Raw genomic sequence first — 69,878 nt, 5'->3', positions numbered from 1 at the left:
GGAAAAAGCCATCTCCCTCTTTTGTGATACTCAAAGCATATCCCCGTCCCATTGAACTAACTTGGGAGGAGGATCGCAAAATCCTGGGTAAAGCAGGGCATTTTTCTGCCTGTCCAAACAAAGTGATTTAAGAAACCAACTAAGCCACAGGACCAGAAGCAGACCAGAGACTCCCACCAGAGACTGATTACAGACACAAGGGAGATACAGGATTTTTCCCAACTCTCCCAAAAAAAATCAAAGAACTTTTTATTCCCTTTTTTCCTCTTCTTCTTCTTCTTTTTAATACATTTTACAAAAAATTTTTTTTTCTTTTCTAAAACTTTTTTTAATTTTTACCTTTTTTGGAAAAAATTGTTTTCTAGCAATTTTTCCCCCTCATAATCTTTATTTTAGGGATACATGCGTGTGTGTGTTTTTCTTTCTTTGTTTTTTTTTTTTTTTTTTTTTTTTTTTAATTTCTTTTTGGTTTTTGCTCAGCTCGACTGAACTTCTGATCTTTTTTTCTTTCTTCCGTATCCTTCTCACCTTTTCCTCTCTTTGTTTTTCTTTATGGGACTTAATTGTTGTTCTGCACATCCTCAGATAAACCCGTAGTTGACTGTTAGACCCTATCCCCCATTGTGTACACACATAATCCACAAATTTATTACTCAATGCAAAACTTCTGAGACTTAATAGCAGTACTACCTCTTTATACCTATATAATATTTTAAGTATTTTTATTTTTAAGGTTTTCACATCTTCTTTATATCCCTCCCCTTCTCTCATTATATTCATGTTCTTTGAATAGTTTGTTCTCGAATCTGCATATTAATAATTTTTATTTTTCTATTTTTTCTGGTCTCTTTTTTTCCTTTCTCTTTCTTCTTGTTTTCTCTCTCTCTACTTTCATCCTATCCAACCTATTTCCTGCTTTGAGACTAGGACTTAGTTAACTCTCCCTGTACCTTCCCACAACACTCTATTCCTATTTTTTACCCACATCTCTCCCTAACCCTAATAATTTCTGGTTTACCGAATTCTTCTTTGTGGTTCATAGCCATTAATATAAAGTTGTTTGATGTTGACTAGCGGTATCTGTTGAACTAGATTGTATCTGCAGACTATTGACTGTGCAAATTCAGACTTTGGTTGATGCTTGCCTTAAGTTAGTGTTCTAGCACAAAACTGGTGTTACTTTCATCCCAAATGGGCAGAGTAAACCGGAAAACCACAAGAAAAATGGCAAGTCCAGGTATCTACACTGCCACTCATGATAATCAGGGGACAGAACAGATAATGAATAATCCAGAGGAGAGTTCCCAAATAGCTCTACAAACACTGCTGGCAAACATGATAAATGAAAAGATTGAAAATATACAAAGAACTCTGTATGAGTGTGATAGGGAGAGAGAGGAGGCAATCCAAAGATTTATACAGGAATATCATGAGTGTGAAGAAACTACTCAAAAACTGATACGGGATTTGCATGAGCAGCTTGAGAATACTCAAAGAGAAAGGCAGGAATGGCATGAACAGGCTGAGAACACTCAAAGAGAACTACAAGAATGGCATGAATGGGAGGAAGCTAAGCAAAGAGTAATACAGGAATTGAGAGGGCAGGATGAGAATACACAAAGATCACTAAAGGCATTCATGGGATCCATTAACAAAGAGCTGAAGGAAGTCAGGGAGACCACAAAGGGAATGCTGAATAGAACCCAACAGAAGGAATGGGAGTCCAAGGAAACCATAACCAATCAACTAAGTGATTTGAGAATAAACACTGAACACCAAATTAAGGAAGTAAAGAAGTCCATACAAGATCTAAAACAAAGTTTCAACAAAGATTTGAAGCCATCAAAGCTGACCAATTAGAAGGAAAAGAAATAAAAAACAAAGTAGAAAGTTTTGACAGCAGTTTAGACGATACAGAAGATCGAATCTCTGGGATTGAAGACAGCCTAGATATTATAGAGAAAGAACATACAACCATCCAAGACAAGTCCAAGAAATATGATAGATCTATTCAACACTTGGAAGACACCATCAGAAGGCCTAATCTAAGGATAATTGGTGTAGAGGAGCACCTAGAAACAGAAGTTAATGGTCTAGGAAATTTGTTTAACAGGATCCTAGCAAAGAACTTCCCAAACATGCAAAAAGATAGGCCTATTCAGATACAAGAAGCTTCTGGAACCCCAAATAGACCAGACCAGAATAGGACATCCCACCGTCACATTATAATCCACACAGGATCAACTCAGAACAAGGAAAAGATCCTTAAAGCTGTCAGGGAGAAAAGGGTAATCACCTATAAAGGGAAACCAATTAGAATCACCTCAGATTTCTCAGCAGAGACAATCAAAGCAAGAAGAGCCTGGAATGATGTATGCCATGCCCTAAAAACAAACAACTATCAACCAAGAATACTGTACCCAGCTAAACTCTCCTTCATAACTGAAGGCCAAATAAAAACCTTCCACAGCAAAGAAAAATTGAAACAATACATCTCCACCAAACCAGCCCTACAAAAGATTCTTAAAGATGTCCTACACATAGAAAACCAACAAGACCACAATAAAGGCCAACAAACTGCACCCAAACTGAGAATCCAAGAACCATAGGAAGAACCCAGTGTTCGCAACCCCCAAGAAGGTGGATAACATGGCAGGAACTCCCAAATATCTCTCAGTCCTATCTCTTAACATTAACGGACTTAACTCTCCAATTAAGCGACATAGACTGTCTAGTTGGATTAGAAAACAAGATCCTTCTATCTGCTGTCTTCAGGAGTCACATCTTGCACGTAAAAACAAACACATTTTCAATGTTAAAGGCTGGAGCAAAATCTACCAAGCAAACGGCCCCCATAAACAGGTGGGAGTTGCAATAATAATATCAGATAAAATAGACTTCAAATTAAAATTCGGGAGAAGAGATAAAGAAGGTCGCTACATACTAATTAAGGGATCTCTCCTTCAGGATGATATTACAATTCTAAATATCTATTCGCCAAACAATGGAGCACCCAAATTTATCCAAGAAACACTACTTTCCCTCAAATCCCATATAGATCCAAAGACATTAATTGTTGGGGATTTTAACACACCATTCTCCCCAGTAGATAGATCAACTCGGCAAAAACTCAACAGAGAAACCACAGATCTAAACAGCTGCTTAGATCAACTAGATTTAACAGACTTTTACCGAATATTTCACCCAGCAGCTTCAGAATACACGCTTTTCTCAGGAGCACATGGAACATTTTCTAAAATAGACCACATTTTAGGCCACAAATCAAACTTGTCCAAATTCAGAAACATTGAAGTTATACCTTGCATTGTTTCTGACCACAAGGGAATAAAATTAGAACTCAACACCAAAAGCCACCAAAGAAAGTCCGGTAACACATGGAGGCTGAACAACACACTACTGTATCTCAAGTGGGTCATGGAAGAGATTAGAAAGGAAATTCAAATGTTCATGCTATTCAACAAAAATGAACACACAAAGTACCAGCTCCTCTGGGACACAGCAAAGGCAGTAATCAGAGGCAAGTTTATAGCTCTGAGCTCCTACATCAACAAATTGGAGAGATCTGAAACCAACAATTTAATGAGACATCTGAACCTCATTGAAAAAGAGCAGCAAGATAAACCCCAATCCAGTAGATGGAAAGAAATAATTAAAATTAAATCAGAATTAAATGAATTAGAATAAAAAAAAAGTATAGAAAGAATCAACGAAACAAAAAGTTGGTTCTTCGAAAAAATTGACAAAATTGACAGACCCTTAGCAAACCTTATCAGAAAAAGAAGAGATCACACCCAAATAAATAAACTCAGATATGAGAATGGAAACATCACCACGGAAACAACCAAGATTCAGAACATTTTAAGGGAATATTCTCCAAATTTTATGCTAATAAATTTGAGAACTTGACAGAAATGGACCTTTTCCTAGCAAATATTGGCATGTCAAAATTAAACCAAGATGAGTTAAACCAGCTTAACAGGCCCATATCAAGCATTGAAATAGAAACAGCAATAAGAGACCTCCCAGCTAAGAAAAGTCCAGGACCAGGTAGTTTTACAGTGGAATTCTACTAGGCCTTCAAAGCAGAGCTCACACCAATACTCCTCCAACTCTTCAATGAAATTGAAAGAGGAAGTTCATTACCGAACACATTCTATAAAGCCATCCTAACCCTCAACTCAAAACCAGGCAGGGACTCAACAAAGAAAGAGAACTATAGACCCATTTCTTTGTTGAACATTGATGCAAAACTTTTAACAAAAATTTGGCCAATCGACTTCAACAATTCATCCAAAAAGGGCTGGGAAGGTGGCTCAGTGGTAGAGCGCTTTCCTTGCATGCATGGGGCCCTGGGTTCGATTCCTCAGCACCACATATGCAGAAAAAGCTGGAAGTGGTGCTGTGGCTCAAGTGGTAGAGTGCTAGCCTTGAGCTGAAGAGCTTAGGGACAGCACCCAGGCCCAGAGTTCAGGCCTCACAACAGGTAAAAAAAAAAAAATCAACAATTCATCCAAAAAATCATGCACCACGATCAAACAGGATTCATTTCAGGGATGCAAAGCTGGCTCAATATATGCAAATCAATTAATATAATTCATCACATCAACAGGAGCAAGGATAAGAACCACAAGGTTATCTCAATAGATGTAGAAAAAGCATTGGACAAGATCCAACACCCCTTTATGATGTAGGTTTTGGAAAAATTAAGAATCCATGGAACATTCCTCAATACAATAAAGGTTTATATGACAAACCTACAGCCAGCATTATACTTAATGGTGAAAAACTAAAGCCATTTTCTCTTAACTCAGGAACAACACAAAGATGTCCACTCACTCCTCTTCTCTTCAATCTAGTATTAGAATGCTTAGCTACAGCAATAAGAAAAGATGCAAATATAAATGGGATCCCAATAGGGAAAGAAGAAATAAAACACTCCCCCTTTGCAGATGACATGATCTTGTATTTAAAGAATCCCATAGACTTCACTCCCAAATTACTCAAGCTGATTCAAAACTTTGGCAAAATAGCAGGGTATAAAATTAACCCCCCCCAAATCAATGGCTTTTCTGTATGCCAACAATGAGAAAAGTGTGGCTGAAATTAGGAATGTAACTCCATTTTTAATAGCCCTTCAAATAAATAAAATACCTAGGAATTAACTTAACCAAAGAAGTGAAGGACCTCTATGATGAAAACTTTAAAATCTTGAAAAAGGAAATCAAAACAGAACTTAGAAAATGGCAAAACCTCCCATGATCCTGGATTGGAAAGACTAACATCATGAAAATGGCAATACTTCCCAAGGCTATCGACAAATTCAATGAGATACCTATCAAAATTCCAACCTCATTCTTCTAGGAAATAGAAGAGGCAATCCAAAAATGAATATGGAACAATAAAAGACCCCAAATAGCAAAAATGCTCCTCAACGGAAAGAACACTGCTGGAGGAATATCAATACCAAATTTCAAACTCTACTATAAAGCCATAGTAATCAAAACAGCTTGGTCCTGGCATAAGAACAGACCTCAGGACCAATGGAATAGAATTGAAAACCCAGAAATGAACCTACAGACCTATAGCCAACTAATCTTCGATAAGGGAGCTAAAATAATAGAATGGAAGAAAGACAGCCTCTTCAGTAAATGGTGCTGGCAAAATTGGTTAACTACATGTAGAAAACTAAAGCTAAATCCTTATATATCACCCTGCACCAGAATCAACTCCAAATGGATCAAAGACCTTGGAGTCAAAGCAGACACTCTGAAAACATTACAGGATGGAATAGGAGAAACCCTAGGTCTCCTTGGCTCAGGCCGAAATTTTCTGAATAGAGACCTGGAAACACAACAAATCAAACAAAGGTTGAAGAAATGGGATTGCATGAAATTGCAGAGTTTCTGCATGGCAAAGGACATAGCTAACAAGATCAATAGAAAGCCCACAGATTGGGAGAAGATCTTTACTAGCCATACAACGGACAAGGGTCTCATATCTAAAATATACTTGGAACTCAAAAAATTAAATCCCCCAACAACAAATCCTCAAAAAACAACTGCCCAATAAATAAGTGTGCTAAAGACTTAAAGAGAAACTTCTCTGAAGAGGAAAGAAGGATGGCCAATAGACACATGAAGAAATGCTCAACCTCCCTAGCCATAAAAGAAATGCAAATCAAAACAACATTGCGATACCATCTCACCCTAGTTAGAATGACTATAATCAAGAATTCTAACAACATCAGATGCTGGAGGGGATGTGGACAGAAGGGAAGCTTACTTCATTGTTGGTGGGAGTGTAAATTTGTTCAACCACTTTGGAAACAGTATGGAGTTTCCTGAAAAGACTTCACGTAGACCTCCCCTATGACCCAGCAATCCCACTTTGGGCATTTACCCAAATGTCTACAAACAAGACCACACTAAAGGTACCAGTACAACTATGTTTATTGCAGCATTATTTACCATAGCTAAGATACGGAACCAATCCAGATGCCCCTCAGTAGATGAATGGATCAAGAAAATGTGGTATATATCCACAATGGTATTCTATGCCTCCATCAGAAAAAATGACATTTCCCCATTTGTTAGGAAATGGAAAGGCTTGGAAAAAATTATATTAAGTGAAGTAAGCCAAGCCCAAAGAAACATAGGTCCCATGGTTTCCCTAATTTTCAATATCTAGTATATGTATGAGTCAAGCAGGAAAGGTCAGATAAAGTGATGTTAGGAAAATGAACCCTTAGATATGTATTTAAATGTTTTTTTCTTTCATGCATTTGTTTCTAACTCATTTATAAGATTATTTCTTTGTAGCTTTGTATGTCCCTCCCCCACAGTATAACCCCTGCTTTAACTATATTTGATGTCGGTATAATTTGTGGAGGAGATGGGGAAAAACAAGTCGTTTAAGGATACAGGTGGACCTGATGCAACTATAAGAAGTACAAGTTGTCATGTCAAAAACGAACTTTACAACTTTGGTGTGGGTGGGTGGGGGTGGGTGGGAGGGGGGTGATTGTGGGGGGGCCAGGGGGAGGCCGGGAAGGGATGTGAAGGGTAAACAAAGGAGGAGGCTTCAATGCTTGATAAGAAATATACTCATTATCTTGCCCATGTAATTGTAACCCCTCTGTACAGTATGTTCACAAAAAATAAAAATTAAAATTAAAAAAAAGATTTCATAAATGACTTTAACTATATGAAGATGTAATAGTCATACTGCAATCATCCCCCTTGCATCCCTTTTGTGACCTAACTTTACGAATATTTAACATTGTGTTTCATTTCTGCTTTGCTGTTTAATAAAAAAGATGTTTCACATTCACACAAAAAAGATCTAGCCTATTTCCATCACAAAGTACGACTAGGCCAGGAACAGGAAGGAAATCCTGTCATTAGCTGCCCTATTTGTAGAACCACAGATCTCTGTAGAAAATGCAAGAAGTCAGACACAGAGAGGCAAATGTGTGTTCTTGAAACAGACAAGAACAGGGCAGAGGAATTGTCAGCGAAACCTGAAGGGTCCAGGTAAGGAAAGGAGGCACATGCAATGAGGTAGGCCAGAAACCCAGGGTGAGGAGTTGCTGATCCTATCCTGAGCACAGTGACAAATTTCTGCTTCAAAATCATCAGTGATAACCAGGAAAATGAGTAGGGAATTAGAGAATGAAGCTACCTCCTCAGAAACGACCAGGCATGAAAAGAGATCACCCTGCTTTCAGGAATATGCATGAAATGCTTACCTCTAATCTCCAAATGGGGTCTCTAGGGATGAAAACATTTTAAGAAAAAATTGGCCATTATTGCCAAAGAAACTCCTGTACAGAAATGTCTCATTCTATTTTCTTTCTTTTTTTGTGCCAGTCCAGGGGTTCGAACTCTGGGACTGTATGCTGTTGCTGAGCTCTTTTATACCAGACTGGCACTCTACCACCAGAGAGTAAAGATAAGAATCTCATGGGCTTTCTTCACCGGTTGGCTTTGAACCTTGATTCGCTAATATCAGGCTCCTGAGATTGCATCAGTACAAGGTTTCATTTTCCTTTTCTAACAGCATACATGATGATAAAACAAAAGCAGACTGAGATGAGCAGGGCTGGGAAGGTGGCTCAGTGGTAGAGTGCTTGCCTAGCATGCATGAAGCCCTGGGTTCAATTCCTCAGCAGCACGTACAAAGAAAAAGCCAGAAGTGGTGTTGTGGCGCCAATGGTAGAGTGTTACCTTGAGCCAAAGCCGCTCAGGAACAATGCCCAAGCCCTGAGTTCAAGTCTCAGAACTGGAAAAAATACGGAAGGGACACTTTGGTAAGAAAGTTTGGGGACACATGGCTTATACAAGTCTGAGGTTGTTAACAGACAATCATCTAGCGTTGGGCCTCAGTGTCTCCTGCTGGTCTACTGGGCTCCAGGAGAGATAAGCGACTGCACCACTCCCCTGTCCACTGGAGAAGCACCCACGAGAAAGTGAAAAGTGTCTTGATAATTGTCACATGGGGGAAAAGAAAAAGTTTACTGAGAACTTGATTTGCTACCCCAGGTGTAGGGAAAATAACTGCTCTCGTGGGAGATGACCTCAGCTGCCTCCCTCCTGGACCCTTATCTATGGAGCTCTCTGCAGCTCTGAAGTGCCCATGTGCATCTCAGAAATGACTCGCCCTGCCACGCACATCCTGAGACAAGAGGCCAGCACTTGTGTTCACTGCCACTGGAGAGACACAGCCTGCAGGAGAGACCCCAGGTTCCACACTCTGGGTAAGGGATCACCTTTGGAGCAGTGATTCTGGATTGAACCCGGATGCATAACTAAGCCACAGGGAAGGATAGAAATGGGCTAGGACAGTGAAAAGAACTGGGGTTCTAGGCTCCCTACCCCCAAGCCCTGTTGGTTCCTCACTTCTTCTTCCTCACATAGTCTGTCCAGGTTTATGACAAGTGAGGAGGAATCCTGATTGTCCAGGGGTTGAGAGTCACATCAGTGACTCTAGAATGGCATTTGAACCTAAAATTGCCCCTCTCGTTCTGTCATCCACCTCCTCCTTCACCTGCACTATCCCCACCGCAGACCTGGTTCATCTTCCTGGTATTTCTTCTGTGAAATGTGGGCTCCATGTTGAGGATAGCGTGACACCGGGGACCCAGTCCCGCAGCCAGTGTTTTGAGGTATAAGTGCTTATGACCCAGGAATGTGTCACGCATGTTTCAAATTTCTTTCTTTAGTCAGTCAGAGAGCTTGAACTTGGGGCTTGTCCATGTTCCTTGAGCCCTTTTTGCTCAAGGCTAGGCCGCTATCACTGGAGCCACAGGTCTACTTCTGGTTTGCTGGTGCTTAACTGGAGAGAAGTCTCACAGACTTTCCTTCTCTGGGCTGGCTTTGAATTGGGAATCCGAGGTCTCAGCCCCTGTGTAGCTAGGATTACAGGTTTGTACCACTATGGCCTTGCTTGTTTAGAATCTTAGATCTGATTCTACAGAGGAGAAATGTAGCCACCTTCATCTCAGAACCTGACTTACCTTCCTTTAATGCCATTTCTCCAGGTTCACCCATTTCTCTGAACATGCCATCTTCCTCTTCTGATGGATGAATAGAATTGGATTTTTCCTAATACATGAGAGATAGTAGGACAGTATTTCCAGTGGTCTGAATGCTGAATGGAGAATGTTGAGTTCCCTTGGCCCTGTGCTTGATTCAGTTTCCTAAGCCAGAGCCTCTGGATGAGACTCAAGGAACAGATAGGATGGGAGATACCCATGTGTCTATGGGGGTGATCCTCTTAGGCCAAACTGTGGTTGGGTTTGTGGGTAATTTATCTCTTCTCTCCCATTATCTATTCCTGTCCTGCATGGGGAACAGGATGAGAGCCACAGACTTGATTCTTATGCACTTAATTGTAGCCAACTTCCTATGTCTTCTGTGTAGAGGTTTTCCCCAAACCATGGTGGCTTTGGGCTGGAAAATTTTCTTTAATGATGTGGGGTGCAAAATCGTCTTCTATCTTCACCGTGTGGGCAGGGGGGTGTCGATCAGTAGCACTTGCTCCCTGAGCCTCTTCCTTGCTGTTAGCATCAGTCAGGGGGACTCCAGGTGGGCAAGGCTGAAGGGGAGAGCCCACAAGCACATTGTCTCCACCATCTACTTCAGCTGGGGGGTCTCCCTCCTGGTGAACATTGTTTGTCTTATGTACACGACCGGACCCAAAACGCACAACATGACGAACTTAAAGGCCTATGGATACTGTTCTGCAGTGCGTCACGATCTAGCTGCTGATGTGTTGCACATGGCCATACTCTCAGGTCCTAATGTTCTGTGTCTGGGGCTCATGCTCTGGGCCAGCAGCTTCATGCTTTTTGTCCTGTACAGACACAAGCAGAGAATGCGACACATCCAGAGGATCAGTGTCTCCACCCGAGCCTCTCTGGAGTCCAGAGCTACCATAAGCATCCTCCTCGTGATGAGCGCCTTTGTCTCCTTTTATACCATGTCCTGCATCTTTCAGATTTGCTCGTCTGTGATTTACAACACCAGCCCTGTGATGCACCATATCTCGGTGTTTGCTATGGGCTGTTTCCCAGCCCTCAGCCCTTTCCTGCTCATGAGCAGACACTCAACTCCCTTCAGCCTCATCTTCACCTGCACAAAGAAGAAAGTGGTCCTCCCCTGAGGACCAACAAGCTTGCATCTCTGCTGAGCTTTGCTTGGCCATTCAACAATTTCCACACCTAGATAAAAGTCATCTGCTGAGAGATAGAGGTGTGCACACATGGCCACACCTGGGCATTTGTGTGTTATGTATCTGTGTGTGTGTTCATCTGTCTCTATTTTGCTGGCCCACAAAATTATATGAAAGTGGAAATGTTAGATTTTTTAATAATGCTTATTAGGTCACGTCAAATTCTTCCAGAGAATCTGCCCCATTAATTGGTAGTCGTGTCAAATTCAAGATAAACTGGTTAAACTCACCTAACATGTGTTCCTAATTCCATTTTGAGTCTTTGATTTTTTTCTTTCTTTCTTTAATAGTTCCCTATGCAATGAAGCAAATCATTCCTAAAGCCCTTTATGTTCTGGAGAAGAAAGTAGTTGGAAAGAAAATATCAACTGGCATTTGTTTCTAACATATTTATAAAATGATTTCTATGTTGCTTTGTATGTCCTTCCCCCACAGTATAACCAATGCTTTCACTGTATTTGATATTGGTATAATTTGTGGAGGGGAAGGGAAAAAACAAATCTTTTAACTAGGGATACAGGTGGACCTATTGCAACAATGAGACATACAAGTCGTTATGTCGTAAAACGAACTTTACAACTTTGGTGTGGGGGTGAGGGGAATTGGGTTGGGGAGGGTGAGAGTATGGGAAAGGATTGGAAGGGGAAACAAAGAGGATGCAACAATGGTTGATAAGAAATGTAGGGTAACTCTTCTGTATGGTATTCTCACAATAATAAAAAAAAAGAAAATAGCAGCTGGGTGTTGGTGGTTGATGCCTGTGTTCTGAGTTCCTGAGAAGGCAAGATCTAAGGATCACAGTTCAAAGCCAGTCTAGACTCCCATCTCCAATAAACCACTAACAAACATAAAAAAGAACAAAGGAGGAGGCTACAATTCTTGATAGGAAATGTACTCATTATCTTGCCCATGCAATTGTAACCCCTCCGTACAGTATGTTCACAATAATAAAAAAAAAAGAAAAGAAGAAAAAAAGAAAAAAAGATGGAAGTGGTGCTGTGGGTGAAGTTGAAGAGAGCTAGCCTTGAGCAAAATCATCCCAGGGACATAACGGAGGCCCAGAGTTCAAGCCTCAGTCCTGGCACAAAGAAGGAAAGAGAGAATCACAGACACAGACATACAGACAGACAGAGACAGACAGAGAAGAGAGATGGAAAGCCAGCAAAGAAGGAAGGAAGGAAGGAGGGAAGCAAGCAAGCAAGGAAGGAAGGAAGGAAGAAGAAAGGAAGCAAGGAAGGAAGGGAGTCCTGCTTGTGTAGCTCTGACCACAAACATCAAGGCTCTTTCCTCACAGTTACTCCTTTAATCTTGTCTGTGCTTATTTCTTCCACATAATTTATTTTCACAACTCTTTATTTTCCTTGGCGGTCTATGTTACATATCTCTAGACTCTCTGCTAATTCAACAATGACATTAAGTGTACTTTGAAAAGCACATTTTTAAATGTAAAGTTGTTTTTAAAACACGAAGGCTCTTTGAGAAAGTCCCTTGCTTGTCTATTGTGACATTTCCTGCAGTGATCCTCATATCCCTTGTTATGAGATCACTTTATCACAGTCTCTGGGGTGCAGGTCAGGGCTGCTGTGCTGAATGACAGGCAGGGCCCTCCGACCCGGGTTCTCCACCTCCACCCTTTTCTTCTCTGGAATAAATTGCAGGGTGACAGCAAGCTGGAAGTAGCACTGATGTCCCAGGGACAGTCACCAGCCCTGAGCACAAAAGCTCAGGCACAGGCCCCAGGCCCTGAGTTCAAGTCCTAGGACCTGCACAGAAAAGGAAAGCAAGCAGATAGCAGGCCTGCCTCCAGGAACCATCCAGAGACTATGCCGGGTGTTGAGTGGACTGTGGGCTCTGAGCCAGGTGCCTCCTCCTGATCCTGAAGTTCCCATAGCCACCCCACCACAGAAAGACTTGAACCACAGGCCCTGCCATCCCTGCACTCCCTCTCTCCACACTGGCTTTAGCCAGATTCTGTACCTGCCCCATGCCCTTAATCCAGCCCAAAGTCATTCCACCCAGCACAGGCGTGCTCTGGTCTCCTTGGGGACCTGTGTGGTGTCATCATTAACCTCACACACACCTGGTCCTCTCCTGACCCCTGGTGTTCCTGTCCTCAGAGGTCCTCCCCATCTGTGTCACCTTGGAGAGTGTGGATGTGGACTTAGCCTCCTGACCTAGGTGCAGCGCGTGTCCTCCACCAGCTCCCTGCCTTCTGAGGGGACGCAGGTTTTCCCTGCCCCCACCCCACCCCCTCTCCACACCTGGTCCCCAGGAGCACTGCACCCTCCAGGCATCTCACACTGTGTCTTGAGCATGATCCAAATCCAAGACAGCCCATGCGCCGAGCTTCCCCTCCCCTACAGCACTCAGCAATGCTCCACATGATTTTCCTCTTTTTTTTTTTTTTTTGGCCGGCCATATGGCTTGAACTCTGGGCCTAGGCGCTGTCCCTCAGCTCTTCAGCTCAAGGTTAGGCTCTGCACCCCACGCACCCAGGCAGTCCACTGGAAGCACAGCCGCCTGTTGTCACGCTGACATGCAGCCCTGCCTGGACTTGTTACTTCTGGAGAGTTCGCACTTTCAGGACGTCTTTCTCCATCTGTGTCTCCTTTCTTCCTGTGCACCCTCAGTTCTGCACCACCATCTTGTATGAATTCCTTTCCAGTCTCCTGTGTCCTGGCCATGCTGTGGCCGGACCCCTGACTACTGCTCCCCTGCTGCACACCTGCTGGCCAGAGCTCACATGCAGCTCCTGACTTGGCTTCATTCACAGCAGCATCTGGTGACTCTGCTCAATATGAAGGAGGAATGAGACACGCTCACCTCTCACTCGTGGGGATGACTTGAAGCTTCAGACAAAGCCTTTCAGGAAAAATGGGTTGTGACACAAAGGTGCAACTCAGCGTGTGAACTGGCTGGGAGGACAGCTCCTCCCCCACACCATGCATCCTTAGCTTGGGGGCTCTGGGCCACCCCTTGTGCACCTCCTGCTGGTAGAGCAGGCCACAATGTGGTGGCCATCCTCACAAAACCACCAGCCTGGTGAATCATCTTCCATTGCAATCAAAACAGCAGAATCCAGAAGGGCCAAGAAAGTCCTGGGGAGGTTTGGGGGGGAAGCACTCATGCCATGTCAGATCTGGGAGTAACTATTGACTGATGCCTAGGACAGGTGCCATCTGACTTCTGTTCCTGGGTCACACCCAAGTCCTGGCATGATGGTGGCCACTATTGCACACTGCACACACCTTGCCTTGTCAGGTCCCGGCCGGACTGTATCTACATTCCCATTGCTTCTACTTCATTAAAATACCTAACTACTCACTTCTTACATCTGATAATGGGTTAGTGGTAAAACCTTTAAAGCAGATGGATCCTTGGTATAATGACTTTTGGGGGGGAGGGAATCAGTATTGGGGCTTGAACTCAGGGCCTGGGTGTTGTCCCTAAGCTCTTTTCCTCATGGCTCTCACTCTACTACTTGGAGCTTAGTGCCACATCCAGTGTTCTGGTAGGGAATTGAAGAGCCTCCTGGACTTTTCTGCCCAGGCTGGCTTTGAACTGTGATCCTCAGATCTCAAACTCAGTCGCTAGGATGACAAGTGCAAGCCACAGGTGTCCAATGTCTTACTCTTCAAATTGTCCAGGACTGGTTGAGCTACACTTGCAATTATGGGTGGAATGCAATGTGGGCATGGTGCATGATCTTTCAATGCATTGTTGAAATTACTTGTAGGTATGTTATGAAATATTTTACATCTGTGCTCTTCAAGGAAATAGGTGTCTAATCTTGTCTCTAGTCTGTTCTCATTTTGGTATGAGAGGGAGTTTGGTAGTCTTCTTCCTTTCCTAGTTTTTGAACCTGTCTGAGGGACATTTGTGGTAACTCTGAACACCTGGTGTATCTCATCACTGAATCATTATACTGCTTGATTACAATTAAGTTAGGTGATTAAAGTCACGTTGGATCAAACAGGATGGGTCCAACATACAAAGACTGAATCTATTCCTTGTATGTTTTCTAATGTGTTTGACTAATTTTCTAACATATTCCCCAGTGACAATTTGAATTTAAACTTATGATATTCTAGTTTTCTTAGTTGATGCCTTCACTTTTCTTGGATGAAGGCTTGTCAGTCTTAGTTATCAAGAAAACTTCTTACCTTCACTGTTTTTTTTTTTTTTTTTGTCTGTCCTGAAGCTTGAACTCTGGGCCCGGGCACTGTCCCTTAGCTCTTCAGCTCAAGGCAGGCACTCTATCACTTGAGCCATAGTTGCCACTTCCAGTTTTCTGGTGAGATGAGTCTCATGAACTTTTCTGCCTCGGCTGGCTTTGAACCATGATCTTCAGATCTCAGCCTGCAGAGTAGCTAGGATTACATGCGTGAGCCCCCAGGCCTCCTCTTCTTTCACTGATTTTTTTTACATTGTTCATTTAATCTCCTTTTTTTTCATTTTTACCCTTATTTGTGTGTGTGTGTGTGTGTGTGTGTGTGTGTGTGTGTGTGTGTGTGTGTGTGTGTGTTTATGTGTGTGCCTGTCCTAGGGCTTGAACTCAGGGCCTGGGCACTGTTGCTAAGCTTATTTAGCTCCAGGCTAGTGCGCTACCACTTGAGCCACAGCTCTGCTTTGTACATTCTGGGGATACTTTATTGAAAATGAGCCTTGTGGGGCTGGGAAGTGGCTTAGTGGTAGAGCTCTTGCCTTGCATGCATGAGGCCCTGGGTTTGATTCCACAGCAGCATATAAGCAAAAAGAAAAAAGCCAGAAGTGGCGCTGTGGCTCAAGTGGTAGAGCACTAGCTTTGAGCTGAAGAGCTGAGGGACAGCGCCCAGGCCTAGAGTTCAGGCTCCACGACAGGACACACACACACAATAAATAGAAAATGAGCCTGGTGGACTTTTCTGCTGACTTTGAACCATAATCCTCAGATCTGAGCTTCTGGAGTAGCTCTGATTAGTGGTGAGCAGCCATCAGTGTCAGGCTGGCTCTATCCTGATTTTTATGATTATCTCTCTATCCACTGTTCTGGGTTTGCTTTTAGACTGTGCTTCATCGTTGATGACATTTGAAACACCTGACTTTTTTCATGCCAGGCCCAACAGCTGTAAATTCCCTCAGAGAAGCTTTTGCTGCATCCCAGAGGTTCTGGAAAGTTGTGGTATGGCTTTGATTTTTCATTTTGTAAACTTGTTCCTTCATTTGATCCTTAAGTCTTATGGCTGACTTTGGGCTTGACAGCCTATCACTTGATGAGAGGGGGGTCAACATTCTAACATTCTAACTTGGTATGGACTTACGGGTCCATGGCATCCAGTTGTACTAGTTCATGAAACCGGGGCAGCAGTAGGCATCTATGTGCTGGCTCGCTGTCAGCAGAGGGTGACAGTCTTTATCTCATCAACCTGGCTTGGGTTTGATGTCTCTCCTGCTCTCGTGGGACAAGCAACTGGGGTTTCCTTTCACGTCAGTTCCCATTTGCTTGGGACAGTTTTCCACCCTGAACTTTCAGTTTTCAGTCTTGGCTGGTGAAGTGTCATCTCTATGCAGTGTTGGTTTATAACTGGGCCAGGCCAGCTCTCCCTCCTGGCTGACAGGCACAGGGTAGAGCCGGGTCACTGCTTTACAGTTCAGGCAGGTGTATACAGATCAGGAAAATACTGTCAGCTTTATGTTGTATATCAATTCCCCACCACCAAGTAGCTCCAAATATTTAATATACTATCTATTGCCGTCTACTCCTTTCTCTCTTGTATATTTGTCTGTTCTCCTAAAAAACAACTTTCCATGAAGAACAAAGCATGGCAACTGCAGGAAAATGGATGGAACTGGAATTAATCATACATCTTGGGAAGGAAAACAGGCCAGACAAGAAATGTAAATCTGTTTTTCTCTGGTAGAATCCAGACTTTAAAAGACAAAAATCTAGCCGCGTGCCAATGGCTCACTATTGTCATCCTAGCTACTCAGAAGGCTGATTTATGAGGATCATGGTTCAAAGCCAACCAGGGCAGGAAAGTCCATGACACTCTTATCTCCAATAAACCACCAGAAAACCAGAAGTGAGGCTGTGGCTCAGGTGGTAGAGTGCTCTCTCTCAGCTGATGAGCTGAGGTCCAGCAGCCAGTACCAGAGTTTAATACACAGCCTTGGGAATGCTTGCCATACCCAATGGGAAACCCAGGCTTTGAGACAATGCTATGTGCTCATCAAAAAAACATGGATGATTTTCCCAGGGCAGGGGTGTGGTTCAGTGAACTGTAAGAGGACTTGAGCAGTAGGAGGATATGAATAATAGGAGGATGTGAACAGTAGGGCCTCCACAGGCAGCTCGGGTCCTTGGCCAGCTCTGCCACAGCAGGCAGCATGCCTAGGGGTCAGGACACTCAGTGTGAGTGTTTAGGACTAAGTGCCCTCACAGAAAAGGGCAGAGACTAAGGCCCACTTGGCAGGACACTCCCTCCAACCCCCACTAAGACCTGAGGGCCGACATTTTCTGCACCTTTATTTCTTTGTGAAAAGAGGGAAAAATGAATAAAATATAAATAATAAAGTTGACACAAATAAACCACCGGGGGGGGCCGGTGGGCAGAGGGCAGGGGAGAGAGGTGGGAGGCAGGTGGGGATGGGGTCCCCATCTCAGCAACAAGAGGCAGTGACCCGGATGCTCGAGTCTCTCCCTAGAGGGCAGGAGTGGCGCCTTCCTCCTGGCTGCTGTCCATCCCACTGCGGGTCCTTCAGCCTTTGGGAGGGGGCTGGGCAACATCTCCCCAGGCAGTTCAGGGAACGTGCGTGGGGCCAGGTCTGGGATCAGGCCAAGCACAGGGAGGGCTGTCAGGGACACACTGGCTCCGTGAGGGAGGATCTCAGGGAGGACTGAACCGAGGGTGGGTCAGAGGCCAGGCACTGGAGTCCCAAGCACTGGCTCTTCTTCCAGTATCAGGCAAGAGACAGAACTGGAGGAACAGGAATGGGCCAGCTCAGAAACCCAGCCTGGCCCTCTTGCGCCCCTGCCCAGGCCCCACCACCCTCTCCCCATCCACCTGCATGTCTGGCTCCCTAGCCCCTGCCTGGCACTGCCACCCTCTGGCCCTCCCGGGCCCCTGTCCCGGCACCACCACCCCTCCCACCTGCCACCGCCTGCCAACCACCAACCCGCACCGGTCAAGGCCTTCTGGGCAAAGTACTTGACGGCCACATCCTGGTCCAGGGTCACCTTCTCCAGGAATGGATTGACCTTGCTCTGCAGTGTGCTGGAAGTAGAGGGGAAAGGGCTGAAACATGAAGCTGATGGGGCACACAGCTGCGAACTCAGTTCAGGCCTGGCCACCCCCTGTGGAATTACAACTTGCATCTCCAGATGACTAGCGATGCTGAGCCATGCTTCCCCTCCCTTCCCTTCACATCCCCCTTCCCAGAAGGCTTACCACGGCCACTGCTGACTCCTCAGTGAAGCCAACACTGGGAGGAAGCAGCAGGGAGCAGTGGCAGCTGAACACAGTGGTGCATATCTGGAATCCCAGCCACTGAGGAAGCCCTAGCAATAGTGGGCATGGTGGCACCCGTTATCCTAGTGATGTGAGCAGCTTGCACAGACCAGGCAGCCTGGGTCTACACATGCACTCTGTGAAATATAACAAAGGCAAAAAGAGCTGGGGGCATGGCTCAAGTGGCAGAATGCTTGCCTAGCGAGATCAACCCTCTGTATCACCACAAAAGAAGAAACAGTGTAGCTGGAGAGGAGCATAAGAACAGCGAGTCCCAGCTCACCTGTTGTGGAGGATGGGCCTGATCTTCTGCAGGGACTTGGCCACATTGAAGCGGACATTGGCGATTTGGTCCCCAGCCATGTGCACGACATTGGGCAGCATGTGCTTGGTGGTGATGTCCTGCCCGCACACCTCCGACAGCACCTGGCCAAGCACGGGCACACGATCAGTACAGTCAGCGCCTGCCACCTGGTCTGGGTGGCGAGGCTACGCCAATCCTCACCGGCATGGAAACGGTGTGCACAACTGACACCACCTCCCTGCGACTATGATTTACAGCGAGTTCAACTTTGAACACGCAGCCAACGATGTGTCTCACAGCAGCTCACCCATGCCCAGGCCAAGGGTGCCGGAGGCCTGGAGCCCGTCCAGCTTCAGAAGTGTACCGCTGGCCCTGACCCCCAGCCTCTCCACTCCCAAGCGTGGTTTCACGGTGGGGCCGTGCTTGCCCCTCCCCTGGCAAGCTGGCATCTGGGTGCAGGTGTGGTGCAGGCCACACTCATGTTTATGCAGAAGAGGGTGGCCATGCAGTGCAGGTAGTTAGGGTGTCCAGACATAGCCAGCATCTTGGGGATCATGGTGACATGTGCCCACTCCTTCCCAAACTTCTCCATCAGCTTCTTGAGGTTTCTGGTGTCTGCCTCATGGATGGCCTAGACTGCAAGGGGAAGAGGAAGGCCGTGGGGGAGTTTTAAAATGGGTCATGACTCAGCACCATCCTTCCCCAGGGTTCCAACAGCGGGGGGCAGGGCACAGACAGAACAGCTGCGTGGCCCCACCCACTGGCTGCCAGCTCCTTTTGGCAGGACTCACCATGGTCCACCATGCCATGCACAATGAGTTGAGTTTCCCGTGAAAGAATTCCACTTACTGCCATAGGAGAGGTGGTGAGGGCTCCAAGGGTGAGGGAGTCTGGCCTGCCTCCTCTTCCCTCCCCACTGTACCCGGCATGCCCTGGATCATGCACCATCTGCCCAGCCAGCAGGGGCATGTACTCGATGATGACCAGCCACACCCGCCATTTGGCATCCTCGGCTAGCTCCACGATGGTGGGCAGCAGTGACTAGGACAGCTGCCGGATGTCGATCACCTCATTCACGCAGTCCAGGTTGGAGATGATGTTCAGCTGCACCTCCGGACATTGCAGAGGATGGGGCTCCAGTGATGCCTGGCCCAAGGCAGCCCAGAATGGGGAGAGAAGAGTGCCACCCACAGCAACACCCTACAGACCTGCCATCTCCCCAGGGCCACTGCCCAGCCCCAACCTGGTCCCAGGGACACAGTGACAAGGCCACATACAGAGCAACACAACATTAAGTGATGGAGGCTTGGGCATCATATGACACCTGCAGTCATTCTGAGAGAACTTGCAGGGATCATGAGGAAAAATAACACAGTAGGAGAAGAAAGGTGAGCCCCAGCTCCTCCCAGGACAGCTGTGTCAGGACCCAATTGAGGCTGGAGCCAGGAGGGCGGAGTCATGGCACTTGGCCCACCAGTACTGAGACTTGCCCCTTTCATTCCTGTCACCTCAACTCCCTCCACTGACATGAGATCCCAACAGAGCACAGCCCTGCCTCCAGGGGAAGGCTCATCCATGCCATGCTCCCACTATCCAGCTGGGCCAGAGCAAACACAGCAGGTTCTCCATGACATAAAGAGTTTGAACTGCTTCTGCCTCCCAGATTGTGAGCTCTGATCAACCCCACGTGTGCATGCTTACCCATCACACAATGACTCATCACTCAGCTCAGAAGTCCCTCCCCACCCCCCGCTGGACTCCATGATAGCCATCAATCACCTTGGCTGGGGGCTAGGGGAAGGGAGATTCACCTAGTCCTTCAGCTGGGCCAGGAAGATGAGCAGGAGATGCTTGAGGGTGATGTCTTTGCCCATGATGGGAGAGAGGCCCATGATGACGGAGACCAGGGATGACTTCATATATTGGTTGGCATCTGACACCAGTTCCTGGGAGGGAGAAGGGAGGGAGGCCCAGGGGGACCTGCCTCAGCCTCTTCTGCACATGACTGGCAGGGGGCATGGGGATGGGCTGTAGGGTTCATGCCTCCATCTCCTTGGCTGCAGCCTGTGACCCAGGTGCCTGGGGCTTTCCCACAGCCTGTTCTGTGCCCTCTTTCCTGTCCAGCTGACTCCCTCTTCCAAACCAGTTACCTTGATGCACCGCAAGATCTGGGTCATGATCACTATCTCCCGACAGTCTGAGGAGAGGTTCTTGCAGAACTCTGTGGGCCAGGGTGGGGGATGAGATGGAGCCAGCTGCATCTCCACCCTGAGCCCCCCTCCTCAAGCATGGGTCACGGGCGCCCACCTTTAACTTTGTGGGAGGCCGCGGCCCTCATTTCGGCCTCACAGTTCTTCATCAGGTCCTGGAAGGCAGGCACCAGGTCTGTCTTGGTGATCTCAGGCCCCACTGCTTTCTGGAGCTGTAAACCTGGAACAAGGGAGAGGCAGGGTGTGTGGAGAGAAAGGGGGTCTGGCAGCCTCTCTCAGCTATTGAGGCCAAAATCTAGGCAGAAGCGGTGCAGGTGTGGAGATGGGGCAGGCTGCTCTCCCCAGAGTCAGCCATCGTCTCCAGCAGCGTGCGCCAAAACCACAGACCTTAGTTCACATTATCCCAAGTGGGGCTTTCTGTGACCTGATCCACAAACATGCCAGCGATGCAGAGTCTCCTGCTTTTACATTTATTCTAAAATATAGTGGGCTGAGTCACTAAATGGGCAGGGGAGCTAAGGAGAGACTCCTCAGAAGAGGGAAGAATGGCAAAGAAACACAGGAGGATATGCTCATCATCTCTGGGCATGAAGGAATTACAATCACAACAACCCTGAGATTCCATCTTAATCCAGTTAGATTGGCCAGCATTTTGAATTCGAACAAATGCTGGTGGAGACGTGGAGAAAAGGAGCCCTACTGTGCAGCTGGTAGGAATGTGAACTAGTAGAGCCACTCAGCACAGCAGTCTGCAGGTTCCTCCAAATACTACACACAGACTTTCCCTCCCACCCACCCCTGGGCATCTACACTGAGCATCATGACAAGGACACCTGCACACCCATGTTCACTGCCACAGTACTCACAATAGCCAAGGTATGGAAACAGCCCAGATGCCCCACAGTAGATGAGTGGACCCACAAAATGTGAACAATGGTATTTTACACAGTCATTAGAAAGAATTAAATAATGTCATTTGCAAGGAAATGGATGGAACTAGAACAAACCCTGAGAAGTGAAGTAAGTCAAGACGGGAGATTAATGGTGCTCATTCTCTCTGATATAAGGAAGTTAGATCTAAAATGCACTAGGATATGACAAATGCCACAGGAGTCCAGAGACTCACACACAGTGAGACCAAAGGAGAGTAGTCTTAGGAGAGAATCACAAAAGCCCAATGCCTAAGCGTCTCTTCATATTTATAGAAAATATTACACATACTAAAACAAAACGCAAGATGTGGAAACAAAATACATATATATTTTTTGGTTTTAGCTTTTGATACTTCTGTGTTCTTTATCTGATAAAGAGTCTGTTTTCATGTTATCTTTGAGAGGGTACAGGGAGGAAAAAAGGATAGAAAGAAAAGTGCATCCATGGAGCTCACAGGACACCGATGAAAGTGAACTGCACAACTCGTGGGTAGAGATGGCAGGGAGAGACTGGGAGGGAATGAGAGAACAGCAGACACTTACTGTACAAAAGGAAATGTCCTCATTCTCTGACTCATGCATGCCATTGTAATCCCTCTGTACATCCCGTCTATAATAACAGTACACATGTATAAAATGGGCTGTGCACAGCAGCTCACACCTACAATCTAGCTAGCTATACAAGAGGCAGAGTTAGAGAATTGGAGTCAAAGGTTAGCCTAGCCAAAGGTGGAGATCCTAGCTGAAAAATAAATCCAAAGGGTAGGGTGTGCCTCAAGAAGGGGGGCACCTGCCCAGCGAGCACAAGACCCCAGTTCACAGCCCCAGTTGCCAGTATGAACACACGTCTGGACGAATGTGTGCCTAGTGACTCTGCCTTTTCTTGGTTGCCAGAGATGCCTTACACTTGCTCCTGACCACTGCTTGCTCCTGACCACCACCAGAGCCGATGGGTCCACACTAAGGGCACACACAAGGGTAGCCCTCCAAGGGCCTCATGCTCTTTTACCAGTGTAACTGGTATGGAGTGCTGGTGGGCAGCCCTGTTTCTACCTCAGCTCCTTGTCTGTCTGCAGCTTCCACTCCTGGGCAGCACAAGAGTCTCCCTTGGAGCCCAGGACAGAGAGCTTCACTTTCCCACCTTTCCAGGTCCTTGCCGTGTACAAAGCAGGGCGAGTGACAGCTTCCCAGTGTGAATGTGCACCCCTGACCCTGCCAAGATCCAGCCCTGGCTTCTCTGCCCACGGACGTCAGGCTGCCGCTTCCATGCAGGACAGACCCATGTCCCTCTTCCCTTCAGCCTTGGCCCTGCCTGTACACTGCAGGTCTCAAGCACCTCGGTGAACTTGTCAGCCTCCATGTCGCGGACGTGCCAGAACCTGTCCTCAGCCTCCTGGCGCAGTGTGGGCATCACCAGGGCCCCCAGGTCCTCCTGGGGCAGGAGCTGGGCAATGTTCACACATACCTCCACTGCCAGCAGCCGAACGGAGTCCTGGGGAGCAGAAGGGGTGCTGAGTGTCCATGGGGCATAAGGTCAGAGGGCCCAGTGGTAGAATGAGGGAGGGGAAAAAGGAGGAAGAGGAATGGTGGAGCAGGGACCCACCTGCTCATCAGAGGCTAGGTTGGAGAACATGGGGATGATCTCACTCTTGACGTTGTCCAGCTCTAGGACCTTGGCGAACTCCCCCAGCTTGGAAGCTGCGGCCCATCCCACCATGGGGGTGTCATCTGAACAGAGGTTTTGGAAGTACCTGGGGATCTAGAGTGGCGCTGGGCAGGAATAATTCAAGGAGCCAGGAGAGATCAGAGGGCGTGGCCCTTGGGTGCCATGGTTGTTGCCCAGGGCCTAGGAGACTTCATTCAGGATAGGAGGAAGAGTAGGATGGGGGCCTTCGGCAAGGGCAAGCTCAAGGGAGCAGCAGGTAGGGTTACTGCGCATTCACACTCACATGGGAGGGGGAGGGGACTGCCACTGAGGCCCGGCAGGTGAGCTGACCTGAGGGGACAGGACAGGGGCAGTTGAGCAGGCGGTGGCAAGGGAGCCCCGGACTCACTGGTAGAGCTCTGCTTTCACAGTGCTGGACACTCACAGGTATCAGACGGAGAAGAGGCCTCAGGCAAAGGTGCGGGAAGTGAACCAGTCGCCCCCCCCCCCACCAGCCGTTTCACCAGGGGCACGAAATGGGCTTCGAGGTCAGAGGGTGAGTGCTCATGGGAGATGGCCCGCAAGGACACCACCGCGTTGTCCCGCACCACTGTCTCCTCCACCATGGCCAGCGACTCCAGTAGGGGCTGCAGGGGTGGGGGAGGGGCGGGTGGCACTGATGCTCTGCTCAGTCTTCCAGTCTTGAGGCCATCCCCCTGGACAGCACCCAGCCCCCCTACCAACCCTGTTCCATGGCTCCTGTCTCTTCTCCGGGGATGGGAGCGAGGACCCCACATGTCACTCACCAGCAGGCAGTGCACATACTCTGGGCTCCCCACCAGGCCGGTAAAGGTTCCGAGCTGCTCAGCCAGGTCCAGAAGGACCTCATCCTCAGCGTAGATGGTGTCTATAGGGGGAGAGCATTCCCATCACAGCCCACCCTGGGACCACGGTACCCTGGGATCCCAGTTCCAAGATCACAAGCTTGCTGTCAGTACCCACAGTTTTCCCATATGGCCAGCACAGAGAACAGATAGGAGCTGGGGATGGGTGGGGGAGCACTGCATGACAGGGCCACTCTACACCCGTCAGGGAGGGGAGACTGAGTCTCATCTTGTGCAACACTGTGGCAAGCAGATTTCCTGTTGAGGTACAGCTTACACTCTCAGCACTGTTCTCTGCCAAAAATCCTTTTCTATCAGTTCAGATTCAGCTACTGCCTCCTGGAGACTTTGCAGGCTGTCCCCTCCCTCAGCCTGCCCCCAACCACTGGCCCCTGTGCCCGGATCCCACCGAAGACAGCGCCAAGCCAGCCACAGTGTCAGGCCTCAGGGCTGGGCAGGGCAGGCCAGGACACCGGCGATCTCTGGGATTCTTCCATTCTGACCTAGGACTCACCACAAGAATCGCAGCACCCAGGGCTCAGAGCACCACGTCCAGAACCCTGACACTACACTGCTGTCCTTTAAGATGCCAGCCTGGCATTTTTCTCTAGCCCACAATCATGCTGCAGTAATCACTTACAAAACCAATCCTGCATGTTCTACAGGCATGAGGCTGAGGCTTCTGCTTTTCTGTGTGGACAGCACCACCTTTCCCCAACGGACATGGCACCTGCCACATGCAACTGGAGAGGCTCCCAGGCAGCAAGTCCAAAGAAGGGACCTAAGGTCCCTTGGGGCTCTGAGCCCCATGTGTCTAGATACCTGGCAGCTCTTGGTCTGAAGCTCCCACATTCCTCCCATCCCAAGCTCCAATTCTTTCCACCCATGCAGGCAGAACATTGTCTGATGAGACTGTCCTCCCAGCTGACACTTAGGTGTTAAACAGACTGAATGTTCTCCATGTCTCTAGTACGAGTCACACGACTGTGTCCACCTGGCAGAGCCCGAAGCAGGTCTCAGGCTTGGAGTCTCACTCCCGGTCTGCGGCTGCCTTCCAGCAGACTTTCGAGAGGACATCCTGCCTCCACCTTTCTCTTCCTCAGCCTTCCCCTCAACACAGTCCTGCAGTACATAAAGCTTGTCTACCTGCCCCTAAGCTTCTGTACCCCATCATCCAGGGCCTCTGCCAAGAGCTTCTCTTATTAAGCAGAAGCCATCTCCAGGCATCCCCACTGCACTGGGCCCCACAAATTCCCACCTGTAAGGAAGGGGAGGAGTTCACTTCACGTCCTTTCCACTCCAAGGGCCAAGGCGATGGTGGACAGCTTCTTGTTGCTGTTGAGGTGAAGCTGAGGAGAGAACAAGGAGGGAGAATGTCAGTAATCCCAGACTCAAGAGAGCTGCACAGTGCTGGGAGCAGAGGCTTAGCACACCCACCATGCCCTCCTCTGACCTGGAGCTCACAGTTCAATAGAAACAGTGCAGTTTCTGAGTTCACGTAAGATCAGACACGCTGCCCACCACTGGCTACTACACCACATACTCCACTTAGTAGCAGCCGCTGTCTATCATGCACAAATTCATGCTCTGTGCCATGCCCTAGACAACGTACACACACCTGCGACCTCACTGAACTCTCAAAGCAATTGTTCAAGGTGCTAAGCTGGCTCAAAGCGTCAATCCTGTGAGGCACAGCACAAGGCAGAACCTCTGGCCAGCTCACAGAAGTACGGATGGCTGGCAGAGCAGGCATTTAAACACAAGACTTGTGGCTAATGGTGATGATGAGAGAACAAACAATAGCATAGTATTACTACAAAAACAAAAGTCAGTTATGCTGATGCACACCTGTAATCCCACTACTCAGTGGACTGATGTGGAAGATTCGTGACTTTAAAACCAGCCTGAGGTACATAGTAAAATCTTTTCTCAAAATAACAATGACAACAGAGGGGCAACCTCAGCCACGTTGTGGGCAACCCCATGGGTGAACGGGAACCTGCGATTGTACAAGTTGTTCTGGGTGCACAGTTTCTGGTTCATTAACTCCCTCTGAATGCAGGCCATAGAACCTGAGCTTTGTTTCAGAAGAGGGCCATGGTAACTACTGTGCCCATTGTTTACATCTCAGAGCCATTGCAGCAGATTCCTGACCAGTGTCTGAGGGTACATCCCAAGACCCGTTACAGAATGGGTTCAGCCCCAGGTGACAACAGGAGGGCCACAGGGTGCAGGTGTAGCCGCTGCTAGACCCCCAGCCTGGCCTTGTCAGCACCCTGTCACACCCTTTCTGCTTGATCACACTTTGACACAGTCTTCCCCATCCAATGAAGTCTGCATTAAAAAAAAAAACAAAATGAGAGGTTTTGGAGAGCTTCCAGAGAGTGGAAGATGTGAGGGTTTGTGGAGTGTAGGGAGTGTAGACAAGACACTCGGCTACCGGGGCCTTGCCATACACATCTTTCAGTACCATCCTTTATGGTGAACCCGTGAGGATTTGTCCCTGATCCTAATTCCTTTGAGCTGATCAGCCCCACGTGGGGGCAGGTTCAGAAACACAGCAAGCAACCTGGGCCTTCACATCCGCAGCAGGGGAATTAGGGTGAGAACTGAACCAAATTAGAAGGGCCGGGCTGTGTCTGCTGTTGCATAAGGAAATGCTCTGGTGGTAGAGCACCTGCCAATGAGCAAAAGCATCAGATATCAAATTGAAGTTCTAATCTCAGATAAAAAAAAGAAAGAAAAAAAAGGAAATGCTTGCTTTCTACTGAGGAGAAATGATCACACTTTTCAGGGCCAAAGCTTTTCTGTGGACTGTGCTGGAAATGTGGAGAAAAATCAGGGAATTTTGATTGTCTTTACACATGGGCTGTAAGCTAGTTCCCAGTCCCGAGCCAGTGCTGGTGAACAGGAAAGTAGTGTCTGTGGGTGAGTGTTTCAACATCCCATGTTAAGTTCACTCTCAATTGAGCGTCGGTCATAGAGCCAACCACAGTGTCCTCCTAAGCACCCCAGCTGGATAAGAGTCAGTACACAGAGGCTACAGTCTAGGAACAAAGGCAGGGGTTGGCTGAGGATACATTCATAAGCCCAAGAAAATCAAGAACCATAACTGGACCTGAAGTGAGGAGAGGAGCTCAGAGTGGATCCCCATAGAACCTGTGAATGTAAGCCACTGGGTGAGGCTATTTCCCAGTAGCCCGAGAGAACAGGGGCATCAAATTCTCGTCATATGTTCACATGAAGGGAGAAGCAGAAGTGAGACCCTCCCTCCCCTGAAGAAACCAGGCTGGGAGCAAGGGACACCCGCCTAGGCCAGTCTGTGTATACAGGGTCCTAACCCCAAAGCTCCGATTGCCACCACTGTAGTGGACTGCAAACCCTCCCCTGTGTGCTTCTCCTGCCTAGCTCCAGTGCATGGAAAAAAATGACATCACATGTGCTGAGTGCAGTGACATCACTGAGACCAGCTAACCCTGGTAGGCCCAGAAGTCCTCCTCCCCCGGGCATGGCAGAGCAGGAAGCTGCACTGAGGTGAAGAGAAGGCCCCACACCCCGGGAAGGCAAAGAGTGACTGAGAGCCTCCCTGCAGATGAGCCTCTCATCAAGGCATTATGCATCTCTTTAGGATCACAATGGAATTGATGAACAGTTAGGTAAATAATGCAGCTGGGCTTAGTGATGTGCACCTGAAATGCCAGCACTGATGAGGCTGAGGCAAGAGGATACTAGATTGAAGGCTAGTCTGGACTACACAGTTGAGGCCCTGTCTTCAAAATCAAAAAAGGGACTGGGAAAGTGGCTCAGTTATAGACTGTTTGCCTTGCATGCAGGAGGCCCTGGGTTCGATTCCTCTGCACCACATAAGCAGCAAAGGCTGGAAGTGGCACTGTGGCTCAAATGTTAGAGCCATAGCCTTGAGTTGAAGAGTTGAAGGACAGTGTCCAGGCCAAGTTCAAGCCCCATTACCGACCAAAAAAAAAAAAAGAATAGAAAATGAGGGGCTGGGAAGGTAGCTCAGTGGTAGACTGATTGTCTTGCATGTATGATGACCAGGGTTCAAATCCTCAGCATCACATAAGCAGAAAAAGCAAGAAGTTCTTGTATGGCTCTAGTTGTATAATGTTAGCCTTAAGCTGAAGAGCTGAAGAACATCACTCTGGCCCAGAGTTTTGGCCCCACAACGGACCGAAAAATAAACAATAGAAAATGAAATATTTAGGCATATTCTCAAGAATATGTAGGTCTTTGAACACCATATCTACTGTGGCACTAATCACCACAGCCAAGAAACAACCCAGAAGCTCCATGGTGTCTGCAGAGAAATGAGTGAAACTGAACATGGTCATGTGGAACAAAGTCAGCCAGGTTTAGAGCACTGGAGTCAGAGGCCCTACTGTGGATAAATGCATAAAGAAGATGTAGCCTGGTCAGTCAGTGCTGGAGTCCCCGGCCAGAGGCGTGATCTTGGGATACCACCCCTCCGGGTGCCTCTGAGGACCTTTCATCAGGATTTTTCAGTCTGAGGCACAGTTCAGGGTCGAGGATGATGAATGCTGACATGGATGTTGATGCTGAAATTCACATGGAAGTGGACGAAAAAACACGACTTACTAATCAAGTGCTGAAACTCCGACACACACTTGAAGATCTCTCAGCAAGAATAGATGCAGTTAAGGAAAAAATCCTGAAGCTAAAATCAGGAGACCACGTTTTTGGACAATATATAGAAACCTCATGTCTGGTTCTAGTGTTTTCCAAACAACTGACGTGAAAGGCAAAAGAAAGTAAGGGATTGAGTTCCCTTCTCATTTACGGAATTGCTGCTTCTCTCTCTCTCTCTCTCTCCCTTTCCTTCTCTCTGTCCCTGCCCCCACCATCCTTCTATCTCCCCTTTAAAACCTGGGAAGATTCCAAAAGTTACAATACCATTGTTTGTGGCTTCATTGAATGTTTATTACAATAATTCCAAATCTAGGCAAAATTAACTACTTAACAGGGGACTTTCATGAGTCTGGGTATTATGTTAGTCTAAGAAAATGTGCAGATGTGTTGTAGAGACTTTATAATTAGAATTGCATATATTTATGAAACTTGAAAATGAATGTTTTATTGAATTTGCTTTGATATATGGGCTTAGTCTATTATTACACGCTTACTTAGTAAGATATACAAGAAAATAACCATGTTGCTAAATATGACCAAAATCATGTACTGAATGAATAGCTGTATGTATGTACCTGTTCACCATTGTGTGCCTCTCCTCCATCTGCCTCATCCTCCCCATTTACCTTCTCCTAAGTCAAGATAGTTTCACATTTGTAAAAGTGCTTTGAGTAGTAATCACCCGACAGTAATCTGATCTGTAAGTCCTGAAGTTAACCAAAACCTTGCCTAAAGTTTGTCAGTTGTACTTTCTAATAATAAGATAGGAGTGATGGTTTCTCTTTAACCATTTGAAAACAGATTTGGGCTATAAAGAGGATTTTAAGTTGAAACTAAATTATCAAATTGAGATCTGTTTAAAAACAAAAAACCAACTTGTTTTGCACCAAATAACCCACTTGCTATCTGAAAAGATAAGAATTTTGGTTATGGGCTGTGAAGGTGGCTCAGTGTTAGAGTGCTTGCCTTGCATGTATGAGGCCCTGGGTTCGATTCCTCAGCACCACATAAGCAAAAAGAAAAAAGCCGGAAGTGGTGCTATGTCTCAAGTTGTAAAGCGTTAGCCTTGAGCTGAAGAGCCGAGGGACAGTGCCTAGGCCTAGAGTTCAGGTCCAACGACCGGAACCCCTCCTCCAAAAATAAAGAATTTTAGTTATGTATCGATTAGAAGTAGAAAGTCTGGGAGGAATACATATAAATAGGTAATAAATAATCTGATAAATGTGGCAGCCAACTCTAAATGTTTTCACTCCAGATTTGTATTGTCTCTGGCACAGAACAGATCTTCCAGTGAATATATATATATATATATATATATATATATATATATATATATATATGTATATAAATATAAATATATGAAAATGGGTTAAGTTTGGCTGATCTTATATACACCACATGCAATGCTATTCCAACTCTAGGGTTTGGTTGCAAGGTTTATTTGTTTTACCTAGTCAATTAACTGTTACCAAATTCCTTGAAGAGTATACTGGTATTAGAATCATGAATGAGAGAATTTTATTTGTATAATAAGTGTTAAGCTCAGTATTTTTATCTCACTCTGTAAAGGCAACTAATTGGTTGGTAGAATTTTAGGCATTCTCATAACAATTTCTTAAAATTTAGTTCATAGATTCCATTTGGTAAAGGAATCAATATCAGCAGTAATATTAAGATATTATACTAGGAAACGAGATCCACTAATATAGCTTATGGTTATTAGATTTGAACTATTTAATCACGGGATAATCTTATGTGTTAGTGTAAGATTTCATAAATGACTTTAACTATATGAAAATGTAATAGTCATACTGCAAACATCCATTTTGCATCCCTTTTGTGACCTAATTTTACAAATATTTAAAATTGTGTTGCATTTCTGCTTTGCTGTTTAAGAAAAAGATGTTTCACACACACACAAAAGATGTAGCCTATTTTCATCACAAAGTACGAATAGGCCAGGAACAAGAAGGAAATCCTGTCATTTGCTGCCACATGTATAGAACTACAGATCGCTGTGGGAAATGCAAGAAGTCAGACACAGAAAGACAAATGCATGTTCTTGAAACAGACAAGAACAAGGCAGAGGAATTGTCAGCAAGACCAGTAGGGTCCAGGTGAGGAATGGAGTCCATGCAATGAGGTTGACCAGAAACCCAGGGTGAGGAGTCACGGGTGATCCTCTCCTGAGCACAGTGACAAATTTCTGCTTCAAAATCACCACTGCTAATGATGAAAATGAGCAGGGAATTAGAGAATGAAGCTATCTCCTCAGAAACGACCAGGCATGAAAAGAGATCACCCTGCTGTCAGGAACATGCATGAAATGCTTACCTCTAATCTCCAAGTGGGGTCTCTAGGGATGAAAACATTTTAAGAAAAAAATGGCCATTATTGCCAAAGAAACTCCTGTACAGAAATGTCTCCTTCTATTTTCTTTCTTTCTTTTGTGCCAGTCCAGGGGTTTGAACTCTGGGCCTGGATGCTGTAGCTGAGCTCTTTTATTCCAGACACACACTCTACCACAGGAGAGTGGAGATAAGAATTGGAGATAAGAATCTCATGGGCTTTCTTCACCAGGCTGGCTTTGAACCTTGATTCTCTGATATCAGGCTCTTGAGATTGCATCAGTACAGGGTTCCATTTTTCTTTTCTAACAGCAGATAGGATGATAAAACAAGAGGAGACTGAGATGAGGAAGGCTGGGAAGGTAGCTCAGGGGTAGAGTGCTTGCCTAGCATGCATGAAGCCCTGGGTTCAATTCCTCAGCAGCACACACATAGAAAAAGCCAGAAGTGGTTCTGTGGCACCAATGGTACAGTGCTAGCCTTGAGCAAAAGCAGCTCAGGAACAGTGCCCAAACCCTGAGTTCAAGTCTCAGAACTGGAAAAAAAAAGGGAAGAGACACTTTGGGTAAGAATCTTTGGGGACACATGGCTTACACACCGCTGAGGTGGTTTACAGTCATCTCACTTCAGGCCTTAATGTCTCTTGCCAGCCTACTGGGATCCAGGAGAATTAAGAGACTGCACCACTCCCCTGTCCCCTGGAGAAGCACTCACATGAGAGTGAAAAGTGTCTTGATAATTGTCATATGGGGGAAAAGAAAAAGTTTACTGAGAACTTGGCTTGCCACACCAGGTGAAGGGAAAATCACCACTCCTGAGGGAGATGACTACGGCTGCCACCATCCTGGACCCCTATCTAAGGAGCCCTCTGAAGCTCTGAAGTGCCCATGTGCATATCAGAAATGACCAGCGCTGCCATGCACATCCTGAGAGAAGAGGCGAGCACTTGTGTTCACTGCCACTGGAAAGGCGCAGCCTGCAGGAGAGACCCCAGGTTCCACACTCTGGGAAAGGAATCACCTTAGGATCAGGGATTCTGCATTGATCCTGGATGCATAACAAAGCCCCAGGAAAGGATAGGAATGGGCCAGGACAGTTAAAAAACTGGGGTTCTAAGCCCTCCATCCCCAAGCTCTGTTGGTTCCTCATTCTTCTTCCTAATAGAGTCTGTCCTGGTTTATATCAAGTGAGGAGGAATCCTGATTGTCCAATGGTTGGGGACGATGTGTTCACAGCAGCGACTCTAGAATGGCATTTGAACCTAAAATTGCCCCTCCTGTTCTGTGTCATCCACCTCTTCTTTCACCGGCACCATCCCTACCACAGACCTCGTTCATCTTCCTGGTATTTCTTCTGTGAAATATGGGCTCGGTGTTGAGGAAAGGGTGACACCTAGGACCCACGCCCGCAGCCAGTGTATTGAGGTATAAATGCATGTGACCCTGGGAATGTGTCACCAATGTTTCTAGTTTCTTCCTTTAGTTAGTCAGAGAGCTTGAACTTGAGTCTTGCCCATGTTCCTTGAATCCACTTTACTCAAGTCTAGACCTCTACCACTTTGAGCCACAGGTCTACTTCTGGTTTGCTGGTGCTGAACTGGAGAGAAGAGTCTCACAGACTTTCCTTCTCTAGGCTGGCTTTGAATTGGGAATCCAAGGTGTCAGCCCCTGAGTAGCTAGGATTACAGCTTGAACCACTAGAGCCTTGCTTGTTTAGAATCTTAGATATGATTCTACAGAGGAGAAATGTAGCCGTCTTCATCTCAGAACCTGACTTACCTTCCTTTAATGCCATTTCTCCAGGCTCACCTATTTCCATGAACATGCCATCTTCCTCTTCCCGATGGATGAATAGAATTGGATTTTTCCTAATACATGAGATACATTAGGAAATTATCTCCCGTGGTCTGAATGCTGGTGAATGTTGAGTTCCCTTGGCACCATGCAGGCCTCAGTTTCCCAGGCCAGAGCCTCTGGATGAGACTCAAGGAAAAGAGAGGATGGGAGATACCCATGTGCCTATGGGGCTGATCCTCTTAGGCCAGACTCTGGTTGGGTTTGTGGGTAATTTGTCTCTTCTCTCCCATTATCTATTCCTTTCCTGCATGGGGAACAGGATGAGAGCCACAGACTTGATTTTTAGGCACTTGATTGTGGCCAACCTCCTAACTCTTCTGTTTAGGGGTGTTCCCCAAACCATGGAGGCTTTGGGCTGGAGAATTTTCTTCAATGATGTGGGGTGCAAAATGGTCTTTTATCTTTGCCGAGTGAGCAGGGGGGTGTCGATGGGTAGCACTTGCTCCCTCAGCATCTTCCTTGCTGTCAGCATCAGCCAAGGGCACTCCAGGTGGGCAGGGCTGAAGGGGAGAGCCCACAAGCACATTGCCTCCACGATCTACCTCAGCTGGGGGGGTCTTCCTCCTGGTGAGCATTATTTTTCTTTTCTTTTTTTTTAATTTAATTTTATTTTATTTGAGAGCATACTGTACAGAGGGGTTAAAATTACATTGGCAGAATAATGCATACTTTTCTTACCAAGCATTTCAGCCTTCTCCTTTGTTTAAACTTCACCTCCCTTCCCAGCCTCCCCACTCCCCCCACCCAATCATACCCCCTTCCCCCCCCACACCGACATTGTAAAGCTTGCTTTGACATGACATTTTGTAATTCTCCTTGTTGCAACAGGTCCACCTGAATCCTTAAACGACTTGTTTGTCCCCATCTCCTCCACATGTTATACTGACATCAAATAAAGTGAAAGCGGGGGTTACACTGTGGGGGAGGGACATATAAAGCAACAAAGAAATAATCTTATAAATGCGTTAGACACATGCATGAGAGAAACGAAAACATTAAAATACATATTTAAGGGTTCGTTTTCCTAACATCATATTATCTGACCTTTTCCGCTTGACTCATACCTATACTAGATATTGCAAATAAGGGAAACCATGGGACCTATGTTTCTTTGGGCCTGGCTTACTTCACTTAATATAATTTTTTCCAAGCCTTTCCATTTCCTAACAAATGGGGAAATGTCATTCTTTCTAATGGAGGCATAGAATTCCATTGTTTATATATACCACATTTTCTTGATCCATTCATCTACTGAGGGGCTTCTGGGTTGGTTCCATATCTTAGCTATGGTAAATAATGCTGCAATAAACATAGTTGTGCTGGTAGCTTTAGTGTGGTCTTGTTTGTATACATTTGGGTAAATGCCCAAAAGTGCGATTGCTGGATCATAGGGGAGATCTATGTGAAGTCTTTTGAGGAACCTCCATACCGCTTTCCAAAGTGGTTGAACAAGTTTACATTCCCACCAACAATGAAGTAAGGTTCCTTTCTGTCCACATCCCCTCCAGCATCTGTTGTTGTTAGAGTTCTTGATTTTTGCTGTTCTAACTGGAGTGAGGTGATATCTCAATGTTCTTTTGATTTGCATTTCTTTTATGGCTAGGGATGTTGAACATTTCTTCATGTGTCTATTGGCCATCCTTCCTTCTTCTTCAGAGAAGCTTCTCTTTAAGTCTTTCACCCACTTATTTATTGGGCAGTTGTTTCTTTGAGGATTTGTTGTTGGGTGGTTTAATTTTTTGAGTTCCAAGTATATTTTAGATATGAGACCCTTGTCCGTTGTATGGCTAGTAAAGATCTTCTCCCAATCGGTGGGCTTTCTATTGATCTTGCTAGCTATGTCATGTGCCCTGCAGAAGCTCTGCAACCTTATGCAATCCCATTTGTCCAACCTTTCTTAGATTTGTTGTGCTTCTGGGTCTCTATTCAGAAAATTTCGGCCTGAGCCAAGGAGACCTAGGGTTTCTCCTATTCCATCCTGTAATGTTTTCAGAGTGTCTGCTTTGAGTTCAAGGTCTTTGATCCATTTGGAGTTGATTCTGGTGCAGGGTGATATATAAGGATCTAGCTTTAGTTTTCTACATGTAGTTAACCAATTTTGCCAGCACCATTTACTGAAGAGGCTGTCTTTCTTCCATTCTATTGTTTTAGCTTCCTTATCGAAGATTAGATGGCTATAGGTCTGTAGGTTCATTTCTAGGTTTTCAATTCTATTCCATTGGTCCTGAGGTCTGTTCTTATGCCAATACCAAGCTGTTTTGATTACTATGGCTTTATAGTAGAGTTTGAAATTTGGTATTGATATTCCTCCAGCAGTGTTCTTTCCGTTGAGAAGTGTTTTTGCTATTCGGGGTCTTTTATTGTTCCATATGAATTTTTGGATTGCCTCTTCTATTTCCTTGAAGAATGAGGGTGGAATTTTGATAGGTATCGCGTTGAATTTGTAGATAGCCTTGGGAAGTATTGCCATTTTCACGATGTTAATCTTTCCAATCCAGGAGCATGGGAGGTTTTGCCATTTTTTAAGTTCTGTGTTGATTTCCTTTTTCAAGATTTTAAAGTTTTCATCATCGAGGTCCTTCACTTCTTTAGTTAAGTTAATTCCTAGGTATTTTATTTTTTGTGGGGCTATTACAAATGGAGTTGCTTTCCTAATTTCAGCCACACTTTTCTCATTGTTGGCATACAGAAAAGCCATTGATTTTTGGGGGTTAATTTTATAACCTGCTACTTTGCCAAAGTTTTGAATCAGCTTGAGTAATTTGGGAGTGGAGTCTATGGGATTCTTTTAATACAAGATCATGTCATCTGCAAAGAGGGAGAGTTTTATTTCTTCTTTCCCTATTTGGATCCCCTTTATGTCTGCATCTTGTCTTATTGCTGTAGCTAGGCATTCTAATACTAGATTGAAAAGAGGTGGAGAGAGTGGGCATCCTTGTCTTGTTCCTGAGTTAAGAGGAAATGGCTTTAGTTTTTCACCATTGAGTATAATGCTGGCTGTAGGTTTGTCATATACAGGCTTTATTGTATTGAGGAATGTTCCATGGATTCCTAATTTTTCCAAAACCTTCATCATAAAGGGGTGTTGGATCTTGTCGAACGCTTTTTCTGCGTCTATTGAGATAACCATGTGGTTCTTGTTCTTGCTCCTGTTGATGTGATGAATAATATTAATTGATTTGCGTATATTGAATCAGCTTTGCATCCCTGAATGAATCCTGTTTGATTGTGGTGTATGATGTTTTGGATGAATTGTTGAAGTCGATTGGCCAAAATTTTGTTGAGAAGTTTTGCATCAATGTTCATCAAAGAAATGGGTCTAAAGTTCTCTTTCTTTGATGAGTCCCTGCCTGGTTATGGGATGAGGGTTATGATGGCTTCATAGAATTTGTTCGGTAGTGAGCTTTCTCTTTCAATTTCATTGAAGAGTTGGAGGAGAATTGGTGTGAGCTCTGCTTTGAAGGCCTTGTAAAATTCCACTGTAAAACCATCAGGTCCTGGAATTTTCTTAGCTGGGAGGTCTCTTATTGCTGTTTCTATTTCAATGCTTGATATGGGCCTGTTAAGATAGTTTAACTCATCTTGTTTTAGTTTTGGCATGTCAATATTTGCTAGGAAGAGGTCCATTTCTGTAAAGTTGTTGAACTTATTAGTATAAAGTTTTGAGAAGTATTCCCTTATAATGTTCTGAATCCTGGTTGTTTCCGTGGTGATGTTTCCATTCTCATCTCTGAGTTTATTAATTTGGGTGTGTTCTCTTCTTTTTCTGATGAGATTTGCTAAGGGTCTGTCAATTTTGTTAAGTTTTTCAAAGAACCAACTCTTTGTTTTGTTGATTCTTTCTATACTTTTTTTGGATTCTAATTCATTTAATTCTGATTTAATTTTGATTATTTCTTTCCGTCTACTGGATTGGGGTTTATCTTGCTGCTGTTTTTCAAGGAGGTTTAGATGTGTCATTAAATTGCTAGTTTCAGATCTCTCCAATTTGTTGATGTAGGAGCTCAGAGCTATAAACTTGCCTCTGAGTACTGCCTTTGCTGTGTCCCAGAGGAGCTGGTAATTTGTGTGTTCATTTTTGTTGAATAGCATGAACATTTGAATTTCCTTTCTAATCTCTTCCATGACCCACTCTTGATTCAGCAGTGTGTTGTTTAGCCTCCATATGATACCGGACTTTCTTTGGTGGCTTTTGGTGTTGAGTTCTAATTTTATTCCCTTGTGGTCAGAGAGAATGCAGGGTATAACTTCAATGTTTCTGAATTTAGACAAGTTTGCTTTGTAGCCTAGAATGTGGTCTATTTTAGAAAACGTTCCATGTGCTGCTGAGAAGAATGTGTATTCTGATGCTGCTGGGTGAAATGTTTGGTAAATGTCTGTTAAGTCTAGTTGATCTATGCAGCTGTTTAGATCTGCGGTTTCTCTGTTGAGTTTTTGCCGAGTTGATCTGTCTAGTGGGGAGAGTGGTGTGTTAAAACCCCCAACAATTAATGTCTTTGGATCTATATGGGATTTGAGGGAAAGTAGTGTTTCTTTGATAAATTTGGGTGCTCCATTGTTTGGCAAATAGATATGTAGAATTGTAATATCCTCCTGAAGGAGAGATCTTTAATTAGTATGTAGCGACCTTCTTTATCTCTTCTCACGATTTTTAATTTGAAGTCTATTTTATCTGATATTAGGATTGCAACTCCCGCCTGTTTATGAGGGCCGTTTGCTTGGTAAATTTTGTTAAAGCCTTTAACATTGAAAATGTGTTTGTTTTTACGGGCAAGATGTGACTCCTGCAGGCAGCAGATAGAAGGGTCTTGTTTTTTAATCCAACTAGACAGTCTATGTCGCTTAATTGGAGAGTTCAGTCCGTTAACGTTAAGAGATAGGACTGAGAGGTATTTGGGAGTTCCTGCCATGTTATCTACCTTCTTGGGGGCTGCGAAAACTGGGTTCTTCCTATGGTTCTTGGATTCTCAGTTTGGGTGCAGTTTGTTGGCCTTTATTGTGGTCTTGTTGGTTTTCTATGTGTAGGACATCTTTAAGAATCTTTTGTAGGGCTGGTTTGGTGGAGATGTATTGTTTCAATTTTTCTTTGCTGTGGAAGGTTTTTATTTGGCCTTTAGTTATGAAGGAGAGTTTAGCTGGGTACAGTATTCTTGGTTGATAGTTGTTTGTTTTTAAGGCATGGCATACATCATTCCAGGCTCTTCTTGCTTTGATTGTCTCTGCTGAGAAATCTGAGGTGATTCTAATTGGTTTCCCTTTATAGGTGATTACCCTTTTCTCCCTGACAGCTTTAAGGATCTTTTCCTTGTTCTGAGTTGATCCTGTGTGGATTATAATGTGAAGGTGTGATGTCCTATTCTGGTCTGGTGTATTTGGGGTTCTAAAGGCTTCTTGTATCTGAATAGGCCTATCTTTTTGCATGTTTGGGAAGTTCTCTGCTAGGATCCTGTTAAACAAATTTCCTAGACCATTAACTTCTGTTTCTAGGTGCTCCTCTACACCCATTATCCTTAAGTTAGGCCTTCTGATGGTGTCTTCCAGGTGTTGGATAGATCTATCATATTTCTTGGACTTGTCTTGGATGGTTGTATGTTCTTTCTCTATAATATCTAGGCTGTCTTCAATCCCTGAGATTCGATCTTCTGCATGGTCTAACCTGCTGTGAAGACTCTCTACTTTGTTTTTTATCTCTTTTCCTTCTAATTGGTCAGCTTTGATGGCTTCAAGTTCTTTGTTGAAGCTCTGTTTTAGGTCTGGTATGAATCTCTTTACTTCCTTAATTTGGTGTTCAATGTTTGTCCTCAAATCACTTAGTTGATTGGATATGGTTTCTTTGGACTCCCATTCCTTCTGTTGGGTTCCATTCAGCATTCCCTTTGTGGTCTCCCTGACTTCCTTCAGCTCTTTGTTAATGGATTCTATGGATGCCTTTAGTGATCTTTGTGTGTTCTCTACCTGGTCTCTCAATTCCTGTATTACTCTTTGTTTAGCTTCCTCACGTTCGTGTGATTCCTGCAGTTCTCTTTGAGTGTTCTCAGCCTGCTCACGCCATTCCTCCCTTTCTCTTTGAGTATTCTCAAGTTGTTCACGGAAATCCTGTATCAGTTTTTGAGTAGCTTCCTCACGCTTATGATATTCCTGTATAAACTTCTGGGATGCCTCCTCTCTCTCCCTATCACGCTCATAGAGAGTCCTCTGTAAGTTGTCAAACTTCTCATTTATCATGTTTGCCACCAGTGTTTGTAGAGCTATTTGGGAACTCTCCTCTGGATTGTTCATTATCTGATCTGACCCCTGATTATCAAGATTGGGAATTGAGATACCCGAATTTGCCATTTTTCTTGGGTTTTTCCGACTTACTCTGCCCATTTGAGATGAAGATAGGACCAGTTTTGTGCTAGAACACTATCTTAAGGCAACCATCAACCAAAGTTTGCATTTGTTCAGTCAATAGTCTACAGATACAATCTAGTTCAACAGATACATCTATTCAATATCAAACATCTATATTTTAAAGGACTTCGAACCGCAGAAAAGAATTTGGAAAACCAGAAATTATTAGGATTAGGGAGAGATGTGGGTAAAAAATAGGAATAGATTGGTGTGGGGGGGCACAGGGAGATTTAACTATGTCCTAATCACAATGCAGGAAATGGGTTGGGTAGGATGCAAGTAGAGAGAGAGAGAAAAAGAAGAGAGGGATAGGGGAATGAAAAGAGACCAGAAAACAAAATAGAAACGTAAAAATTAATGTTATTTTAGAGATTAAAAGACCATCTATTTAGAGAGGAATGTGAATATGTTGTGAGAAAGGGAGGGACATAGAGGAGATGTGAAAAACTTTAAGGATGGGAAAGGGAGAAGAAAAGATCAGAAGTTCAGTAGAGCTAGACAAAAAACAAAAAGATAATTATGAAAGAAAGAAAAAGAGAAAGAAGATAAGAAAAGAAAGGAAAACACTCATTCCCATATTCCTAAAATAAAAATTATAAGAGGAGAAAAAAAAAGTTACTGGAAATCAATTATTTTTTCAGAAGAGGCAAAAATTAAAGATTAATAAAAGTTTTAGAAGCGAAAAAAAATTTTATATATATAAGGTAACAAAAAACAAAAAACAAACCAAAAAAGAAAAGAAGACAAAAAAGAAAAAAAGAAAAAAAAAGTCCTTTGATTTTTTTTTGGGGGGGGAGGGGTGGGAAGAATCCTGTATCTCCCTTTTGTCTGTAACCAGCCTTTTGTTGGAGTCTCTGGTCAGCTTGAGGTCCTGTGGCTTGATTGGTTTCTTAAGTCGCTTTGTTGGAAGAGGCAGAAAAATGCTCTGCTTTACCCAAGATTTTGAGATCCCCCTCCCAGGTTAGTTTTCTAGGAGGGTGATCTGCTTTGAGAATCACAAAAGAGGGGGATGCAGTGGTGAGGCTAGGTTCTGGGTAGAGTTGAGGCCTTTCAACAATCAGTAGCTTTTTCCTGGGGCTGTTTTGTTCAAAAAAATCTCCCAGAGCCCAGCCTGGAGCCGTTCTCAGGGATTCTGTTTTTCAATTGATTGTTGAGGCTGCTAGAGGGAGGGGCAGCCTCTGGCTCTGGTTACCCAGTGAGGGAAGCCACTCCAATGGCTGGCGCCTGAGCTGGGTGACTTTTCCCTGATGGAGCCGAGTCTGGCAGGTCACTTTGCCATTAAGTTCTTGTGACCTGCTAAATGACTCGTTTTATTCCAAGGCCTGGGTAGGAGCTGGCAGCTCCTCCGAGCTTTGTCGGTATCCAAGTTGGAGATCACTGGTGCTGGGGGGTGAGGGGTGGCCTTCCCTCCTCTGCTCCCTGAGAAGGAGTGAGGACGTTGGGCTTCTACTCACGCTGAGTCTTGGATCCTGGGTCGTCTCTGGTCTGCAAGCTGCAGGATGAAGATGTCCGCTCTTCGTTGGTTCTTACTGGTGTTGAGTAGAATCCCCTCGCCCGCTGCGTCTGGCTCCTTCGTCCCGGACTCTCTGTGTGAGCGCTCAGGTATGGCCCACTTTGTTGTTTTTAATTGGAGTAAAGTGGCCTTTTATAAGACTCATTGATCTGCAAACTGGTTCAAAGCCAGCCCAGGCAGAAAAAGGTCCCTGTGAGAATGTCCCCACTACTCAGAAGAGTTTCTTTGGGACTCAAAGTGGCAGAGTGCTAGCCTTGAGCTGTAAAGCTGAGGGACAGCACTCAGGCCCCGAGTTCAAGTCCAGCGACCAGCTAAGAGAATGCAAATCAGGCATTTATCCCAGTTTAGAGAAGATCCTCCTGGAACAAGAGCAATGGAGGAGCATCCAGAGGAGTAAGCCACTGCTTGGATGGTAGAAATGTCAGATCCTAGAGTCTTTTGTGCATGGCCCTTGAAAAATCCTCTTTATATTATGTATGAGTCAAGCGGAAAAAGTCAGATAATGTGATGTTAGGAAAATGAATCCTTAGATAGGTATTTTAATGTTTTTTTTCTTTCATGTATGTGTTTCTAATGCATTTATAAGATTATTTCTTTGTTGCTTTGTATGTCCCTCCCCCACATTATAACCCCCACTTTCACTATATTTGATATCAGTATAACTTGTGGAGGAGATGGGGAAAAACAAATCGTTTAAGGATTCTGGTGGACCTGTTGCAACAATGAGAAGTACAAATTGTCATGTCAAAAACGAGCTTTACGATGTCGGTGGGGGGGAGAGGGGGAAGGATTGGGTGGGGGGGAGGCTGGGAAGGGAGGTGAAGGGTAAACAAAGGAGGAGGCTGCAATGCTTGGTAAGAAATGTATGCATTATCTTGCCCATGTAACTGTAACCCATCTGTACAGTATGTTCACAAATAAAATAAAATTTAAAAAAAAATCCTCTTTATAGCCCAAATCTGTTTTCAAATGGTTAAAGAGAAACCATCAGTCCTATCTTATTATAAGAAAGTACAACTGACAAATTTTAGGCAAGGTTTTGTTTAACTTCAGGACTTACAGATAAGATTACTGTCAAGTGATTACTACTCAAAGTACTTTTACAAATGTGAAACTTTTTTTTGAAACTATCTTGACTTAGGAGAAGGTACATGGGGAGGAAGAGGCAGATGGAGGAAAGGCACACAATAGTGAACAGGTACATACATAAAGCTGTGCATTTAGTACATGATTTTGGTCACATTTTCACAACATAATTATTTTCTTGTATATCTTAATAAGTAAGCCTGTAGTCAAAGACTAAGCCTATATATCAAAGCAAATTCAATACAACATTCATCTTCAAGTTTCATAAATATATGCAATTCTAATTATAAAGTCTCTACAATACATCTGCCCCTTTTCTTAGACTAACATAATACCCAGACTCATGGAAGTCTCCTGTTAAGTAGTTGATTTTGCCTAGATTTGAAATTATTTTCATAAACATTCAATGAAGCCACAAACAAAAGTACTGTAACATTTGGAATCTACCCAAGTTTTAAAGGGGAAGGGACAGAGAGAAGGATTGGGAGAGAGAGAGAGGGAGAGAGAAGCAGCAATTCCATGAATGAGAAGGGAACTCAATCCTTTCCTTTGTTTTGCTTTTTGCATGGGTTGTTTGGAAAACACTAGAAGTAGACATGAGGTTTTCTATATATTGTCCAAGAACTTAGTTTTCTGATTTTAGCTTCAGGTTTTCTTACTTAACTGCATCTACTCTTGCTGAGAGATCTTCAAGTATGTGTCGGAGTTTCAGCACTTGATTAGTAAGTCGTGTTTTTTCGTCCAGTTCCATCTGATTTTCAGCATCAACATCCATGTCAGCGTTCATCATCCTGGGCACTGAACTGTGCCTCGAACAGAAAAATCCTGATGAAGGGTCGTCAGAGGCACTGGAAGTGGCGGGATCTGAAGATCACGCCACCGGCCAGGGACTCCAGCACTGACTGACCAGGCTCCATCTTCTTGATGCATTCATCCACAGTTGGGCCTTTGACTCCACTGCTCTGAACCTGGCTGACTTTGCTCCACACAAAGATGTCCAGTGTCACTCATTTCTCTGCAGACACCATGGAGCTTCTGGGTTGATTCTTGGCTGTGGTGAATAGGGCCTCAGTAGATATGGTGTTCAAGGACCAACATATTCTTGAGAATATGCCTACATATTTCATTTTCTATTGTCTTTTTTTTTCAGTCGGTTGTAGGACCTGAACTCTGGGCCTGGGCGATGTTCTTCAGCTTTTCAGTTCAATGCTAACACTCTACCACTTGAGCCACAGCAACATTTCTGGCTTTTTCTGCTTAGGTGATGCTGAGGAATTGAACCCTGGTCATCATGCATGAAAGGCAATCAGTCTACCACTGAGCTACCTTCCCAGCCCCTTATTTTCTATTCTTTTTTTTTGGTCGGTGATGGGGCTTGAACTCAGTCTGTGCACTGTCCCTCAGCTCTTCAGCTCAAGGCTGGTGCTCTACCATTTAAACCACATTGCCACTTCCAGCCTTTGCTGCTTATGTGGTGCTGAGGAATCAAACCCAGGGCCTCCTGCATGCAAGGCAAGCAGTCTATCACAGAGCCACCTTCCCAGACCCTCTTTTGCTTTTGAAGTCAGGGTCTCAACTGTGTAGTCCAGGCTAGCCTTGAACCTAGTATCCTCTTGCCTCAGCCTTCTCAGTGCTGGAATTTCAGGTGCACATCACTAAGCCCAGCTGCATTATTTACCTAGCTGTTCTTCAGTTCCATTGTGATCCCAAAGATATGCTTAAATGCCTTGATGAGAAGCTCATCTGCAGGGAAGCTCTCAGTCACTTTTTACCTCCCTGGGGCATTGGACCATTCTTCAACTCAATGCAGCTTCTTGGTCTGCCATGCCCTGGGGAAGGAGGCCTTCTGTGCCCACCAGGGTTAGCTGTTCTCAGTGATGTCACTGCACTCAGCACATGGGACGTCATTGTGCTCTGTGCACTGGAGCAAGGCAGGAGAAGCATACAGGGGAAGGTTTGCAGTCTGCTGCTGTGGTCACAATCAGAGCCTTGAGGTGAGGACACTGTATCCCAGGCTGGCCTAGGGTGGTGTCCTGTAGGGAGCCGAGGCGAGACTCCGCCCACTCCCTTGTAGCTTTGAGGTAACCACCCCAGATGGTGCTTGGCGGGACGCCTGGGCTGTGCGCGTGCGCGAGCCAGGTAGAGTCCCCAGCCAATCCCATGACACCTGGTGACTGTGAAAGGCAGGCGACCAACAATAGAAAGACCCGTGTTCCAATTCCCTATATAAGTGGCCATGTTTCGGGTGCACGCTCTCTCGCGCCCAAGCTCTCCTACAACTAAAAGGCTCTCCAATAAAGCATGATCCGAGAAGACTCCTGGTGTGGTGGTCGTTTTTCCTCGCTGGTCGAGTAGACGGTCGCTACAGTGTCCCTTGCTCCCAGCCTGGTTTCTGCAGGGGAGGGAGTGTCTCACTGCTGCTTTCTCCCTTCATGTGCACACACTATGAGAATTTGATGCAACTGTTCTCTGGGGCTGTTGGGACAAATAGCCTGACCCAGTGGCTTATATTCACAGCTTCTATGGGGATCTACTCTGCATTTCTCTCCTCACTTGAGGCCCAGTTATGCTTCTTGATTTTCTTGGGCTTATGGATGTATCCTTAGCCTCCCCCTGTCTCTGTTCCCAGGCTGTGCCCTCTGAACTGACTCTTTTCCAGCTGGGTTGCTTAGAAGGACACTGTGGTTGGCTCTAGGACCCACCCTCAATTCAGAGTGAACTTATCATGGGATGTTGAAACACTCACCCACAGACACTACTTTCCTGTTCAACAGCACTGCCTCGGGACTGCGAAAGAGCTTACAGGCCATGTGTAAAGAAAAACAAAATTCCCTGACTTTTCTCCACATTGCCACCACAGTCAACAGAAAAACTGTGGCCCTGAAAATCTGAGCATTTCTCCCCATAGCAAGCAAGCATTTCCTTTTTTTTTTAATCTGAGACTAGGACTTGAAGTAGTTATCTGATGCTTTTGCTCATTAGCAAGTGCTCTACCACCTGAGTCATAACTCCCACCCTGAGCATTTCCTCATGGAACAGCAGACACAGCCAGAACCCTCTAATTCGGTTCACTTCTCACCCTAACTTCCCCTGCTGTGGATGTGAAGGCCCAGGTTGCTTGCCTGTGTTTCTGACTCTGCCCGGACGAGGGGATGATCAGCTCAAAGGAATCCGGACCAGGGACAAATCCTCACAGGTTCACCATAAAGTATGCCACTGAAAAGATTTGTATGGCAAGGCCCATGGGAGCTGAGTGCCTTGTCTACACCCACTATGCTCCTCGAACACTCACATCTTCAGCTCTCTGGAAGCTCTCAAAACCTCTCATATTGTACTTTTTTAATGCAGATATCACTGAATGGGGAAGACTGTGTCATAGTGTGATCAAGCAGAAAGGGTTTGACAGGGTGCTGACAGGGCCAGGCTGGGGGCCTAGCAGAGCCTCTGCCTTCACTCTGTGGCACTGCTGTTGGCACGTGAGGCTGGACCCTTCCCAAAACTGGTAAAGGGAAATACTGTCATTCACTGGTCAGGATTCTGCTGTGATGGCTCTGAGATGGAAAAGCTGGGTGCAGTAGTTACCATGGCCATCCTCTAAAACAAAGCTCAGGTTCTATGGCCTGCATTCCAGAGGGAGTTAATGAGCCAGAAACTGAGCACCCAGATCCACCTGTACAGTCCAATCCCAACTGTACATTCTTGGGTTCCCATTCACCCATGGTGTTGCCCACAGCATGGCTGTGTGTAGAGCACATGGGCAGTAAAGATGGCGCTGAGAGAGGTAGTTGAGTGGGCATAGTCCGATTAGCTTTACGTTTATTGCAGAGTCAGACCATGGAAGCTTAGGTGCATGATAGGGTGTGAACTTGACAGTGATTGGTTCCTTTCCTCCACTGCCATGCCACCCGCTCTTTTTTGCTTTAAAAGGGGCTTGCTGTGTGTTAATAAACGTGTTTTCCTGCTTGACTTGACTCTCCACTTTGTTTGATTGTCTCCCAGGCAAAGGGAGGCTGGGGAACCGGCGAGCTGCCACACTTACATTTCCTTGGACCCCGTCCATCTACAAGGAACAGACAAAGACCCGACATCTGGCACCCAACTTGGGGCATGAAAGGAAAAGATGCTGGCGGAGGCTAAGCAGTCCCTCAGGGTAAGTGAAACTCTTAGTATGGGTAATGCTATCTCACAGAAGAAGGAGGATGAGGCAACATTAGGCCTTAGGGAGTAATGGAGGACTTGGGAAGTGGGAAGGAAAAGGAATGGGTCAAATTCGACCAAGAATGCACTGAAACATGCATAATGGATGTCCAAACAAGTTGAAAGTTACCACTCTGACTCAGGTGCCCCTCATGGTCTTGGCCCCCTCCCTATTCCTCTGATTGGAGTGGAGGTACATCACCCTATGGGACCTCCGAGAGGGACCTGGAAGACCTGGACCCCTACCAACCTTCCACAGAGGGGCTTAGGGCTAGGGAAGTAACATACTCGGAGGCCTACCCTGCAAAGGAAGGGCCACCTGGAAGCCCGGACCCTAGGCCATAGGATTTGCTTCCCCAAGCATATCCAGTCAATCTGGCACCAGGAACTAATAGGCACTTGGAATGGTATCCATGGGAAGCTAAGGACATTAAAGAGTGCTGCAAGGCAGTGGTGGAGGATGGACTGAACTCTCCTTGGGCCCAGACCTTATTACAGGACATTGCTTATCACCCATGTGTCCCTAAGGACTGGCTGGATGTGGCCAAAGCCATCCTCAGCAGTTCTCAGTTTTTTAAATGGTGTGCTTTCTTTAAGGAGGAATGCAGAGTGCGGGGGGTGAATAACTGGCAGGGTCAACCCGAGATACCTATTACTTATGCCATGTTAACAGAGACATGGGAAGGGCACTCCACTGGCGTCCAACAGGCCACAATACCAGGTCCTTACTGTGACCAGATGAGGCAAGCAGGACTTGCTGCATGGTACAAACTGGATGATGGGCCTACTGAGTCCCCCAGAGCAGGAGTCAGACAAAAACTCAGCCACTAGCTGAGTTTGTAGACTGAGTCTAACAGAGTATTAACTACAAGCTGCCGGCAGGGAACCTCCGATATCAGTTTGTAAAGCTGCTGGTCTGGGAAGGGATGAATGCAGATCACCACATGGCCTGCGCAGGATTGAGAGAGAGTTCCCAGAGCAGATGGATGGTGGCCTCGCAGGATGTGGGAACACAACAGCACCAGTCCCAATCACTAGCTTTAGCCTTACAGGCTCAGACATCTGCAATGACTGAGGCTATTACCCATCACCTGCAGCCCAGGGCCAAGGAACCCCAATACCATTGGGGAGAGGGACTTGTTTTAAATGCTGGCAGGAGGGACCCCAGGTGCAGGAAGAGATACCATTGGGAAAAGGATTGTCAATCCAAGTTTGATTTAGATGGAAAGCCTTTAAACTAGGGTAGAGGCATTCTCCAGCCCCATTAACTCAAGGAGGGACCCCTCTGCTGCAAAGCCTAGGCAGCCTCGTGGCAGGATGACCCAGGCCCATTGGACCGTCCCCCTGGTGGACGGACTCCGACCTATAATGAGTATTCTCATAACATAGGTGGGAAGCAGTTTCACTGCTTAATTGACACTGGGGCAGATCAAACCATACTCAGGGAGGAGGCAGTGCCCTTGGACTGGAAGCTTGCACCTGGGCCCCCAATATTGGGGATAGGCAGCAACTCCCAGTCCAAAGAGATGGTTACCCTTATGAAATGGACTAACCCAGATGGAGAGCAGGGAAAGATACTCCCTTTAGTGGCAAAGAACCTCACTGCCAATGTACTAGCTCAAAACAGGCTAAGACAAATGGATGCCGTGTTCACTACAGACCATGGAGCATCCTATGGTGATATCCTGGATGGGGAAGAAGCACAAAGGCTTAAACAGGATCTAGAGGGAAATAAGAAAAAGGATTTTTTTAACTTTCATAATTACAGAGAAGAACATAGGAGACCCACTCGGGTGCACCCCCAATCCTAAAGGCCACACTCCCACCCCAGTACCTCCCATTAGGTGGAAGCCAGGAAGCCCTATCTGGGTGGAGCAGTGACCATTGACCAAACCTAAGCTTGTAGCCCTCCACCTTCAGGTGGAGGAACAGAAAAACCTTGGGCACATACTCCCTTCTGTGAGTCCTTGGACACACCCCTATTTGTTATTCAAAAAGGCTCTGGGGCTTGGTAAAAGAAAGGATGGAGCTAGTAAGACCTCCCCTAAGAGGCATGCCCTGGACTCCTGCTATACCTTCAGAATATACCTTGGTTGTGATTGATATTCAAGTTTTTTTTAAATATGCCCCTGCATCCAGATGACTGCGAGAAGTTTGCTTTCTCCATCCCTTCTAGCCCAGCCTTTTGCCAACAATACTTGGCCACACTTTTAGGTCCTATGCTTGGTTCAGGTACGTCCCTTGCCTTTGCCTACATGGATGATATAATCCTGGGGCACAAAGATCCGGGTTGCCTGGAGGGCCTTCTGGCCCAGGTTCTCGCCATATTAAAAAAGGGAGTTTTACCATAGCCCTCAATAAAATTCAAAAGGTACCTCCTTTTAAGGTGTTTGGAGCCCACCTTACCTTGTCTCAGGCCAGGCCCTTAAGCCTTTGCTGGATATTCCAGCATCTCTGACCTTAACCCAACTTCAGAGCCTTTTAGGGGAAATCAATTGGCTGTTGCCATGGGTTCCTGTCCCTAAAGATAGTCTTGTGCCCTTATTTGCCCTACTAAAAGACAGGACATCCCATGAAGTTATTACAATTACAGACAGCCATCGGGCAATATTTTTGCAGTCCCAAGAAGCCCTGGATGAAGTTTCCCTGAGGAGGTATTCTATTGTTGAACCCATTTCCCTTTGGTTTTTTGCAGGTGTTACACTAATTTCTGCAGTTTTAACTCAAAGGGGAGAGCCATTAGAGTGGGTTCACAATTCCCTGGGAGGTCACACCTTGGGTGTACTCTCAGGCAGACCAACTTGCAGACCAACTTGCTATTGTCACGTGAAGGACCCAAGCCCAAAGGCATTATGGCTTGGATCCTCACTAAATTGTTTTTCTCTTTCGATTGGCAGATGTTGAGTGGCTCACTCGAGCCAATGCTCATCTTGCTCACTCATTGGAGGGGTTTCTAGGCCAAAATGACTCCATTGACCTTTCCAGTTGCATATGGTAGGTACCCTGTCTTTTGGGAAAGGTAGTGCTGTCCAGACAGCAAAGCAGAAGCCTAGGCCTCACACCTGCAGAACATGCAGGATTGCTTTTGTGAGCAATTATTGAAGCATGATTGTGGGCTAGAGCAAAATGCCAGCCTGGCATCTTAAAGGACAGCAGTGTAGTGTTGGGGTTCTGAAGGTGGGGTTCTGAGCACTGGGTGCTGTGCTTCCTGTGGCAAGTCCTAGGTCAGAAAGGAAGAATCCCAGAGATTGGTGGTGCCCCGTCCTGCCCTGCCCAGCCCTGAGGATTGAGGCTGTGGCTGGGCTTTGTGCTGTCTTTGAGTGGGAGCCAGGCACAGGGGCTGGTGGTTGCGGGCAGGCGGAGGTGGGGGGTACAGCCTGCAAAGTCTCCAGGAGGCAGTAGCTGAACCCAGTCTGAACAGAGAGAAAGGATTTTTGGTAGAGAACAGTGCTGAGAGTATAAACTGTACCTGAACAGGAAATCTGCTTGCCACAGTGTTGCACAGGATGGGACTCAGTCTCCCATCCCTGAGGGGTGCAGAGTGGCCCTGTCATGCAGCGCTCCCCCACCCACCCCCAGCTCGTATCTTGTTCTCTGTGCTGGCCATGTGGGAAAACTCTGGGTACTGACAGCAAGCTTGGGTATCTTGGGGCCGGGATCCCAAGTTGGCTGGGCCCAGAGTAGGCTGTGATGGGAGTGCCCTGCCCCTACAGACACCATCTACGATGAGGATGAGGCCCTTCCGGCCCTGGCTGAGCAGCTGGGCACCCTCACTGACCTGGTGTGGGCACAGAGAATGTGCACTGCCTGCTGGTGAGTGGCATGTGGGGTCCCTGTACCATCCCTATGGCAAAGACAGGAGCCATGGAGCCATGTTGGGAGGGGTCGGGGTGCTGTCCAGGGTGGCCTCAGGGCTGGAGGGCTGAGCAGAACATCAGTGTCACCCCCTGCCCCATGCCTGTAGTCCCCGCTGGAGTCGCTGGCCATGGTGGAGGACACAGTGTTGCAGGCCAAGGCGGTGGAGTCCTTCTTGCCGGAGCCTGCCGGCAACAAAATGGAATCCTGGATTAGGAAAGCTGAGATATCTCCCATCTTGGTTTGATGGATGAAGGGATAGGGGGTTGTACTGTATGCTGATCTATTGACATGAATGAGTATTTCAAATCCTTCCCAAGTTGTAGGGTGCACAATTGGGGGATCTGGCATGTAAGCTCTATGTGTCAGCATTTGTGTCATCTGAATGAGCATCCACAATCCAAACGCAATGCTCAGGCAACCAGTGGGATTTATTTTCTTCCTGCAAAAAAATACAAACATGTCCTCAACTCCAAGTTAAAACTGGATTGGGGCCCATGCCAATCACCTGTTAAAGGATCCTTCCACTTAACTTGGGAAAAAGCTCTTTGCTTTCTTTTTTCCCAAAACCACTGTGCTGCAGAAAGGCCATTACAATCTAAGCTTTAATAATTTAGTACAAATAAAGCATGAGAAGGATATTAACTGGAGAGAAGGGGTATAATTCCCCCATTTTAATTTAAAAATTGGGTGTTTTAACAGTCCATGGGCTTGTTAAACAATTTCGTATTCTTGAAGAATATAGGGAATATCTGTAGAGTGAAAAATCTGGTCAGATTTACAAAAAGTTTGAAAAGCTTGTCCGACATATCCCGGGCCATTATCAGTTTTAATATGTTTAGGAAGTCCCATTGTGGCAAAGCAGTATAGGGAAGGAGCAATACAATGTTTGCTGGTCTCCCCAGCAAGAAGAATAGCCATAATAAAATTAGAGTAGGTATATGGTAACATGGACAAAGCAAAACCATCCAAAAATGGAATCAGGCAGAAGTTTAGTCTACTTTTTCCACGGTGGAGGTGATCAGGGTAACAATGCAGATTTCCTCCAGGTGACTGTCAGGCTGTAGCAACAGAAGTAACAGCAGGGTCTCTCAGTGGCTCCAAGGGACTGTCATGCTGGGCTGTAAATTTCTACACAGACTGTTAAGGATACAAGTAATATATAGGCTTGGAAGGTGTGGCCCCACTAGTTTTTAAGACTATTTTTAATTTTCTAAGTTAAAGAATCTTTAAAAAATCATTTAAAACAATGTGAAAAGTCTAAAAGATTTGGTAATGTCCAAAGCTCATAACTTTTTGAATTTTAAACTTAAACTTACCGAATTTTTACAGCATGCTGATAATTTTTATATTGAACATGTTCACAAACACATACAAAATACACACAGATCTTAAAGCGTGCAAAAATCAAAATCAGCCAAGATGGTGACTGGGCAGTAGGGAAATGCCACAGCTCTCTCCAACCATAAAGAGAGTTCTAGTTCCAACGCTTAATCTCCCCAAGAGACCAACAACAACAAAAAGACGAATACTCAGAGAAAAACCAGAGGCGGAGAATAACAAAAAAAGAAAGAGAGGAAAAGAAGAATTTCAGAACAGAGAAAAGCGAAGACCCCTCCCCCAACCTTTACTGGCTGCGCGGCAGTGCGCCAAGCCGCTGGCCAGCCGGCCCGGCAGGGGCTGCCGGAACCCCAGAGACACAGGGGGCCGCTTGCAGATCACCAGGTACCGGTTCCAGAACAGCAGATCGCCAGGAACAGAGAAAACTACCAGCCCGGAGTCTCCACGAGGATCCCACCCCCACCCCTCACTCTCCACCAGAACAGAGAGGCTCCATCCCGCCAAAGCTGCTCGGCACCAGCAGCGCGACAAAGGGACCAGTTGGTAGACCACCCACCTGATCGCCATCGCAACGACCCGGCGGGGCCGCCCGGGCCCCAGAGGCACCACGAAGAAGCTGCCTGAGCGTGGACACTTTTGACCCGACAGCTTCGACAGAGGCAGAGACAGAAAAGAATCACACAGAGCCACCACTGCTCAACCCAGCCCACAACCACCCCAACTGAACTCGGATTGCAACAACAACTGACGATCTACACCACACAGAAACAACCAGCTCCAGGGTGAGTACCCCACAGGGGAAGTGTATCCCTCAAGGGAGACCAGAGCTGGAGGGAATCCCCAGACCCTGACCTAGACTCCCTACCCCAACACCCGGACCACAGGACCCACTAAAACTGGGAACTGTTTGAGAGCTCCACCAGCCCATGGAGCACACTCAGCTGGCCAGGATAGAGCAAGAGTGCCTCTGGAAGGGAGCTTAAATGCCCAAGCCAGGAACAGCACCCCTGGGTTAAGACTACGAACAGTAGATGAAATTTGAACTGTGTCCCCCAGGCTGTATAACCTAGGTGGTATACACATCAGCACAGGCCTAACGAGTGCGCTCCAGGCTGCATAACCTAGGTGGCCTAACGAGCAAGCTCAAGGATGGGGCCGGAACCAGGCCTGGGGATCCGGCACCTGAACAACATGACCAAATCCTCCCAACTGAAGTAAAAAGCTGAGCATACGCCTCAACAGAGGGGAGAAAACCAGGAAACAACACTCCCAGGGAAGCACGCCTATGACAACAAAAGACCTGGAGGCCCAGGACAAGAGAAGCCCAAACCCCACCAAAACTCCACCCATATACCCTGGACTGGGAATTGGGCAACACAGGCTGCCAGCACCTGATAGTAAGCAGGAGCTCAGACTGTTAAGGCGGCTCAGCAATAGAGTGATAGTCTTGGATGTATGAGGCCCTGGATCTGATTCCTCAGCATCACAAAAGCAAAAAGGGTCAGAAGTGGTGCTGTGGCTCAAATGGTAGGGTGCCAGACTTGAGCTGAAGAGCTGAGGGACAACACCCAAACCTAGAGTTCAAGCCCACAACCAGCCCAAAACAAACAAACAAAAACACATCAAGAGCCCATAGCAGACTCCAGTATTTGGGAGAGTGCATCCAGAGCATCTGTTCTTCACAAGAGCACCCGTAGGAGCAAACACAAGCAGTCTAGGCTGCTCAACCCTTCCAAAGGCGGGAACTGCCAGCAATCTACAGCAGAGAGCTGAGAATCCTAAGTAAGTCAGAATAGCAGCTGGAAATAGGCTCCCAACAGAACCCAGATCAGGCACAGACTCTCTCTACCAATACAGAATCAGCAACCAAGCAAAGACAGACACACCAAAACAAAATTGAAGAGCAGTCTCCTGAACCTCCATGCGAAAATCACAGAGAAAAATCACAAGGTTTACCATCACCCAGGACAGCAAGCTCACCTCAAAAGCCAGCAACCACGCAGGGGAGAGCCCCAGTGGGAGCAAAGCAGGAAAGGAAGACAAAAGCTTCATCCAAGGGTTGCTGGAGGCAATGACTCAAGAAATAAAGCGAGAAATTGATCAGAAATTGAAAGAGCACAAGGATGAACTATCCAAAAAGATACAGGGTATCAAACAAGAGATGAATGCAAAAATTGAAGCTGCACAAACCTCAGTAAGAAGTGAGATAAACGCCAAATTAGAGGTAATGCATACCTCATTGAGAGGTGAGATCAGTACTTTGAGAACCAACATTGAATCCATAAAGGGATCCATTTCCTCCATGCAAACCACAATAGAAGCCACTGTCAACAGAGTGAATGAAATGGAAGGTAGAGTGTCAGATACAGAAGACAGAATACACCAACTGGACCAAAAAGTGACAGATATGGAAAAATCACTCAAATTAAACCAAAGGGAAATTCAAGAGCAAGCAGATAATGCTAAAAAATTTAACCTTCGCATAATCGGAGTGCACGAAGGTGAGGAATTCCAGAGCAAGGGAATGCAACACCTATTTAACAATATAATCAATGAAAATTTTCCCCACCTCAAAAACGACCATCTTAACTACATCACAAAAGCTTATCGAACACCCAACAAGCAAGACCCCAGGAGAAACACTTCTAGACACATTATAGTAAAAATGATAGATCTGAATAATAAGGAAACAATCCTGCATGCAGCAAAAATGAAGAAGGAGCTATACTACAACGGGAAAAAAATAAGAATTACTGCAGATCTCTCCACACAAACAATGAATGCAAGAAAAGCCTGGGAAAGCACCATACGAGCCCTGAGAGCCAATAACTGCCAACCCAGACTGATCTACCCGGCAAAGCTAGCATTCACATTTGATGGAAAACTGAAAACTTTTAATAGCAAAGAAAAACTAAATGAATACATAAACATTAAGCCAGCATTACAAAGAATTCTAAGAGGGGGGACACAACCTGAAGAAAGCAACCAGGAACTGGGGCCTGCCCCAAACAGGCGTTACTCAAAGTCTAACTGAGCAAGCACAGGAGGAAAGGAAAGAAGAAAAACTTAGGAAAACAGAATGGCAGGGACAACAATGCATCTCTCTATACTTTCTCTTAATATAAATGGGCTGAATTTGCCAATTAAAAGAAAACGAACTGAGGACTGGATCAGAAAACAAGACCCATCCATCTGTTGCCTTCAGGAGACCCACCTCTCAGCCAAACATACAAACAAACTCAGAGGGAAGGGGTGGAAAAGGATCTACCAATCAAATGCCCCCAGTAAGAAAGCAGGTGTAGCTATCCTGATATCTGACAAAATAAACTTTTCATTAAAATCAGTACAGAAAGACAAGGACAGACACTACATATTAATAAAGGGAACAATCCAAGAGGAGGATATAACCATCATCAACTTATATGCCCCAAATATTGGTGCACCCAGATATGTCAAACAAATGCTCTCAAACTTACAGAATAAAATAGATCCCAATATGATAATACTAGGAGACTTTAACACACCACTCTCACCAAAGGACAGGTCTACCAACCAGAGGATTGGCAAAGAAGCTACCGAATTAAGAGAGGCCATACTTCAAGCGGAATTAACTGACATCTACTGAGTATTTCACCCTAAAACAACACAGTACACATTCTTCTCGGCAGCTCACGGAACTTTCTCCAAAATAGACCATATCATAGTTCATGCAAGGAACTTAAGCAAATACAAAGGGATCGACATAATCCCCTGTATCCTATCTGAGCACAGTGGAATCAAGCTAGCTCTCAATAACAAAGCATACCGCAGAAATTTCTCTAATACATGGAAATTGAACAGCACACTCCTTAACAATGCCTGGATAACAGAAGAGATCAGAGAAGAAATAAAGCATTTCCTACAACTCAATGAAAATGAAAACACCTCACAAAGAAACTTGTGGGACACAGCAAAAGCAGTCCTGAGGGGCAAATTTATTGCCCTCAGTGCCCACATCAAGAGAATGGAGACAGACCAAGTAAATAATCTCATGTTGCAATTAAAACAGCTAGAAAAACAAGAAAAAATGGGACCTAAAGCTACTAGACGAAGCCAGATAACCAAATTAAAAGCAGAGATTAACCAATTTGAAAATCAGAAAACCATAACCAAAATAAACCAAACAAAAAGCTGGTTCTTTGAAAAAATAAACAAAATTGATGGCCCATTGGCTAGATTAATTTAAAAAAAGAAGAGAGGAAACCCATATTAATAGGATTAGGGATGCCACGGGAAACATCACAACACGTACCCAAGATAGCCAAACAATTCTAACAGACTACTTTCAAAAGCTATACTCTCTAAAGGAAGAAAATCGGGCAGAAATGGATGCATTTTTAGAGAAATACAAGTTGCCCAAACTGAGCAAAGAAGAAGTTAACCAATTAAATAAGCCAATATCCTATAATGAGATACAGGAAGCTATCAAAAGTCTTCCAACAAAAAAAAGCCCAGGACCAGATGGATTCACAGCAGAATTCTATAAGACCTTTAAACAAGAACTAATACCCACTCCTCAAGCTCTTCAGAGAAACAGAGAAGGAGGGAGCTATCCCAAACTCATTCTACGAAGCCAATATCACACTCATCCCCAAACCAGGCAAAGACCCAACCAAAAAGGAGAACTACAGGCCAATCTCCTTGATGAACACAGATGCAAAGATCCTTAACAAGATTCTAGTTAACAGAATCCAGAAACACATAAAAAAAAAATAATTCACTATGACCAGGTAGGCTTCATCCCAGAGACACAGGGATGGTTTAACATACGTAAGTCAATAAATGTAATCCAACATATCAACAGAGCCAAGGTCAAGAATCACATGATTATCGCCACAGATGCAGAAAAGGCCTTTGACAAAATTCAACATTCATTCATGCTAAAAGCTCTGGAGAAAATAGGAATAGAAGGAACATTTCTAAAAACAATAAAAGCCATTTATGACAGACCAATAGCCAATATTATACTTAATGGGGAAAAGCTACAACCAATTCTCCTAAAATCAGGAACAAGGCAAGAATGCCCACTGTCTCCACTCCTCTTCAATATAGTCCTAGAACCCTTAGCCAGGGCAATAAGGCAAGAAAAAGACATTAAAGGGATCCGCATAGGGAAAGAAGCAGTTAAGCTATCCCTTTTTGCAGACGACATGATACTATACCTCCACGATCCCAAAAACTCCATCCCCAAACTCTTAGAAATCATAAATCACTTCGGCAAAATAGCAGGATACAAAATAAACCCACAAAAATCAGTTGCCTTCCTATACACTGATAATGTACAGGAAGAGAGGGAAATAAAGGGAGCAACCCCATTCACAATAACCTCCCGAAAAATAAAATATTTAGGAATTAACCTAACCAAAGATGTAAAAGAACTATTTAATGAGAACTATAAAAAGTTAAAGAAAGAAATTGCAGAAGACACTAGGAAATGGAAAGACCTCCCATGCTCCTGGATAGGCCGACTTAATATAGTAAAGATGGTAATACTTCCAAAACTAATATGCAAATTCAACGCAATTCCTATTAAAATCCCAATGACGTACATCACTGAAATACAGAAAACAGTCCAAAAATTCATATGGAACAACAAAAGACCTAGAATAGCCAAAACAATTCTAGGGGATAAAGACAATATGGGAGGGCTATCCATGCCGAACTTCAAACTCTACTATAGAGCTATAATAACAAAGACAGCATGGTACTGGCACAAAAACAGACCCGAAGACCAATGGAACAGAATAGAAGATCCAGAAATAAATCCACAGGCCTACAGCCAGCTGATATTCGACAAAAGAGCCAAAGACATACAATGGAAGAAACACAGCCTCTTCAACCGCTGGTGCTGGGAAAACTGGGCAGCCATATGCAGAAAACTAAAAGTGGACCCTGTTAGGTTTTTAAAAAGAGGTAGGCGAGTAACAACCGCACCAGCACGCACGTGGTATTCAGATAAGGGGTAGGTTTATTCAGTAGACCTGCTTGGACCAGGCAAGGGTGGCACTCCACGTGGCTGGGAAAGGCCTGGGAATGAGAGAGAGCTGGGAAGAGAGGAAAGAGAGAGAAAAGAGCAGAGAGAGGGGTAAGAACAGTAGCACTCACGTGATATTCAGGTAAGGGGTAGACCTGCTGGGACCAGGCAAGGTTGGCACTCCACGTGGCTGGGAAAGAGAGAGAGCAAGAGAGCAAGAAAAGAGCAGCAAGAGCTAGAAACGAACAGAGAGAAAAAAAGGGGGAGTCTGGGCCTGGGCTAGCCCTTATGTAGGGTATGGGTGGGGAAAGGTGTGGCCACATCAAATTCAGATGTGACCTCTTCCAGGTGTCCCAGTTGCCTAGGTAACGCAGGTACTGGGTGGAGACTTTGCTGCGAGGAGGGTGGAGTCTGCTCGCCATCCAGGAGCGGACCTTACATTCCAGCCTTTTAATAATCATGAAATAGGGCGAGGATTCTCTCTGGCTACTTCCTGCTGACAAGGGGCGTCGACAATAGGGGTAAAAGGCTGGAATTTGGTCTCCTCCCAGAGAAGGCAGTGAACAGCAGCTGTCCCTTGGTTGCGTGAGTCCTTAGATGAAATCTGGAGAAGTCTCATGAGCATTGAGGGGCTGGAAAAAAAATACTAGAGAGCAAATAAATGGCAAGAGGAAGGACTTGGGGCTGAAAATGTTGGTAGAAATGTCCCTAGTTACTTCTGACATCTGGCGACTATGTAGAGAATTCAGGTGACAAAGGCAAGAATATAAATTCCTGTTCAGTTAATAGGTAGACAGGTATAGACATTGGATGGGCAGGCTTCTTACTTCTACTGACCTCCCGGCTCAGGTTAATTTTGAAAGGGCAGGCACAAAGTAGCTGATGTGACATCATCTCCCCTTACTCCTTTCCACGTTCCCTTGTTCCCTAGACTGGCTGAGTCTAGGTGCTCGTTGCTGGGATGGCTTGTCCCAGTTGGTATTCAAGATTTGAACTCAAGGCCTGGGCACTGTCCCTGAGCGCTTCCGCTCAAGGCTAGCACTGAACCACTTTGAGTTATAGTACCACTAGTATTTAAGGAGGTTTGAACTCAAGGCCTGGGCACTGTCCCTGAGCACTTCTGCTCAAGGCTAGCACTCTGCCACACTGAGTTATAGTACCACTTCCAGAGTTTAGCTGGGAGACGGAGTCTTAGGGATTTTTTAGCCCGAGCTGGCTTTGAACTGAAATCTTTGCCACAAAAGCCCTTTATTATTTTCAATTAAAGCAACAAGGAGATCAAGTAGAATAAGTAGAGCTTACCTGGTTCTTATCAAGAATTGCCAACAAATATTCTGAAATGACAAAACTCATTAGATGTGATGAAAATTTTAGCATAGATATGCCCAGTATTTTAGAACCATGTAGTCAGTAGTAGAATACACAACACAAAACAAAAAAGGCAAAACTCAAAACCTAAAATTTTGACAACATTTAGACATCTTTGCTAACAAAGCACATCAGATGGTTGGGCCTCAGTTACTAGGGCCTGTGAAAAGAGCAACTTGTTAGCAAGGCACCTTAGAATAGATGGAGTAGTAAACTTAGTGGAAGGTTAAGGGTCAGATGGGGCCAAACCCTTAACCCACCACGTGGCCAAGATGGCAGATTCAAGATGGCGAATTTCTGAAAGAATGCAAAGAAAGCCTGAATAGATTAAGCCTACATTGGCTAGCCTTTGAGAGGGAACCTAGAGGGGGGTCCCTGGGACCCAGCCTGCGTCGCACTCTTCAAGGCACAAGCCAAAAAGTTGTAGAAAAAAAGGGTAGAAAGTTGCCCATGAATGGCAGAGAGAGAGCAAAAAGCCTGAAATTAAACTTCTGACCATTTACCATTGCAGTAGCAAAAACTGTGCTTCTGAGAATGGCATAAAAATGAGGCTCTCTGGCTTTCCAGGGAGCGCGGGAGACATTTCAAAGGGGTTTCACGGCTCAGGCGTGAGTCAGTCTGGTGAGTGAAGGAGAGCTGACCAGGCAGAAGCGGCGTCCCGACTTCCCCCAGAGCCCTCTAGAGAGAAATGGCCAAGCCCCCAAAGCCAAGCGTCCTCGGCTTCAGAGGTGACCGCCTTTCAGCTAAAGGCCATAGGAGCTCTCTGGCGTGGCGCCACGTCTGGACAGAGACTGAGTGACAGAGAGCCATAGAGTAGTTTCACTCACCAGAGTAGAGAAGTGTGGACGTGGATGTGAAGGCAGCAATGCTATCGATGCGTTGATTCCGCCGCAGACAGACTGGTTCGCAAAAGGCCATCAGAACTGCGGGTATTCAGAGCAAAAAGGGAAGAACAAAAAAAAAAAAAAGAAAAACGAGGGAAAAAAAAACAGAGAAATCCCAGCTATCCTGACTTTAAGCCTTTATCCGAATCACGGCACCATTTATGTTAGGTTTTTAAAAAGAGGTAGGCGAGTAAGAACCACACCAGCACGCACATGGTATTCAGATAAGGGGTAGGTTTATTCAGTAGACCTGCTTGGACCAGGCAAGGGTGGCACTCCACGTGGCTGGGAAAGGCCTGGGAATGAGAGAGAGCTGGGAAGAGAGGAAAGAGAGAGAAAAGAGCAGAGAGAGGGGTAAGAACAGTAGCACTCACGTGATATTCAGGTAAGGGGTAGACCTGCTGGGACCAGGCAAGGTTGGCACTCCACGTGGCTGGGAAAGAGAGAGAGCAAGAGAGCAAGAAAAGAGCAGCAAGAGCTAGAAACGAACAGAGAGAGAAAAAAGGGGAGGGTCTGGGCCTGGGCTAGCCCTTATGTAGGGTATGGGTGGGGAAAGGTGTGGCCACATCAAATTCAGATGTGACCTCTTCCAGGTGTCCCAGTTGCCTAGGTAATGCAGGTACTGGGTGGAGACTTTGCTGCGAGGAGGGTGGAGTCTGCTTGCCAGCCAGGAGCGGACCTTACAGACCCCAGCCTATCACCATGCACCAACATCAACTCAAAATGGATTAAAGACCTTAGCATTAAACCTGAATCTCTGAAACTACTGCAGGACAGAGTAGGAGAGACACTTGAACTAATAGGCACAGGAAGGAACTTCCTGAACAGAGTCCCAGGGTCACAACAAGTTGGAGAGAGACTCGACAAATGGGACTACCTTAAAATAAAAAGCTTCTGCACAGATAAAGCTATCACAACCAAGCTAGAAAGACAACCAACTAATTGGGAAGAAATAGTTACCAGCAATATATCAGACAAGGGGTTCACATCCTGTATATACAGGGAACTCAAGAAACTAATCCCTCCCAAACCTAACAAACCAATTACTAAATGGACAAGGGAACTAAAGAGGGACTTCTCAAATGAAGAAATAAAAATAGCAAAGAAACACATGAGGAAATGTTCATCATCCCTGGTGGTGAAGGAAATGCAAATAAAGACAACCCTGAGATACCAGTCAGAATGTCCCACATCCACAAATCAGCCAACGACAAATGCTGGAGGGGATGTGAAGAACCAGGAACGCTATTACACTGCTGGTGGGAATGTACACTTATACAACCACTTTGGAAAGCAGTCTAGAGGGTCCTAAGAAAGCTAAAGATTGACCTCCCTTACGACCCAGTCATACCACTTCTAGGCATCTACCCTGAACAACAAGAACCAATATACAAGGACACGTGCACCTCCATGTTTATTGCAGCACTGTTCGCAATAGCTAGGATATGGAAACAACCTAGATGCCCCACCACAGATGAATGGATCCAAAAATTGTGGTATCTATACACAATGGAATATTATGCAGCCATTAGAAATGACAAAATAATGGCATTTGCAGGGAAATGGATGGAGTTAGAAGGAATCATGTTGAGCGAGGTAGTCAAGAATGAAGAGACAAACAGTACATGGTCTCCCTGATAAGTGGATGCTAAATCCAAAATGTTAGGTGATATGACAAAACTAACAGGACTTAAGAAACAAAGAACTCCCACTCATCTGGTTGAACCACTACCAAATATCCCCATGCTGCTGATCACATATATGGTATATAACATGTGAGCACCGTTATATATTACAGACTGTGATAGACAATTTGCCCCAGGAAAGTTAGAATGAACTTGTGACTTTAAATGAGCATCATTATTCCACAATACTGTGAATTTCCGGAAATTAAGTAATCACTTAATCACAATCAAAAAAAAAAAAAAGAACCTTGGGGAAGGGTGGGAGGGAGGGGTTGGTAGGGGGAAAACAATGGAGGGGGTAACAATGTTCAAGAGGAAGTGTACTCATTACTTCACTCATGTAACTGTAACCCTCTGTATAGTATCTTTACAATAAAAAAATAAAAAAAAATAAAGTGTAAGTAACAAAGAAGGAGCTAGAGAGAAACAGATATTAAAAGGGGTGTTAGCCAGCCTCCTCAGGGCTAATGCATCAGGATGAATCTGAGAGAAGAAACATTACAAGAATTCTAAAATACATACACACAAATATTGATAAAAAACACATTTACAACATGCGGGTTGTAGAATGTCAGACAGAAAGTGCAGGACTACAGACAGGTCCAAATGTCCACACTACTGTATAATTTACCCTGATGAGGATCCGGGGACATCTCCCCCAGGCACAGTTGGCTGTCTTATAGTGTGTCCACCAAGACTCTTGCTAACTCCAATACAGAACCTGCAGGCTACACAGATACCAGAGAATCACAAAGCAGCAATGTTTTAGCTTACAAGCCATTTGCATCATAGTGTCACTGAATCCTTTTAACCATTTTTTTTTGTTAAGTTTCTAAACTAATGGTTCCTTCCTCTGGGAACCAGGGGCATACTTACTTGACAAAGCGAATGAAACTCTCTAACTGCCTCTGTCCAACTTTCACTCATCGAGGTTGAAGCCTGCGCTTAAGAGCCTGTACATATAACATGGGGCTCTTACCATGTCCCATAATTTCTTATTCCCAACTGTACTTTCACCCACTCTCTTTTTCCGGGTGCGCCTCTTACCTTAGCGGGGTCCTCTGCCTTGATCCCAGGTTTTCAGGTCCCTAATAGGGTGCCATTTGCCAGAGCCTGCCGGCAACCAAAGGGAATCCTGAATTAGGGGGTAAGGAGGAGAAAAATAAAGACATAAGACAAAGCATGGGGTCGGGAGGTCTGCAGCTCAAGACTGCAGCACCTTTTATTTTTAACTTTCCCTAATATATACTATTAGAAGTCAAGAGGTAACATAAGGTTACAATAGTCCAGAAAAACAAGGAAAATTTCAGTAAAAACAGAGTGTAGTTAAGCCAGACAGGGTCAACTGGTAGAAAGTAAAACAAACTCTGAAGACATAGCAAAGCAATCCCGGGCACCAGGTATTTTCTAAGTAAGCCAGCTCCTTATACATGCCTTCAACTGAGCACAGGGGTCAAGATGACCTTAGAGCTTTACTGTCGGTTCCCAACAAATATCAGAGGCAATATTAAGATATTATACTAGGAAACAAGATCCACTAATATAGCTTACGGTTACTAGATTTGAACTACTTTAATCATTAGATAAGCTTATGTGTAAGCATATGATTTCATAAATGACTTTAACTATATGAAGATGTAATAGTCATACTGCAAACATTTTGAATCCTCTTTGTGACTTAATTTTACAAATATTTAAAATTGTGTTGCATTTCTGTTTTGCTGTTTAATAAAAAGATGTTTCACAAAAAAAGAAGATGTAGTCTATTTCCATAACAAAGTATGACTAGGCCAGGAACAAGAAGGAAATCGTATAATGTGCTGCCACAACTGTAGAACTACAGATCGCTGTGGAAAATGCAAGAAGTCAGACACAGAAAGGCAAATGCATTTTCTTGAAACAGACAAGAACAGGGCAGAGGAATTGTCAGCAAGACCAGAAGGGTCCAGGTGAGGAATGGAGTCACATGCAATGAGGTAGACCAGACACCCAAGGTAAGGAGTCACTGCTGATCCTCTCCTGAGCACAGTGACAAATTTCTGCTTCAAAATCAGCACTGCTAAGATGAAAATGAGTAGGGAATTAGAGAATGAAGTTACCTCCCCCGAAATGACCAGGTATCAAAAGAGATCCCTCATCACCCTGATTTCAGGAATATGCATGAAATGCTTACCTCTAATCTCCAAATGGGGTCTCTAGGGATGAAAACATTTTTAGAAAAAAATGGCCATTATTGCCAAAGAAACTCCTGTACAGAAATGTCTCATTCTATTTTCTTTCTTTTTTTGCCAGTCCAAGGGTTTAAACTTTGGGCCTGGATGCTGATGTTGAGTTCTTTTATTCCAGACTGGCAGTCTACCACCAGAGAGTGGAGATAAGAATAGGAGATAAGAGGGCTGGGAAGGTGGCTCAGTGGTAGAGCGCTTGCCTTGCATGCTCAAGGCCCTGGGTTCGATTCCTCAGCAACACATTCATAGAAAAAGCTAGAAGTGGTGCTGTTGTGTCAATGGTAGAGTGCTAAACTTGAGCAAAAGCAGCTCAGGAACAGTGTCCAAGAACTGAGTTCAAGTCTCAGAATTGAAAAAAATAAAAGGGAAGGGACACTTTGGGTAAGAAACTTTGGGGACACATGGCTTACACAATGCTGAGGTTGTTTACAGTCATCTCAAGTTGGGCCTCAGTGTCTCCTGTGGCCTACTGGGATCCAGGAGAGGTAAGCGACTGCACCCCTCCCCTGTCCCCTGGAGAAGCACCCAGGAGAAAGCCGAAAGTGTCTAGATAATTGTCACATGGGGGAAAAGAAAAAGTTTACTGGGAAGTTGGCTGGCTACACCAGGTGAAGGGAAATCACTGCTCTCGAGGGAGACAACCTCAGCTGCGGCCCTCCTGGACCCCTATCTAAGGAGCCCTCTGCAGCTCTGAAGTGCCCATGTGCATCTCAGAAATGACCCACCCTGCCATGCACATCCTGAGAGAAGAGGCGAGCACTTGTGTTCACTGCCACTGGAGACGCGCAGCCTGCAGGAGAGACCCGAGGTTCCACACTCTGGGTAAGGTATCACCTTAGGAGCAGGGATTCTTGATTGAACCCGGTTGGATAACAAAGAAACAGGGAAGGATAGGAATGGGCCAGGACAGTGAAAAGAACAGGGGTTCCAGGCCCCTCAACCCCAAGTCCTGTTAGTTCCTAACTTCGTCTCCCCTCACAGAGTCTGTCCTGGTTTATGACAACTGAGGAGGAATACTTATTGTCTGGGGGCTTGGGACAATGTGTTCACATCAGCGACTCTAGCATGGCATTTGACCCTAAAATTGCCCCCTCTCTGCCTCTGCGATCCACCTCCTTTTTAACCTGCAACATCCCCCATGCAGACCTGGTTCATCTTCCTGGTATTTCTTCTGTGAAATTTGGGCTCCGTGTGGAGGAAAGGATGACACCTGGGACCCACTCCTGCAGCCAGGGTATTGAAGTATAAGTGCATGTGACCCCAGGAACATGTCAGGCATGTTTCAAGTTTCTTTGGTTAGTCAGTCAGAGAGCTTGAACTTGAGTCTTGCCCATGTTCCTTGAGCCCTTTTTGCTGAAGGCTAGCCCTCTACCACTTTGTGCTACATATCTACTTTCAGTTGGCTGGTGCTTAACTGGAGAGAAGAGTCTCACAGACTTTCCTTCTCTGGGTGTCTTTGAATTGGGAATCCAAGGTCTCAGCCCCTGAGTAGCCAGGATTACAGGATTGTGCCACTAGGGTCTTGCTTGTTTAAAATCTTAGATCTGACTCTACAGAGGAGAAATGGAGCTGCCTTCACCTCCATAACCAGACTCACCTTCCCTTAATGCTATTTCTCCAGGTTCACCCATTTCCCTGAACATGCCATCTTCCTCTTCCCGATGAATGAATAGAATTGGATTTTTCCTAATACATGAGAGACAGTAGGAAAGTATTTCCAGTATTGTGAATGCTAGATGGAGAATGTTGAGTTCCCTTGGCACCATGCAGTCCTCAGTTTCCCAAGCCAGGGCCTCTGGATGAGACTCAACGAACAGAGAGGATGGGAGATACCCATGTGTCTATGGGGGTGATCCTTTTAGCCCAGACTGTGGTTGGGTTTGTGGGTAACTTGTCTCTTCTTTCCCATTATCTATTCCTTTCCTGCATGGGGAACAGGATGAGAGCCACAGATTTGATTCTTAGGCACTTAATTGTGGCCAACTTCCTAAGTCTTCTGTGTAGGGCTGTTCCCCAAACCATGGTGGCTTGGGGCTGGAGGAATTTCTTCAATGATGTGGAGTGCAAAATAGTCTTCTATATTCACCGAGTGGGCAGGGGGGTGTCGATTGTTAGCACTTGCTCCCTGAGCATCTTCCTTGCTCTCAGCATCAGCCAGGGGGACTCCAGGTGGGCAGGGCTGAAGGGGAGAGCCCACAAGCACATTGTCTCCACTCTCTACCTCAGCTGGGGGGTTTTCCTCCTGGTGAGCATTGTTAATCTCAAGTTCATGACCGGACCCAAAGCATATGACAACATGACAAGCTTTAAGGCCTATGGATACTGTTCTTCCGTGCGACATGACCCAGCTGCTGCTGTGCTGTATGTGGCCCTGCTCTCATTGCCTGATGTTCTCTGTCTGGGGCTCATGCTCTGGGCCAGCACCTCCATGCTTTTTATCCTATACAGACACAAGCAGAGAATGCGACACATCCAGAAGATCAGCGTCTCCACCAGAGCCTCTCTTGAGTCCAGAGCTACCATAATCCTCCTCCTTCTGTTGAGCACCTTTGTCTCCTTTTATACTTTGTCCTGCATCTGTCAGATTTGCTTGTCTGTGATTTACAACCCCAGCCCTGTGCTGCACCATATCTCGGTGTTTGCTATGGGCTGTTTCCCATCCCTCAGCCCTTTCCTGCTCACGAGCGGACACTCCACTCCCTGCAGCCTCCTCTTTACCTGCACAAAGAAGAAAATGGTCCTCCCCTGAGGACCACCAAGCTTGCATCTCTGCTCAACTTTGCTTGGCAATTCAGCAATCTCCATACCTAGATAAAAGTCATCTGCTGAGAGATAGAAGTGTGCACACAGGTCCACATCTGCACATTTGTTTGCTATATATCTCTGTGTGTGTTCATCTGTCTCTATTGTGCTGGCCCACAAAATTATATGAAAGTGGAAATGTTAGATTTTGAAATAATGCTTTTTAGGTCATGTCAACTTCTTCCAGAGAATCTGCCCCATTAAATGGTAGTCGTGTCAAATTCTAGATAAACTGGTTAAACTCACTTTACATGTTTTCCTAATTTCATTTTGAGTCTTTTGATTTTTTTTTTCTTTCTTAATAGTTCCCTATGCAATGAAACAAATAATTCTTAAAGCCCTTTCTGTTCTGGAGAAGAAAGTAGTTGGAAAGAAAATAGCAGGTGGCAAATGTTTCTATCATATTTATAAGGTGATTTCTATGTTGCTTTGTATGTCCTTCCCACACAGTATAACCCATGCTTTCACTGTATTGGATGATGGTATATTTTGTGGAGTAGAAAGGAAAAAACAACTCGTTTAACTAGGGATACAGGTGGACCCATTGCAACAATGAGATGTACAGTAATTATGTCGAAAAATGAACTTTACAACTTTGGTGTCGGGGGAAATCAGGTTGGGGGAGGGCTGGAGTATGGGAATGGATAGGAAGGAGAAACAAAGAGGAGGCAACAATGCTTGATAAGAGACACACTCGTTATCTTTCCCATATAATTGTAACTCCTCTGTAGGGTATTCTCACAATAAAAAAAAAAGAAAAAAAATAGCAGCTGGTTGTGGTGATTAATGCCTGTGTTCTGAGTTCATGAGGAGGCGAGATCAAAGGATCACATTTCAAAGCCAGTCTAGGCAGAAACTCTCTGAGACTCTCATCTCCAATAAACCATCAAAAAAACCTCAAACAAACATGGAGGTGGTGCTGTGGCTGAAGTGGGAGAACATTAGCCTTGAGTCAAATTTCCCAGGGACAGAATGGAGGCCGAAATTTCAAGCCCCGGGCCTGGCTCAAAGAAGGAAAGAGAGAATGAGGGACACAGACACATACAGAGACAGACAGAGAAGAGAGAGGGCAAGCCAGCAAAGAAGGAAGGAAGGAAAGAAGGAAGGAAGAAAGAAGGAAGGAAGGAAGGAAGTGCTGCTGGTGTAGCACTAACCACAAACATCAAGACTCCTTCCTGACAGTTACTCCGTTAGTCTTGTCCATGCTGATTTCTTACACATAATTTATTTTCACAACTCTTTCTTTTCCTTGGCAGTCTATGTTACATATCTCTAGACTCTGCTAATTCAATAAGCATATAAAGTGTCCTTCTGAAAAGCACCTTTGTTAATATAAAGTTGTTTATAAAACATGAAGGCTCCTTGAGAAAGTCGCTTGCTTGGCTATTGTGACATTTCCTGCAGTGCTCCTCATGAGGTCACTTTACCACAGCCTCTGGGGGTGCAGTTCAGGGCTGCTGTGCTGAATGTGAGGAGGGGTCTCCTGCCCAGGGCTTTCTACCTCCACCCTTTTCTTCTCAGGAATGAATTTAGGGTGACAGCAAGCCAGAAGTAGCACTGATGTCCTGGGGACAGTCATCAGCCTTGAGAACAAAAGCTCAGGGATAGGACACAGGCCCTGAGTTCAAATTCTGGGACCAGCATAGAAAAGGAAAGCAAGCAGATGGCAGGCCTGCCACCAGGAGTCAGCCAGGGACTATGCCCGGTGCTGAGTGGACTCTGGGCTCTGAGGCAGGCGCCTCCTCCTAATCCTGAAGTTCCCACAGCTACCCCACCACAGAAAGGCTTGAACCACAGGCCCTTCCTTCCCTGCACTCCCTCTCCCCCCCCCCACTCCCTTTAGCCAGATTCTGTACCTGCCCTATGTCCTTAATCCAGTACAAAGTCATTCCACCCAGCACAGGCATGCTCTGGTCTCCTTGGGGAGCTGTGTGGTGTCATCATTAACCTCACACACACCTGTTCCTCTCCTGACCATGGTGTTCCTGTCCCCAGAGGTCTTCCCTGTCTGTGTCACCTTGGAGAGTGTGGATGTGGACTTACCTCCTGACCTAGGGGCAGCATGTGTCCTCCAGCAGCTCCCTGCCTTGTGAGGGGACGCAGGCTTTCCCTGTCCCCACTCCATCCCCTGTCAGCACTCGCTCCCGAGGAGCACCCCACCCTCTACTGACCTCACCCTCTGTCTTGAGCAGGATCGAAATCCAAGACAACCCATGCCCCATGCTTCCCCTACCCCACAGCTCTCAGCAATGCTCCTCTTTTTTTCCTTTTTTTTTTTTTTTTGGTCGGCCTTGGGGCTTGAACTCTGGGCCTAGGCACTGTCCCTGAGCTCTTCAGCTCAAGGTTAGGCTCTGCATCCCATGCATCCCTGCAGTCTGCTGGAAGCACACCTGCCCATTGTCATGCTGACATGCAGCCCTGCCTGGACTTGTTACTTCTGGAGAGTTTGCACATTCAGGTTGTCTTCCTCCATCTCTGTCTCCTTTCTTTCTGAGCACCCTTGGTTCTACGCCATTAATATTTATGAATCCCTTTCCTGTTCCCTGTGTCCTTGCCACGCAGTGGCCGGCCACCCGGCTCCTGCTCCCCTGCTGCACACCTGCCAGCCAGAGCTCACATCCAGCTCCTGACTTGGCTTCATTCATAGCAGCACCTGGTGACTATGCTCAATATCCAGGAGGGATGAGACATGCTCACCTCTCACTCCTGGGGATGAGTTGAAGCTCCTGACAAAGCCTTCCAGGAAAAATGGGTCAGCTCATTAACCAGCTGGGAGGTCAGCTGTCCCTCACTCCCTGCACCCTTAGCTTGGGGGCTCTGACCCCATCCCTTGAGCACCTCCTGCTGGTAGAGCAGGCCACACTGTTTGCCATCCTCACAAAACAACCACCCTGACCAATTGCTGCCATTGTGATGAAAACAGAGGAATTTGGAAGGGCCAAGAAAGTCCTGGGGAGGTTTTGGGGGGAAGCGCTCATGCTAGTTCAGATCTGGGAGTAACCATTGGCTGACCCCTAGGACAGGCGCCATCTGACTTGTGTTCCTGTGTCACACCTGAGTCCTGGCATGATGGTGGCCACTATTGCACACTGCACACACCTTGCCTTGTCAGGTCCCTGCCAGACTGTATCTACCTTCCCATTGTTTCTACTTCATTAAAAGCCCTAACTACTCACTTCTTACAGCTGATCATGCCTTGGCAGAGAAACCTTTAAAGCAGATGGATCCTTGTTATAATGATTTTTTGGCGGGTGTGGGTGGGAAATCAGTTGTGGGGCTTGAACTCAGGACCTGGGTGATGTCCCTGAGCTCTTTTACTTATGGCTAGTGCTCTACCACTTGGAGCTTAGTGCCACTTCCAGTTTTCTGGTAGGGAACTGAAGAATCTGCTGGACTTTTCTGCCTAGGCTGGCTTTGAACTGTGATCCTC

The 69,878-nt window shown here is 45.7% G+C and overlaps 2 protein-coding genes and 1 pseudogene across 2 annotated transcripts; 2 read left to right on the top strand and 1 right to left on the bottom strand.

Annotated features, from left to right (window-relative positions):
• Positions 1 to 9,759: 9,759 nt before the first annotated feature.
• On the top strand, positions 9,760 to 10,683 carry LOC138812435 (vomeronasal type-1 receptor 4-like). The gene has a single exon (XM_070000380.1). The coding sequence runs from the start codon at positions 9,760 to 9,762 to the stop codon at positions 10,681 to 10,683; it is 924 nt and encodes a 307-aa protein (XP_069856481.1).
• Positions 10,684 to 17,691: 7,008 nt separating this feature from the next.
• Positions 17,692 to 52,035, bottom strand: LOC138812434 (serine/threonine-protein phosphatase 2A 65 kDa regulatory subunit A alpha isoform-like; annotated as a pseudogene).
• Positions 52,036 to 65,468: 13,433 nt separating this feature from the next.
• LOC138812433 (vomeronasal type-1 receptor 4-like) lies at positions 65,469 to 66,395 on the top strand. The gene has a single exon (XM_070000378.1). The coding sequence runs from the start codon at positions 65,469 to 65,471 to the stop codon at positions 66,393 to 66,395; it is 927 nt and encodes a 308-aa protein (XP_069856479.1).
• Positions 66,396 to 69,878: the final 3,483 nt, after the last annotated feature.

Source organism: Dipodomys merriami, unplaced genomic scaffold (assembly GCF_024711535.1).
Source record: "Dipodomys merriami isolate MVZ:Mamm:240054 unplaced genomic scaffold, mDipMer1.0.p SCAF_57, whole genome shotgun sequence".
In the NCBI taxonomy this organism is placed as follows: domain Eukaryota; kingdom Metazoa; phylum Chordata; class Mammalia; order Rodentia; family Heteromyidae; genus Dipodomys; species Dipodomys merriami.
Note: the sequence above shows the minus strand (reverse complement) of the source record. Positions and strands in the feature narration are given on the sequence as shown.

Coding starts and splice junctions, on each gene's coding strand:
- LOC138812435 (XM_070000380.1), top strand. CDS start 9,760: ATGGGAGATACCCATGTGTCTATGGGGGTGATCCTCTTAGGCCAAACT.
- LOC138812433 (XM_070000378.1), top strand. CDS start 65,469: ATGGGAGATACCCATGTGTCTATGGGGGTGATCCTTTTAGCCCAGACT.